Source organism: Mus caroli, unplaced genomic scaffold (genome assembly GCF_978045245.1).
Source record: "Mus caroli unplaced genomic scaffold, Mus_caroli_1 scaffold_12, whole genome shotgun sequence".
In the NCBI taxonomy this organism is placed as follows: Eukaryota; Metazoa; Chordata; class Mammalia; order Rodentia; family Muridae; genus Mus; species Mus caroli.
The window spans coordinates 108996320-109068408 of record NW_028227267.1 but is presented as its reverse complement, the minus strand read 5'-3'; the positions used below and the strand labels follow the sequence as shown (position 1 = coordinate 109068408).

The 72089-nt window shown below is 36.6% G+C and overlaps 1 long non-coding RNA gene across 2 annotated transcripts; it reads right to left on the bottom strand.

The window, feature by feature from the left end:
• Positions 1 to 31199: 31199 nt before the first annotated feature.
• Positions 31200 to 62125, bottom strand: LOC115029212 (uncharacterized). 2 transcript variants are annotated; one of them, XR_003834765.1, is made up of 5 exons: positions 62028 to 62125; positions 59075 to 59165; positions 57400 to 57422; positions 34433 to 34560; positions 31200 to 31374 (listed from the first exon to the last, which is right to left on the bottom strand). It is a non-coding gene; the product is annotated as an uncharacterized LOC115029212 (long non-coding RNA). The 2 variants fall into 2 exon arrangements; XR_003834766.1 differs by lacking the exon at positions 57400 to 57422.
• Between the last annotated feature and the right edge of the window lie 9964 nt (positions 62126 to 72089).

The window sequence follows — 72089 nt, the reverse complement described above, 5'->3', positions numbered from 1 at the left end:
TTTCTGTTTGGAGAAGTCAAGGTACTTTATTTAGATGCAAATTGTAAAGCTAAAGTTTATCTCCGGCCTTTTGTAGGGGAATTGGCTCAGAGGAAACAGTGTTTTTTGAGAGCTTCCACTCCCAGCTCAAGAGGAATTTTAGTCCTCAAGGTGATACTTACGAGGAGAGACAGAATCTGTGTTTACCTGACGAATTAATCTCTCTGGTAGCCACCGTGCTTCATCTTCATCTCGTGAAAAAACACAAACCGAGCCTCTTCCCCAAATTAGGACTGGATCTGGACCCTTCCATTTATTAGTCAGGGCGTCCTTCCATTTTACCAATGCATAAGAATTAGAAGTAACTGGGTGCCAGTGGCGTTCCGCTGCAGACTGACCTTTAATGTCAGTTTGCAAAAAGTTTAGGACAAATAAGGTAAAGGCAAGATGAGCCTTTGGTGACTTTGGGGAATATGCTCTGAATTAACTTTGCTAGGTAATTTAGAATATAGGAATCTCTAATAATTGAACTGAATATTAGACCAGTCTAAGATTGAGTTAGAATGGCTGGTCACACTGAAGAAGAGTGAAAAATCATTATGACTCTATTAAATGACTAATTTTACTAAGTTTGAATATACAGTCTCTGATGTACTATTGCCATAAAGTTAAAAGGCTAGAAGCTAGTCTAAACTGGAAAAATGACAAGCAAGGATGGATCTAAAACATGAATTTAATCTTTTAGTCCTTTTAATCAGGACACTGAGTTAACTTACCTGTCAGCTCAGCACACGAATTACCAATATGCTTCTGTAGAGTTCTGTGGAGAGAACCTGTCTTTTCCTTTCCTAATAAGGTAGCTGTTTTAGGATTAATTTATAAGCCAATAAGTAGACCCTTTTAAGATACTAAAAAGCATTTATTAAATTTGACATTTTAATCTCAAATTTTGAAAATAAAGGTATGTTTTAAATAGTGTGCATGGAAATGCACTAAATAGTATATATGGGGATACAATTTCTCTCTTGTCTTTTAAGAGGTTAAAGTTTAAAATTTTACAATATCTAACCTTTTGAATTAATAACTTTTTGGACAAAACATTTTAAATATTTGGCTGTAAAGGGGCAGTGACTAATTGCACTTTCAATCATTTTTCTTAAGGAACGGTTGTAACTAGAAAGCTAGAAAAGTTATTAAGAGTCACACGTGCATAATTTATTTATTTATTAACTAGAAATATGTATAAGCAATTGTAAATTTGAGAATTAGTAGTATCTGAGGGACGAACAATTTTAAGTAATTATGAGCTCAGAGATATAGCATTGACTATCAATATATAAATTAAGGTTTGATTGTTCAGCATTTTAAAACACCATCTACAGCACACAACCAGATTATTTGTGCTGGAATAGGGGCAACTGTGTGTTAAGACTCCGCTCCACAGCAGCTAGTTGGGCTCACGTGGCCAACGATTGGCCGGGAGGATGAGAAAAATGACTTTACAATAATGTTTTTTCTGGCCAAAGAATTGTCTTGGGCACAACTAATTTTCAATTACCAATTAACAACAATTATAAAAGCTTTCTTTATTTTTTGTAAAACCTTTTGCAGCAAATCAAAACACCAAATAACAAAAGGATACTGTCTCTGAATCTTTTGGGTGAGAGCAAGGATTTAAGGTAAACTTCCCTTGAGAAGCATTAGTTAATAAAATACTTTCCACTTAGGAAACAATATATACTGAAAGATTAAAACTTTTGGCTTCTTGTAAAGAAGCAGAAACAATAAACATTTTTCTTACATAATGTAAAGCTATATTAGCCATACATAGAGGCAAAATTTTCTAGTGATTACCAGTTTACTAGAAGCAAAAATCTTTGAATTTAAGCATTATTTTAAACATCTGAATAGATCTGTAACACTGTTAAAAAGAAATTTTCTTGAACACAGGGAAAAACTTTTTTAGGCATTGTTTGCAAAACAAAAGAAAAGGCCACAAGCCGCTCTGGGACTGCCCAGAGCCCTGTATTGACTCAAAGGTAAAATACCTTTTAATTTGAGCATTAATCTTAAATTTGCAATCAAACTGCAAGCTGCAGTCAATGGAACAATGGCAGTTTTAACCATAATTTTTAAGTTTTTGTGTAAGGTTAGGATAATACTTACAACTTTGGGAAAGCAAAACCTATGTTTAAAACAATTTATCACTGTTAAAATCAATATTAGAAGCATTACTATCATATTACGAAGTTTGGATATCAATTAATACCTATGAATACCTATTAAAGCAAGCTTTAACGCTTTAATAAAGAGGCATTGCTTTATATCTTATCTTAAATTTTACTATTTAGGATAGGAACCACATTAATCATTATCTAAACTAGAAATATCTTAAGAGACTCAGCCTCTGAAGCTTAATCTCAAACTTTAACTCGCTTCAGGGCCTCACCAACTTTTTCCCAGGTTCCACAATCTATCGTTTCTTCTTCTTTGAACCATGGACAACAGCTATCTATCTTATCTAAAAAATTTCTTACTAATTGTACTTCAAGCCTTACTCCTTTTTCCTTAAGCAACTCCTGAAAACTAAAAACAATTGCCTGATCCATGTTTTAGAACCCTTTTTTCTTCCACCTAAGCAGTTTTCTAAAAAAAACTGCGGCACACCGCCTGTCTCCGTATCTAGTTCCGATTTACGAACTGCTGACCCCAAGTAGAACCAGTGTTGGGTCAGCACTGCTTCAAACTTGCTTCGTATCCTACTGCATCCCCGCAACACTTTCAAAACTGAATTTTTTTAGGCTAGCGCTAGCATGTGTACCTGTCCGTTGCTCCGATGCTCCTCCTCCGATACGAAGATTCTTTCCTTTCTTGTGGAGCTCCACACAGCAATCGTTTCTCTTAGCATCTCTCTGCCATTCTTCAGGTCCCAGTTCTGGCGCCAACTGTTGCGGCCCGCCCGCGGTCTACAACACGAACGGTTCAACTGAGAATGGCAGTTCCCTGCAAAGAGAGGTAACTAGATAGGGCGGAAGAAACAATGGAGTCAAGACAACATTCGGATCAAGACTCGATTTAATATTTCCAGACACTCAGTTTATAAAGGAAGGGGGAGGGAACCCAATTTCCCGCCAAGTAACTCAGGGTCCAGTAGCAGGACGAACACGTGTGTGCCTCCAGGCAGCAAGGTCAGGTTCCAGCAGTGGGCGTGGCAGGACGAATGAGCCGGTAGCTCCACCCTAGAGCAGGCAGGTTCCAGGCTGGGGGAAGGGAGGCCACAGAGGTATGTTCCTCTTTCTCCACAGCCTTGCCAGCATCTGCTGTTACTGGAATTTTTGATCCTAGCCATTCTGATTGGTGTGAGGTGGAATATTAGGGTTGTTTTCATTTGTAATTCTCTGATGATTAAGAATGTGAAACATTTTTTTTAATGTGCCTTTCAGCCATTCGGTATTCCTCAGTTGAGAATACTTTGTTTAGCTCTGTACCCCATTTTTAATAGGGTTATTTGTTCTCTGGAGTTTAACTTATTGAGTTCTTTATATTAGATATTAACCCTCTATTGGATTTAGGATTGGTAAAGATCCTTTCCCATTCTGTTTATTGCAATTTTGTCTTATTGACAGTGTTCTTTGCCTTACAGAAGCTATGCAATTTTATGAGGTCCCATTTGTCGATTCTTGATCTTAGAGCACAGCCATTGGTGTTCTGTTCAGGAATATTTCCCCTGTGCCATATCTTCTAGGCTCTTCCCCACTTTCTCCTCTATAAGTTTCAGTGTCTCTGGTTTTATGTGAAGTTCCTTGATCCACTTAGACTTGACCTTGGTACAAGGAGATAAGATTGGATTAATTTGCATTCTACATGCTAACTGCCAGTTGAGCCAGCACTGTTTGTTGAAAATGCTATCTTTTTTTCCACTGGATGGTTTTAGCTCCTTTGGCAAAGAACAAGTGACCATAGGTGCCAAGGACCAGCCTCAGTTGGCCTTTCTCAATACTTATGAAATTAGGGTTCTGGACAGGTGGGCATGGAGTTGGCTGGTGTGTGGGGTGACAAACAGACATGGACACAGAGAGTATGTATCTGAATGTATTTTTTCAAAAGGAGCACCAGTCTTATAATACAAAAGAAAAACAAGAAGGCTAGGGAAATACATTTGCCAAGATACACTGGTTCTAAACACAAAACAAAGAAAATGTGTACATAAAAAGATGGCTAGAGCTAGGCCATGTTTACAACTGAGAATAGGAACAACCCTTAATTAAGATCAGCTAAACACAGGAGCCAGGTGAATGCTCTGATACAATGCTAGTCTATTGTTAAACCCACCACCAGGGGGCCTTTAATAAATACCTGATTATGCTATTCCTCTGGGACTAGTGAAAAACCTGTACAAGGGTAATTCAGTTCTACTAACCCTTTCATGAATAATACTACAACTCACCTATTCCCTAGGACATTGTGTATCCCTGTGTATGGGTGTGACTCTGCTATTGTTCTAAGTAATTACTATTTAGACTAGCTCAATTCAAGTAAATTGTAATGCCTAAACATTGGAACACTGGCAGAGACTTAGGTATATGTCAAAATCAATCCTTAAAGGCACTTATAATAAAAAATAAATACTGAAAGAGAGCACATGGATCCATACTCCAGACTAACACGGGGACAGGTTTTGAGTGCAATGGTGTCATTGTTTGGAGGCTAATTATGGGATAGATCCCTGGATATGGCGGTCTCTAGATGGTCATCCTTTGTCTCAGCTCCAAACTTTGTCTCTGTAACTCCTTCCATGGGTGATTCTTTCCAATTCTAAGAAGGGGCAAAGTGTCCACACTTTGGTCTTCATTTTTCTTCAGTTTCATTTGTTTTACAAATTGTCTCATATCTCGGGTATACTAAGTTTCTGGGCTAATATCCACTTATTAGTGAGTACATATCATTTGAGTTCTTTTGTGATTGTGTTACCTCACTCAGGATGATGCCCTCCAGATCCAACCATTTGCCTAGGAATTTCATAAATTCATTCTTTTTAATAGCTGAGTAGTACTCCATTGTGTAAATGTACCACATTTTTTTTTATCCATTCCTCTGTTGAGGGGCATCTGGGTTCTTTCCAGCTTCTGGCTATTATAAATAAGGCTGCTATGAACATAGTGGAGCATGTGTCCTTCTTACCGGTTGGTAAGAAGATTTTATGAGTGTGAATATTGAAGACATTTTCTTTTTCTTTAAAAAACAAACAGACGTGTATATGTATATTTACGTACAAGTTTTCAACTACACAAGTGCTCAAAATGTAAAATGTAAACTTGTAAAATTTATGGTATAACTGTATCTTTTTATTTTCCTTAAAATTTTATCAGATATTTTCTTTATTTACATTTCATGTGTTATCCCTTTTCCTGGTCTCCCCTCCGAAAACCCTATCTCATCCCCTCTCCCCCTCCTTCTATGAAGGTCTTCCCCCACCACCCACCCACTCCTGCTTCCCCAGCCTGGCATTCCCTTATACTGGGGCATTGAGCCTTCAAAGGACCAAGGGCCTCTCCTCCCATTGATGTCTGAAAAGGCCATCCTCTGCTGTATATGCAGCTGGAGCCATGGGTCCCCTCCATGTGTCCTCTTGGTTGGTGGTTTAGATCCTGGCTGTTGTTCTTCCTATGGGGCTGCAAACCCCATTCAGCTCTTTGAGACCTTTCTCTAACTGCCCCACTGGGAACCCCTTGCTCAGTCCAATGGATGCCTGGGAGCATCCACTACTGTATTTGGATATTTTCTTACTATACATATTTCTGAACATCATTTATCTTTAGTCACAGTGAAGAATTTTACTTCAGTGACTGAAGCAGATTATTTTATGAGTGATGTGAATGATTTTTTCCATAAAACCAAAAATACTAAGCTGAGGTATCCAGCATTTAAAGAAGAGAGTGGGCTAGTAAGGAGGGGAAGTTAGGAACGTATACTTGGACTGTCATTTTTTTTTGTCAAATAAATCAAAGGATCACTGTCTGCATTTTGTATTAGTGCCTGTGTAATGAGATTTAAAATATTTAACAATTTCATTGCTATTTTTCCTTAGTTTAAAAGATGCTTGTGATTAATTCACAGTTGATATTTATAATTTTTGGAGGCCCCCGCTATATCTCATAAGTAAAATTGTAATGTTCCTGGATGAATTTCGACAGATTGTCTTGTCTTTCACATTCTGGGTCGAGCGTGTCCTGCCTTGCCTTACTCTCAATTTAAAACACTCAATGGAATAAGCTTAAGTGGACATGAATCATAGGAACAAGCCCAGGATAATATAACCTTTCAAAACTATCTCCTCCATTTGTGACATATTAGAATTAATGAGCATACAAATAAAATGCTTGGAGCTGAAGCTCTTAAGATCCATGGACCAGTGCTGCCTGACATTGTAGAGACTTTGTTCTCTATTTCAGCGCTATAGGGAGGATGTTCTTCAATGGAACAGTTGTTTTTGTGTGTGTATGTGAAGAGGACAGACAAAGTTTTATGTGCTCTAGTACTGAAGAACTTAGGTTGGTCTGGTTTTAACATTTGCAGTTCTGTGCTACTCCATTCAATGTAGACTATTTCTTGCAGATCTTAACTATTCAAATATATAATTGAAGATAAATAGTACTCCTTTGAGTGCATATATATATAGTGACTTCCAGTTGTGGTTTCTGTGTCTTTTATTTTATAAAACAATCATATTATAAATAATTTCTTTCTTCTCTCTCCTGGATTATTAGATATCTTTTATTAACTTAAATTTTTAATTTTTGAGAATTTCATAGATGTATCTAATGTGTTTTGTGATCATCTACGTGATATATGATGCAAAATGGGAAACTAATGATTTGTAGTCACAGCTGAGCCTCCATAAGTGTCTTGGGATCAATAGTTCTGCACATTTACAAGGTTCTAAGGGGACCGATTCGGTTGTATTGTTCTTACAACATAGGCAGGGTAACACTTTGAGTTTTGTGACCTAAAGTTGCTGAATAAAATGTAGAAGAATAAAGTGTTTTTCTACATAAACAAAACATTTCTCTGAAAATGTAAAGCATTTCCTTGACCTTGGTTATTTATAGATTTTTAAAAGTGGCTAGACAATATGCTGATCTTGTCTTCTTTGTTTTAGATTGTAAAGGTTCTTGGAACAATAGAGGAAAAAAATATCACCACCATAATCTTTGAAGCCACAGATGTCTTCATTTGTTTGTTTAACTATTGTCAGATATTAAATCACTGAAATGGATTACATATTGTCATGTGACAGAAGCATTATGAATACACATAATAAGGAATTATAATTTTAAGAGAATTATTTTTTCAAAAATGGCCTCAATCTATTATGCTTTCCTACTGAAAATGATTCCTGAAGTGCTTTACATCTGTATATTTTTACAGACTTGTCATTAGCAAAATGGGATTTTGTCAACTCACACCGCCCAAGATCTTTGTAAACAACTGCCTTTTAAAGGCAATCAGAAAACTCTTAACATCATGCTGTTAATTTGTAATCAACTTTTGATATAGAATGCTGATTTGTTTCATGAAAGGGAGTTGTGAGAACAGACACACTATTGATAATAATTTTGGCAATTAGAATAATAATTAGCTGCAAATCTCTCATCGAAAGAACATGCAAATTAGTGTGGAGAATCCTCCAAAGGTAAAACTAGAGCTGTCATAGCTATAGCACACCTGGGCATAAGCTCAAAGGACTGTGTTTGACTACAGATGTGCTTGTTAATCTATGTTAAATGCTGCTCTTTTCACAATACCCAGGAAATGTAATCAGCTTAGATGCCCATCTACGAATGGATGGATATTGGAAATATGTCACATATACACAGTGACATATTTCAGTGGGGTTTTACTAAACAGTGAAACTGTAGATTTTGCAAAAATATGGATTGAATCCAAATATATTATATGGAGTGGGATAATGAAGATCAGAACAAAAAGCATTTTGTTTTTTCATAACTTAAATTTAGGTTTTCATTTTATCCTTGTTTCTTTATGTCAGTCTGAGTATGGGTGGATGGTAGGAAACTGCAGAAGGGAAAGGAGAAGAAAAATAATAGGATTCCAGTGAGGTTGGGAGACTGATTAAAAATATGTGATGTAAAAGGGAAAGGTGAAAGGAATACTGCAGGTGGAATGGTTAGCAGAAATTTGAGAAAGAGGAGACTAGTCAATCAAACGTGAGTGTGTATAAAAGGCTACCTTGTTAGGTATATAACATTTTTTGACAGTGTAATATGGTTCAGGACTTTTGCTGCAGACCTCTGGAGCAGGGACAAGCAGATCTGTGGCTTACATAGTTCATGTCCATCCAGGGCTGCAAGGGAAATCATTCATCAAATATAATTAAAAATTAATGAAATGTAATAAAAAATATAAGTCATCAAATTACTATACTACCACCAAGAAAATTATGTGTTTCATAAAACTATCCTTTTTCTTTTCCTTTTTTTGGGGGGGGGAGTCAGTAATGAGAAGTCCAACTTATTCATTGTAATAGCTTTTATATTCAAAAAGCCATAATTGTGGTGAGTTGAATGAAAGTGGCCCCCATAGGCTCATAGGGCGTGGCACTAGAAGGGGATGTACTCTTGCTGAAGTATATGTGCCCTTGTTTGTGTGCTTCACTTTGGAATTTGGACTACAAAAGCCAGTGGTCATTTTAAGCAGGGCTTTATGGGCCATCTAGTAAGAGCATGGAAGATAATGCTTAAAGTGATTTGAACTGTGAGGGCCCAACTCAAGAGGTTTCAAAGGTGAAGAATATTAATACATATCCTAGAGATTGTTTTTGGTATATTTTGGTGAAGAATATTAGTACATAGACTAGAGATGGTCTTTGATATATTTTGGTGAAGAATATGGTTGCTTTCTGCCCGTGTCCAAAAAAATGAAGAGTTGTGTATTGATAACTTCGGCAGAGATTTTCAGACAGCCTACTGGTGATTGTGTTTCTTCTTTATTAGTAGCCACACTAATAAAGATCTATAGTGAAGGTCAGCAAACCGAACAAGAAAATATACAATATGTACAGTTTAAGGGGAAGAGAGGCACCAGGAAATATAAACAGATTAAAGTCTGATGTTAAGAGGAATAAAGGTAGCAGTGACATCAGAGAAAGTTGCTACCCAGCTAAGCTTTAAACTTGTAAAAAGGAAACACAGAAAATGAAAAGGGAATAAGGAAAAGCTTAGGGTAGGGCATAGTTGGGCCTACATGTAATTCCAGCATTCAGAAGGCAGAGGCTGGTGCATCTTTGAGTTTGATGGTGGACTGGTCTACAGAGTAAGTTCCAAGACAGTCAAGCTTGGGCAGTAAAGAAAACAATTAGGGGAAGACAGGAACATGATCAGGTATCAGGTGGGGCAATCAGGACTAAAGCCCTGAGGGACAGAAGAAAGAATGGAAACAGGCAACCTCGGGAGATAGGAGGTTGAGGGTATCCCCCCCCCAAGAATGCACCAGAGACCTGGGAGGTGAGAGACTCTCAGGACTCAAAGGGAGGGATCTTAGATCAAATGTGCTACACTGGGGAGAGGGAATCTGTAGAGCCCACTTCCAGCACAGGGTATCAAGTGAGGGATGGGGTTGCCATCCCACAGTCAAAAACTTTGACTCATAATTTTATTGTCAGAAAGAACTGCAGGGAGAAAAATGAAGAAGAACCTGAGGAAAAGAAGGTCCAGTGACAGGCCCAATTGGGATCCAACTCAAGGGGAGGCCCAAGGCCTGACATTATTACTGAGGATATGTTGTGCTCACAAAAACAGGCCTATCATGACTGCCCTCTGAAAGATCCAACAAGCAGCTGAAAGAGTCAGAGACAGATATTTACAACCAACCAATGGACAGAAGCTGCTGCCCCCTGTGGTTGAATTAGAGAAAAGTTGGAAGAAGCTAAGGAGGAGGGCGACCCTGTGGAAGACCAGCAGTCTCAACTAACCTGGACCCCTAAGATTGTTCTGATGCTGAGCCAACAACCAGAAAGCATACACCAGCTGATACGAGACCCTCAACACATATAAAACAGAGGACAGACTTATCTGGCCTCAGTCAGAGAAGATGCACCTAACCGTCAAGAAACTGGAGGCCCCATGGACTGGAAAGGTCTGTTGGACTGGAGTGTGGAGTGGGGACATCCTCATGGAGACAAGGGGTAGAGATATAAGATGTGGAACAATCAGAGGATGGAACAGGAGGGGGATAAAATCTGGACTGTAAAAAATGAGTGGGTTGGTAGGGGAGTGGGGGCGTATGGGGGACTTTTGGGATAGCATTGGAAATGTAATTGAGGAAAATACCTAATTAAAAATATTAAAAAGCACAAGCCTCTTCCGGTCAGAAAAGCACCGGGGCAGCTAGGGCGCAGGGTCAGCTGACACTCGCCAGCTACCCACAACACCCGCCACAGGATCTTAAGACTTCTGGTGAGTGGAACACAGCTTCTGCTCCAATCCAATTGCGCGCGGGACCTGAGACTGCATTAGTTAGGGAAGCAGAAACCGGCCTGAGTAGGGCCACAGGCCTCATCCGGCCGGATCAGCACCGGGGAAGCTAGAGCGCAGGGTTGCCTGACACCTGCCAGCTACCCACGACCCCCGCCATAGGATTTTGGGACTGCTGGTGAGTGGAACACAGCTTCTGCTCCAGTCCAAACACGCTGGACCTGAGACTGCTCTGGTTGGAGAGAGAGAAATCCGGCCTACATAGGGCCACAAGCCTCTTCCGGTCAGAAAAGCACCGGGGCAGTTAGGGCGCAGGGTCGGCTGACACTCGCCAGCTACCCACAACACCCGCCACAGGATCTTAAGACTTTTGGTGAGTGGAACACAGCTTCTGCTCCAATTCAATTGCGCGTGGGACCTGAGACTGCATTAGTTAGGGAAGCAGAAACTGGCCTGAGTAGGCCACAGGCCTCATCCGGCCAGATCAGCACAGGGGTAGCTTGAGCGCAGGGTCGCCTGACACCCGCCAGCTACCCACGACCCCCGCCACAGGATTTTGAGACTGATGGTGAGTGGAACACAGCTTCTGCTCCAGTCCAATCATGCGGGACCTGAGACTGCTCTGGTTGGAGAGAGAGAAATCTGGCCTACGTAGGGCCACAAGCCTCTTCCGGTCAGAAAAGCACCGGATTAGCTAGGGCGCAGGGTCTGCTGACACTCGCCAGCTACCCACAACACCCGCCTGAGTAGGACCACAGGCCTCTTCCGGCTGGACCAGCACCTGGGTACCGCCAGCTTCCCACGACCCCCACCGCAGAATTTTGAGACTGCTGGTGAGTGGAACACAGCTTCTGCTCCAATCTTTAAACAGTGACAACGATAACAACTAACCCCAGAGATTACCAGATGGCGAAAGGTAAACATAATAATCTTAATAACAGAAACCAAGACCACTCACCATCATCAGAACCCAGCACCCCCACTTCGCCCAGTCCAGGGCACCCCAACACACCGGAAAAGCTAGACACGGAACTAAAAGCATATCTCCTGATGATGGTAGAGGACATCAAGAAGGACTTTAATAACTCACTTAAAAAATTACAAGAGAACATGGCTAAAGAGTTACAAGTCCTTAAAGAAAAACAGGATAACACAATCAAACAGGTAGAAGTCCTTAAAGAAAAACAGGATAACACAATCAAACAGGTAGAAGTCCTTAAAGAAAAACAGGAAAACACATCCAAACAGATGATGGAAATGAACAAAACCATACTAGACCTAAAAAGGGAAGTAGACACAATAAAGAAAACCCAAAATGAGGCAACACTGGAGATAGAAACCCTAGGAAAGAAATCTGGAACCATAGATACGAGCATCAGCAACAGAATACAAGAGATGGAAGAGAGAATCTCAGATGCAGAAGAATCCATAGAGAACATCGGAAAAACAATCAAGCAAAATGTAAAATGCAAAAAGATCCTAACTCAAAACATCCAAGAAATACAGGACACAATGAGAAGACCAAACCTACGGATAATAGGAGTGGATGAGAATGAAGATTTTCAACTCAAAGGACCAGCAAACATCTTCAACAAAATTATAGAAGAAAACTTCCCAAATCTAAAGAAAGAGATGCCCATGAACATACAAGAAGCCTACAGAACTCCAAATAGACTGGACCAGAAAAGAAATACCTCCCGACTCATAATAATCAGAACAACAGATGCTCTAAATAAAGATAGAATACTAAAAGCAGTAAGAGAAAAAGGCCAAGTAACATATAAAGGCAAGCCTATCAGAATTGAACCAGATTTTTCACCAGAGACTATGAAAGCCAGAAGATCCTGGACGGATGTTATACAGACACTAAAAGAACACAAATTCCAGCCCAGGCTACTATATCCAGCCAAACTCTCAATTAACATAGATGGAGAAACCAAAGTATTCCACGACAAAAACAAATTCACACATTATCTCTCCATGAATCCAGCCCTTCAAAGGATAATAACAGAAAAAAACCAATACAAGGACAGGAACCACGCCCTAGAAACAACAAGAAGGTAATCCCTCAACAAACCTAAAAGAAGACAGCCACAAGAACAGAATGCCAACTTTAACAACAAAAATAACAGGAAACAACAATTACTTTTCCTTAATATCTCTTAATATCAATGGACTCAACTCCCCGATAAAAAGACATAGACTAACAAACTGGCTACACAAACAAGACCCAACATTTTGCTGCTTACAGGAAACTCATCTCAGAGAAAAAGATAGACACTACCTCAGAATGAAAGGCTGGAAAACAATTTTCCAAGCAAATGGTATGAAGAAACAAGCTGGAGTAGCCATTCTAATATCTGATAAGATTGACTTCCAACCCAAAGTCATTAAAAAAGACAGGGAGGGACACTTCATACTCATCAAAGGTAAAATCCTCCAAGAGGAACTATCAATCCTGAATATCTATGCTCCAAGTACAAAGGCAGCCACATTCATTAAAGAAACTTTAGTAAATCTCAAAGCACACATTGCACCTCATACAATAATAGTGGGAGACTTCAACACACCACTTTCACCAATGGACAGATCATGGAAACAGAAACTAAACAGGGACACAGAGAAACTAAGAGAAATTATGAATCAAATGGATCTGGCAGATATCTACAGAACATTCTATCCTAAAACAAAAGGATATACCTTCTTCTCAGCACCTCATGGCACCTTCTCCAAAATTGACCACATAATTGGTCACAAAACAGGCCTCAACAGATACAAAAATATTGAAATTGTCCCATGCATCCTATCAGATCATCATGGACTAAAGCTGATCTTCAATAACAAAATAAATAATAGAAAGCCAACCTTCACGTGGAAACTGAACAACACTCTTCTTAATGATACCTTGGTCAAGGAAGGAATAAAGAAAGAAATTAAGGACTTTTTAGAGTTCAATGAAAATAAAGCCACAACATACCCAAACTTATGGGACGCAATGAAAGCATTTCTAAGAGGAAAACTCATAGCTCTGAGTGCCTCCAAAAGGAAACTAGAGAGAGCACACATTAGCAGCTTGACAACACACCTAAAAGCACTAGAACAAAAGGAAGCAAATTCACCCAAGAGGAGTAGAAGGCAGGAAATAATCAAACTCAGGGGTGAAATCAACCAAGTGGAAACAAGAAAAACTATTCAAAGAATCAACCAATCAAGGAGCTGGTTCTTTGAGAAAATCAACAAGATAGATAAACCCTTAGCCAGACTCACTAGAGGGCATAGGGAAAGCATCCTAATTAACAAAATCAGAAATGAAAAAGGAGACATAACAACAGATCCTGAAGACATCCAAAACACCATCAGATCCTTCTACCAAAGGCTATACTCAACAAAACTGGAGAACCTGGATGAAATGGAGAAGTTCCTAGACAGATACCAGGTACCAAAGATGAATCAAGATCAGGTTAATGATCTAAACAGCCCTATATCCCCCAAAGAAATAGAAGCAGTCATTAATAGTCTCCCAACTAAAAAAAGCCCAGGACCAGATGGGTTTACTGCAGAGTTCTATCAGACTTTCAAAGAAGATCTAATCCCAGTTCTTCACAAACTATTCCACAAAATAGAAACAGAAGGTACTCTACCCAACTCATTCTATGAAGCTACAATTACTCTGATACCTAAACCACAAAAAGACCCAACAAAGATAGAAAACTTCAGACCAATATCCCTTATGAATATTGATGCAAAAATCCTCAATAAAGTTCTTGCTAACCGAATCCAAGAACACATCAAAACAATCATCCATCCTGACCAAGTAGGTTTCATCCCAGGGATGCAGGGATGGTTCAATATACGGAAATCCATCAATGTAATCCAGTATATAAACAAACTCAAAGACAAAAACCACATGGTCATCTCGTTAGATGCGGAAAAAGCATTTGACAAGATCCAACACCCATTCATGATAAAAGTCTTGGAAAGATCAGGAATTTAAGGCCCATACCTAAACATGATAAAAGCAATCTACAGCAAACCAGTAGCCAACATCAAAGTAAATGGTGAGAAGCTTGAAGCAATCCCTCTAAAATCAGGGACTAGACAAGGCTGTCCACTTTCTCCATACCTATTCAACATTGTACTTGAAGTCCTAGCCAGAGCAATTCGACAACAAAAGGAGATCAAAGGGATACAAATTGGAAAAGATGAAGTCAAAATATCACTCTTTGCAGATGATATGATAGTATATATAAGTGACCCTAAAAATTCCACCAGAGAACTCCTAAGCCTGATAAACAGCTTAGGTGAAGTAGCTGGATATAAAATTAACTCAAACAAATCAATGGCCTTTCTCTACACAAAGAATAAACAGGCTGAGAAAGAAATTAGGCAAACAACACCCTTCTCAATAGTCACAAATAATATAAAATATCTTGGCGTGACTCTAACTAAGGAAGTGAAAGATCTGTATAATAAAAACTTCAAGTCTCTGAAGAAAGAAATTCTAGAAGATCTCAGAAGATGGAAAGATCTCCCATGCTCATAGATTGGCAGGATCAACATTGTAAAAATGGCTATCTTGCCAAAAGCAATCTACAGATTCAATGCAATCCCCATCAAAATTCCAAATCAATTCTTCAACGAATTAGAAAGTGCAATCTGCAAATTCATCTGGAATAACAAAAAACCTAGGATAGCAAAAACTCTTCTCAAGGATAAAAGAACCTCTGGTGGAATCACCATGCAGGACCTAAAGCTCTACTACAGAGCAATTGTGATAAAAACTGCATGGTACTGGTATAGTGACAGACAAAGAGACCAATGGAATAGAATTGAAGACCCAGAAATGAACCCACACACCTACGGTCACTTGATCTTCAACAAGGGAGCTAAAAACATCCAGTGGAAGAAAGACAGCATTTTCAACAAATGGTGCTGGCACAACTGGTTGTTAACATGTAGAAGAATGCGAATCGATCCATTCCTATCTCCTTGTACTAAGGTCAAGTCTAAGTGGATCAAGGAACTTCACATAAAACCAGAGACACTGAAACTTATAGAGGAGAAAGTGGGGAAAAGCCTTGAAGATATGGGCACAGGGGAAAATTTCCTGAATAGAACAGTAATGGCTTGTGCTGTAAGATCGAGAATTGACAAGTGGGACCTCATGAAACTACAAAGCTTCTGCAAGGCTAAAGACACCATCAATAAGACAAAAAAACCACCAACAGATTGGGAAAGGATCTTCACCTATCCTAAATCAGATAAGGGACTAATATCCAATATATATAAAGAACTCAAGAAGGTGGACTCCAGAAAGTCAAATAACCCCATTAAAAAATGGAGCTCAGAACTGAACAAAGAATTCTCACCTGAGGAATACCGAATGGCAGAGAAGCACCTGAAAAAATGTTCAACATCCTTAATCATCAGGTAAATGCAAATCAAAATAACCCTGAGATTCCACCTCACACCAGTCAGAATGGCTAAGATCAAAAATCCAGGTGACAGCAGAATCTGGCAAGGATGTGGAGAAAGAGGAACACTCCTCCATTGTTGGTGGGATTGCAAGCTTGTACAACCACTCTGGAAATCAGTCTGGCGGTTCCTTAGAAAATTGGATATAGTACTACCGGAGGATCCAGCAATACCTTTCCTGGGCATATATCCAGAAGATGTCCCAACCGGTAAGATGGACACATGCTCCATTATGTTCATAGCAGCCTTATTTATAATAGCCAGAAGCTGGAAAGAACCCAGATGTCCCTCAACAGAGGAATGGATACAGAAATTATGGTACATTTACACAATGGAGTACTACTCAGCTATTAAAAAGAATGAATTTATGAAATTCCTAGCCAAATGGATGGACCTGGAGGGCATCATCTTGAGTGAAGTAACACAATCACAAAAGAACTCACACAATATGTATTCACTGATAAGTGGATATTAGCCCAAAACTTAGGATACCCAAGATATAAGATACAATTTGATAAACGCATGAAACTCAAGAAGAATGAAGACCAAAGTGTGGACACTGTGCACCTTCTTAGAATTGGGAACAAAACACATAGGGAAGGAGTTACAGAGACAAAGTTCATAGCTGTGATGAAAGGATGGACCATTTTGAGACTGCCGTATCCCGGGATCCATCCCATAATCAGCTTCTAAACGCTGACACCATTGCATACACTAGCAAGATTTTGCTGAAAGGACCCAAAGATAGCTGTCTCTTGTGAGACGATGCCGGGGCCTAGCAAACACAGGAGTGGATGTTCACAGTCAGCTATTGGATGTATCACAGGGCTCCCAATGGAGAAGCTAGAGAAAGTACCCAAGGAGCTAAAGGGATCTGCAACCCTATTGTTGGAACAACATGATGTACTAACCAGAACCCTGGAGCTCTTGTCTCTAGCTGCATATGTATTGAAAGATGGCCTAGTCGGCCATCAATGGAAAGAGAGGCCCATTGGACTTGCAAACTTTATATGCCCCAATATAGGGGAATGCCAGGGCCAAAAGAATGGGAATGGATGGGTAGGGAAGTGGGGGGCGCTATGGGGGACTTTTGGGATAGCATTGGAAATGTAATTGAGGAAAATATGTAATAAAAATATTTAAAAAAAACAAATACACAAAGTTACTATCTATATGAAATAATGCCACTTTTATATTTTAAAAAGACTTAAAATTTATAGATCTAGATATTGATTAAAATTATATTTAAGTTTTTATATGACTTTAATGCTTAGCAAAATGAAGTCTTTCCAATGTAAGGCTATGAGTGACTGGGTTTGTACTGTTTGTCTATGCAGTTATACAATAGAGTTGTCTGGAGGCTTTAGTTTCATTATATTTGTGATCTAAAAAAAAAAAAAAGAAAAGAAAAAGAAAAAAATGTTGCAATATAAAGATGCAGCAGGTACTCTCAGAGAGAGAATACCCCATGAAAAATAAGATTCTTTTCTAACAATTAAAGGAAATTATTTGGTCTTAAAAATATTAAAAAATGATTAAATAAATATATATATATGTGTGTTTGTGTGTGTGTGTGTGTTTGTGTGTGTGTATGTGTGTGTGTGTGAGAGAGAGAGAGAGGGAGAGAGAGAGAGAGAGAGAGATAGAGAGAGAGAGAGAGAGAGAGAGAGAGAGAGTGAGAAAGTTTAAAATAAAGACACCCTAAAGAAAAGAAAAAGAAAAACAAAGAAAACAGAAAGCTAGTTTAAATGTGGAAATGTATTTGAATCAGGGGGTTGGGAGGAATTCTAGTCCCAGCAAGCAACAGAACATGGCAGGTTTGACCAGGTATTTATGGCTTTAGAGTCAAGGATACAAGAAAGGGCTTATAGAATCTCCCTCCATGACAAAGAGAAGCCAATGAAGCCAGATGTGTTTGTGGCTTCCCTGCATGGAGACCAAAAGAGGCTATTGGCTAAAACTGTGAAGGTGAAGCCTGGATTGCCTTTTGTTGTTGTTGTTGTATTTGTCACTGTGAAGAGATACCTCAGTAACTCTTATAAGGAAAACAATTAATTGGGGCTTGTTTAGAGGTTCTGAAGTTGAGTCTATTGTCATGGTAGGGAAGCATGGCAGTAGGCAGGCAGACAGACATACATGATGCTGGAGAAGGAAGCAAGAGGTCTACATCTGGACTGACAGGTAGAAGGAAAAGAGAGTCACTGAGCTTGGCTTGAGCATTTGAATCCTCAAAATCCCCCCTAAGTGCTATACTTCCTCCAACAAGGCCACACTTACTCCAAGGGCAGAACAACTAAAAGTACCACTCTTCGGTATTCAAGCATTTAAACACATGGGTCTATGGGGGCCATTCCTGTTCAAGCCACCACGACCACCACAGACTACAGGTTGTTGGAGATGCCAGAGTCAGGTGAAAGCTCATCATATGAAATGGAACCAGTCCAAGAGAATGAAGTATATGGTACTCACTAAAGCTGGAAGGAGTTGGATATCTGAAAAGCACTCTGACAAACAACATGGAAATGCAGAATTTGGAATATGCCATTCCAGGTTACAGTCTTGCTTTGCTCCAGTATTTTCTCAACTATGTTGTGTTTACTCTGTTTTTGAATGATAATCTATATTTTATGGCATTTTATGTTGGAAGTATGTGATCTTTTTTTTTTTTTTTTATTTTGATCTGACTAAGACTTCAGTTAAGATATTGCCATGAATATCAAGAGACTGGGGTCTTTGGACCATTAAAAGAGTTAGGACTAGTAAACTATGGGACATTGGAATGCATTTCTGCATCATCATATGGGTACAAGCCTGTTGGGGCAAGAGAGTAGAATGTGATATGGAATATGTGAGTGGGATATGGTAATTTGAATGAAAATGGTCCCCATAGGTTCACAGGGAATGACAATTAGGATGTGTAGCCTTTTTGGAGTTACTATCACCTCAATGGAGGACATGTGCTCTGGGAGTGGGTTTGAGCTTTCTGATGCTGAAGCCAGGCTCCTAGTCTCTCAGTCTCTCTCTCCCTCCCTCTCCATTTCTCTCCCTCCCTCTTCATTTCTCTCCCTCCCCTCTCCCTTTATCTCCCTCCCCCTCCCTCTCCCCTCCCTCTCCCCCTCCCCCTCTCCCTCCTTCTCCCTCTGCCCTCCCTCTCTCCCTCCCTCCCTTCCTCCCTCCCTCTCCCACTCTTATGATTTGCAGTCATCAGACTGCAGATCAATATGTACAACTCCCAGCTCCTTCTGCAGTACCCTGTCTATCTGTAAGCAGCCATGCTTCTTACACTGATAATAATGGACTAAACTTCTGAACCTACCTTGAAGCCAGCCCCAATTAAGCGTTTTCCTATCAGTTGTATAAAATGTAACTTTTCTCTCCTCAGTTGTAATTGTCATCTTGAAGGCTTGCTGTAGAATAATCTCAACCTTTTTGAGTTCTGTTCAAACTTTTGCTGGCTGGTTCAACTCAGCTGCTCAGGCTGAAACTCTTCTCCACACTGGCTTCTTTTGGTTTCTCACTAAGTTGCTCTGCTTGTCTTCAGACTAATTCTGGCAATTGGTTCTCATCTTCTAACTCCTTATTCTCTGACTTCAAGTCTACCTGTGTTGACCTACACTTCTGGAACTGTACAAGTTGACTGGAATTTAGGAATAAACTCAGCTGAGCTTAACTGCATTCACCCCAATTGCACAAACTATACTCTTTCTCCCTGTACTTCTCTTAAGTAGTATCTGTTTCCTGTCTATTCTCCTGAGAGTTGGGCATATCCTATCTCTGACTCAGTCTTTCAAAGCTTTCTCTGATTTACCACTTTGCCCCTTAATAAAAATATTCAACTATGACTGCTTCTTTCTAAAAACTAACCTTGCCAACATTGTTCAGGATTAAAGGTGTGTTGAGTTTGTGTCTGTATTCCACCAAGAGGGATTAAAAGTGTGCCATTTCAGCTGGGTTGCACAGACCTACGTCTTTAAATGTGATGCCTTGCCAGAGTCACTATGATGCTGGGTTAAAATTCCTCTATAGAATTGCTGTGATCATGCTGTCTCTTCACAGCGATAACTCCCTAACGAAGACAATCATAATATGTTGTTTTAATCATTTTGTACAATGCAGACATATTTGTCTATCAATAGTACTTTTTTGAACCAAGAAGATATTACAAAAGGGAAGATGGTAACATACTTCTAAGATCATCACCCTAATGCTTAATTGTACAATTATTTAAATACAAGTATTTAAAAAAAACTCAAATTAAATTTATTACATCTCTTTGGATATAGATAATCATATTTTAAAGTATTATTGTTTATTCTAGAAAGAGAATAAATTCAAATAAATTGTCAATGTGAATCAGGTGATCCTTGGATTTTTAGAACATGTATATGTAGACTGGAACATGGAGAAAGCCTGCTAGAGAATTAAGTTTTAAGAAGATATAAAATGGATCAAAGTGAACAGGAAAGAAGCAGACAACAGAGGATAGCTTTTGAACTTCAAGACTCACTATTGCCTCAAGCAATGGCTTTCCCTTTGATATCACAGATATGAAAGCTTCAAAATATCATTTTTCCCTTAAACCTGAAGTCTTGATTAACTAAGTTTTGAGGACAATGTATAATGTATGAAGGAAGATATCAATCATAATATAGGTGGAAGCCAGCATAGTTTTATGAACTATAAATATATACACTATATATATACATATACATATATATATATATGTATATATATATATATACATACATACACACATATGCCATGTGTCTATTTCTTATAAACTGTCTCACTTGTTTAAAACTCATCTATGGAATTTTGTTTTATTCAGTGAAATAAAGCCATTGCCTTTAAGAGTCTGAGAGTTGCAGGTGAAGTATCTGTGTTTACCAACACTCCACATTGGAACCTACAGTAATTAAACAGCAGGATATTAAAACTTCCTATTGTATTTTTTCCACAACGAAGAAACCTTCAACAAATACAGAGGTAGAGTTTTTCTCGACTTTTCTGGCCCTTTTTATTCATTAATGCATTCATTCACTCATTTGTTGTAATTGTCCCCTTTATCTTGTTCTACATGTAAAAACTTAGCACAACTGTATACAACATGGTTGACACTTATGTGTATCTAGCAGTGCTGAAGGAAAAAAAATGTAACTGTCTTATTCCCACATGCTCTTTAACCTAGAAGATTTGCACATACACCATAGTTTGACTGTAGATTACATCTGCTTTTGTAATTTAATCCAGGATGGCAATACTGTGGGGTAAGACTCCATACCATAGTAAACTATGTTCATATATTTTACACTGAATAGACCATTTTCATTATAATCATTCATTAGCCCATTTTCTTATAATTTGCCCATGGTGTAAATATATTCTCTCAATGCTTAAAATTCTTAGTAATTTTTCACCTTATTAATAAATGTTTTGATTTCTTTTAATTTGTAATCAGTTCTCTCTCATAATGTCTATCTGACATGTTTCCAATGGCATTCATAAAAGACACTGCAACAGTTGAGCCTATGGTGGTTAGCATATGCAAGCATTATAGTAAATACTTCACTTTTAGTTATTAAATTAATTTTAATGTAATTCCCCTCATAGACAAGAAGATTCTGCAGTAAACAAATGAGAAGTGGTTGCTCCAAGACCCTGGATTACAATTGGCACAGGTGCTACTTTAACGAATCATGGGTGGACTAAAAAGTACCTGTAATCTTTTTAGAGGGTCTTAAATGTTATTTATAATTCTTTACCATTTCCTTCTTGTCTTCAATAATTCTGATGGAAAAACTGTACAGTCACTAATTTAGCACCTGCCAGCTTCTACCATGCAACACAAGAGTATCCTCTAAGCTCTCTACTGGGTTACTTGAATTCTGAAAACGTACTTTTCTTTAATCACTCTCTTTGAATCGTGTACGTATGCATTTGATGTTAATAATTATGAGGGTGATGATGGTCATCATCATCATAGTAAAAGCAATCACTTATTTACCAGTTTGGGCCCCAGATTTCACCATTATACAGGAGTTATTTATTTCAGTATTAGGGTGCATGGTTTACATTGATGATCCCTGATAACCAGAAATTAACACATGTTTGCATCATCACCTTGCTTATTATATAGGACTCATTAACTTGTAATTTTTATATCTCTTAGTCATAACATTTTATTCAATCATGGATAGTCCATAGATTTCTAACTTTATAATGGGGCTTTTGTGCATTTTTTCTCTCTTTTCTTCGGGTGTATTTTCCCTTTATCCACGAAAACTTCATTCAACATGATCACTCACCTCTTGAATTTCACATATGTATTTCCAATATAATAATATTGACATCGATAAGATGAAAATCACAATATAAGTAATATACTCCAAACAATCTGACTGCACATTGCCTATGCTTAACTCTGCCAGAGCAGTCCCAATGGATTCCTTTCAGAGTCCATGACGTTCCTGTTAATTTTCCAGGGTCTCCTATTGGAAAAGAAATGGGTTATCTCAATTTCAGTCACTTTTTTCTACATATTTGTTTTTTAATTGTAATGAACTTTTGCAGAATTTTTTAAAAATCACATATAACATATTCCTATAGGGTCTCCATATTTTTTCAATAAAAGGAAAAGTTGGAAATATTTCAAGGTGGCTTACTTCTAGGTCTGATATTAAGTTTGTATATTTTTACAAATATATGAAAATAGTGATTAGTAAATACTTATTTAGACATGTCTAAACTCTCTAATGTTTTTAAAAGTAATTTCCTCTAACAACTTTGTAAAACCATTAAACTCCCATCTAAAATTAGTGAGTAGAAACTCTAACAATTCTTTCATCAAGCTACATTCTGTTTTCTCCTATGTTTTTAAACTTACATAAATAAAATACATATACAGTGTTACATATATTAGAAACTTGTGTGTGTTTATTTTCAGTGTAGCTTATTCATGATTTTTGCCTTTTAAATGTGGAATAATAGCAGAATTTTCCCTATGTACATAATTTAAGCACCAAACTACCAACTACCAAGAAAAATCAATAGCATCATTTGTGTGTGGAAACACATGTAGGAGGGATTCTTTATAACCAGAGACATCAAGAAAAGAACACCTCTAGATTTCTTGACCTTTACCCAAAACTACTTCAGTGTAGCCCCCACTGTCATAATTACTGAAAGTCATTGAGCTAAATATATTTTTCTTCTTCTTTTCTCTTTTCTCCACTCTCAAGACATTTGCAAAAACATGTCTCTTAATAAAGCATCTCTATCTTAGAATGCTTCCCCATACTTACAGAAGTTCCTTTCATAATATGTTCAATTAAAATATATGAGCCAGCCGAGTGGTGGCAGAATACACCTTCAATTACAGCACCCAGGAGGAAGATGTATATAGTTCTCTGAACTCAAGACCAGCTGTGTCTTAGTACCAGGACAACCAGGGCTAGAAAGAACAACCCAGTACGCCCCGGAGCTCGTGTCTCTAGCTGCATATATATCAGAAGATGGCCTAGTCGGCCATCGTTGGAAGGAGAGGCCCATTGGTCGTGCAAACTTTATATGCCTCAGTACAGGGGAACGCCAGGGCCAAGAAGTGGGAGTGGGTGGGTAGGGGAGTGGGTGGGGGAAGGGTATGGGGGACTTTTGGGATAGCACTGGAAATGTAAATGAAGAAAATACCTAATGAAAGAAAAAGAAAGAAAGAAAGAAAGAAAGAAAGAAAGAAAGAAAGAAAGAAAGAAAGAAAGAAAGAAAGAAAGAAAGAAAGAAAGAAAGAGAACAACCCAGTCTCAGAAACAATCCCCAGGAGAACACTTTCCACCCAATCCACCTGCACAGTTAATATGTATCCACAGAGACTGAAGCTACAATCCAAGAGCTTGCACACACCTTTGCATGTCCTTTCCAAATATGTTGTGAGTGATGGCTTAGTGCTTTTGCAGGAATGTGAGGAGGTGTCTTTCCTGCTTTCACTTGCCCTTGTGATGCTTTTCCTCCTGGTGGTTTGCCTCCCGCAATGATATGAGGTTTTATGTCAGGTCTGTACCTTGTTACACTGTGTCCAATTGACATCCCTGTGAGACCTTTGCAGAAGGGAAAAATAAAAAGAGTAGATCAGGTGAAGGGGGGAGCTGGACTGTAACTGAGAGGAATGGAGGAAGAGGGACTTCCAACTGGATTGTGTGGTTTGTAAAAAGAATAAATATATATATATATATATTTTTTCTACTTATACAAAATTTTGTACATATATATGAAGCCTTTTAACCTTAAATCCATCTCACGAATTCTCTCCAGTTCCCCATAGAAATCAGCAGCAATACTCATTCTTCATTTGATGAAGAAGTCCCTTCTTTATATGATTATTATTATTCATAGACCTTTTAAGTCCAGTTAATGTAGATGACGCATGAATCGAGGTGGGGCTGGACACTAGAGAATGACATCAATACAGAAAAGCGACTCTCTCTTCTTCACATCCAGCAACTGACACGAGATCATTTATATAAGTCTACACTTCAAAACTCTCTTCACCATCCTCAGACTCTTACCTTATTTCCATCAAATTTCTGTGATTCTCTCTGAGCCACTATGATGGAGAAAGTACCTACAGCTGGATATTCAGCTTGTTTCTCAGCAATATGACTAGTCAAAAATTTCTGCATCATCTACTACTCACAGCATCATGGATTCAGTCAGTTGAAAATGAATAAATAAATATTTTTAATGGAAAATGTTGAAAACCAGTCAGAAGAATGAACCCATGGTGAACTATGCATGATGACTATGAGAGAGATTCCAGGAAAAAAGTCAGAGGGAGTCTAATCTCAGCTGCATTTTGTTCCCTGGGTGGTTCCTAGCCATAATATCATGACTCTGGTGACAAACATTTACATTCAACTTGTAAGTTTATTTTTGTTGGATGTCAGGCTATATATAAATAACACAATTTGTTCAATATACCGTGAACCTGGCTTTGGCCTTCTGCCTTGTTTCATACTTTCCCAGATATTATTTATAGTACATGCCACAAAATTGTGCTTGAATTATTTGGTCCTGAGAAAGGTCTCTTCTGTTTAATATGTATTTATTGGCATTTATTTTCTTTTTTTGTTACAATTGTGTATAAAAGTGCACTAAAACTGAAATAAATATGTCTACAGTGTTACACTGTAGTCTGCCTTATTTGTTCAGATCCTAAGAACCCAGGTCTCTCAGACACAGATGTGCATAGTTCATCCTGAAAGTCAATGGGAAGGCAGGAAGTGAGGAAGGAGAAGATAAGGAAAAAGAATCTACATACTACGTAAAAGCATCATCTGTCATTGTATTGCCTATGGCAAAAAAAAAAAATATGAGGTGGGAGTTCCAGCAGACAGAGAGGATTCTGGGAAATGTCAGGCATAGGATATTCACCCTAAATGTTGGAGGAAACAGACATACGCACCTGAGAAGAAGGTAACCAGCTGTGTGAAACACAGAGGATGAATTAAATAGTTTGGTTAAGTTATGAACTAGTCGCAGAACAAGCCAAAGATATTGGCCTAAATATTTATTCATATATAACAAGTCTCATGTAAAATAATCATTATTTCTGGGGACAAAGAAGTCAGGTGGAAAGCCCAAGGCTACAAATCTAGAAGCAGGATGCTTATGGTAAATGTATATTGAGTACACATACAAAATATTCCAGGGTGAATAAAAAATAGTTTTTGTAATTGATACACAATAAACCTTCTAAATTTAATGAATAAAGACATCCAGAAAACCAAGAAGAGATTATGGGTGTGTGTGAGGGGATAGGCTGTGGAACAGAAATAACAAAATACAGGTCATATATGTTAGGAATAAGGAAATCTATAAGGGGGCTTTAATTGAGGATGAGGTACATAAGACAATATAAAAATAAAAGAGGAAGGATGGATACAAAGCATTACGAATGCATGAGAAAGGTAAGGGAATTGCTTTGTGTTTACATAAAATTATAGTATAAAGGGTATTATACCACTGTGTTGATAACACCCTCTCTAAAGATTATATAGACTATTTAATAAAAGAACTCAGGACCTTTTTATGAGGAACCTCCTTATATGTTGTTATTCAGGAGAGTCCCAGCAGAGTCTTGGTTGTGATCCAGAAGTTGAAGCTAAGTCCCTATTGCTGAAGACATCATGCACTCTGGCTAAAGGACTCAAGTGATTTAAACTATAACTGATCCAAATACCCTCCTCCCTAGAATTAGCTTTCATAGTACTAGAAGATGATAATGTTAATGTAGTAAAGCATTCAATAGGCTCACCTAGCTGTGATTTCCATGACCATAACTATGGCCCAAATGGTAAACTCTTATTAAATGTTAGTCATGGAATGCCTCCTATCTTGGTAGTAAACAATATCTGACGAATTACAGTCAACTCAACACTTATGCTACTTCATATATCTACTGGGGTCGAGGATCATAAATATAACCTACTACAACTACTTTACTAATCCAAAATAATTTTTGTCCTAGAAGGAGAACTTTAGAGAAAGCCAGAAACTTGTCAAATCCAGAGAACTGACCATAGGGTGGCAACCCCCAGTGGATATATTAAAAATGCAAATCTAGAGACACTGAAACATATAGAGAAGAAAGTGAGGAAGAGCCTCAGACATATGGGCACAGGGGAAATTTTTCTGAAAAGAACACCAATGGCTTGTGCTCTAAGATCAAGAATCAATACATGGGACCTGATAAAATTGCAAAGCTTCTGTAAGGCAAAGGACACTGCCAATAAGACAAAAAAAGCAACCAACAGATTGGGAAAAGGATCTTTACTAATCCTAAATCTTACAGAGGTCTAATATCCAAAAAATACAAAGAACTCAAGAAGTTAGACTCCAGAGAACCAAATAATCCTATTAAAAAATGGAGTACAGAGCTAAACAAAGAATTCTCAACTGAGGAATACCAAATGGCTGAGAAAGCACCCCCCCCCAAAAAAAAAGTTAAACATCCTTAGACATCAGGGAAATGCAAATCAAAACAACCCTGAGATTCCACCTCACACCAGTCAGAATGGTTAAAATAAAAAATTCAGGTGACAGCAGATGCTGATGGGGATGTAGAGAAAGAGGAACACTCATCAATTGCTAATGAGATTGCAGGCTGGCACAACCACTCTGGAAATCAGTTTGGTTGTTCCTTGGGAAACTGGACATAGTACTACAAGAGAATCCAGCAATACCCCTCTTGGGCATACACCCAGAAGATGCTCCAAAATGTAATAAGGACATATGCTCCACTATGTTCATAGCAGCCTTATTTATAATAGCTAGAACCTGGAAAGAACCCAGATGTCCCTCAACAGAGGAATGGATACAGAAAATGTGGTACATTTACACAATGAAATACTATGTATTAAAAACAATAAATTTATGAAATTTTTAGGCAAATGGATGGAGCTAGAAAATATCCTGAGTGAGGTAACCCAATCACTAAAGAACACACATGATATATACTCACTGATAAGTGGATATTAGCCCAGAAGCTCAGAATGCCCAAGATAAAATTTACAAACCACATGAAACTCAAGAAGAAGGAAGACCAAAGTGTGGATACTTCGATTGATTCTTTCTTCTTCTTCTTCTTCTTCTTCTTCTTCTTCTTCTTCTTCTTCTTCTTCTTCTTCTTCTTCTTCTTCTTCTTCTTCTTCTTCTTCTTCTTCTTCTTCTCCTTCCACTTCTTCTTGTTTTTTGTTTATTTTTTATTAGGTATTTTCTTTATTTAGATTTCAAATGCTACCCTGAAAGTTCCCTGTACCCTCCCCAAGACTTGCTCCCCTACCCACCCACTCTCACTTCTGGCCCTGGCCTTCCCCTGTAATGGGGCATATAAAGTTTGTAAGACCAAGGGCCCTCTCTTCCCAATGATGGCCAACTAGGCCATCTTCTGCTACATATGCAGCTAGATACATGAGTTCTGGGGGTACTGGTTAGTTCATACTGGTTAGTTCATATTGTAGTTCCACCTACTGGGTTGCAGACCCCTTTAGCTCCTTGAGTACTTTCTCTAGCTTCTCCATTGGGGCTCTGTGTTTCATCCAATAGATGACTGTGAGCATTTGCCAGACACTGGCATAGCCTCACACGAGACAGCTATATCAGGGTTCTTTCAGGGAAATCTTGCTGGCATATTTAATAGTTTCTGGGTTTGGTGGCTGATTATGGGATAGATCCCTGGGTGCGGTAGTCTAGATTCTTCTTAGAAGGGAACAAGATACCCATTGAAGGAGTTACAGAGACATAGTGTGGATCAGAGACTGTAGGAATGACCATCCAGAGACTTGGGGATCCATCCCATATACAATCACCAAATCCAGACACTATGGCAGATGCCAACAAGAGCTTGCTGACAGGAGCATGATATAGCTGTCTCCTGAGAGGCTTTGATAGTTCCTGACAAATATGAAAGTGGATGCTCACAGCCATCCATTGGATGGAGCACAGGGTCCCCAGTGAAAGAGCTAGAGAAAGTACCCAAGGAGCTGAATGGGTTTGCAGGCCTACAACAATATGAACTAACCAGTATCCCCGGATCTCCCAGGGACTAAATCACCAACCAAAGAGTACAAATGGTGCAGGGCTTGGAAGCAGAAGTGGGTGGGTTGTTGAGCAGGAGAATGGGGGAGAGGATAGGGGACTTTCAGAGGGGAAACCAGGAAAGGGGATGACATTTGAAATGTAAGTAAATAAAATATCTAATTAAAAATGTGGTTTTTATACATAATGCAATGAAACAACATAAAAGAAAGAATGGGAAACTTGTTAGAATCGGAGACCCAAAAAAGGCTGTTGCAAGATTGAATCTCCTAGACTGCATTAGGGGTATACCTCGAAAATGTAAACAATTTGGTCACCCTGATAAGATCTGAAATTCTCCAAGAAAAATTGACATTCCCAATTTAATGTATAAAATTTTACTTTTATAAGAAGAGAATCAGGCATTACCAACTGCTTAAAGAGGCTGGATTAGTCTTTCCCAGACCTGAACCCCTAGTTTGTACCCACTTCTAAATGGTTAGCCCTAAAAATACACACACGCGCGCATACAGACACACACACACACACACACATGCACACACACACATGTAGGCACGCACACACACACATGAACGTGCATGCACTCGAACATGCACACACACATACTGATCAAACTCAACTGAAAATAATCTAAATAAATAATAATGAAAATAATCACTTTATGTTTAATAGCAAGTTATTTCTAATGGTAAGTATATTGTAAAATTATTTCAGTTTCTTTTTAGCAAGTGTGTGCTAGGTAGAATTCACCCATTATAAAACAATAATATAAAACATGGTAATAATACCTCATTAGTGATAAGTACCACAATGACACATTTTAAATATGGGTATCAAATAAGAAATTTGAATTGAAAAAATATTGATATGAGCTTCTTGCTGATAGTGTTAGTGTACTCCAAGTTTTCTCACATCAGTATAGACTGTAGTTAGTCTATCATATCAAAACTTTCACAACCTGGAATCTGTTCTGTTCACTTCTCTTTGTAGTTCTGCCTGTAGTTCCAATATTCTTATTGTGAGACAGTTTCATCTATCACTTCCTATAAAAAAGTATTCACCACTTATATTGCTTGCTACTTTCTTAATATGTTATATATCTCCATCAAAGCTCAGTTTTAAATATCTCCTTTATATTCTCCAGAAACAGGAATGTTCTAGACTTAGCTAATAATCACAAGATACCTTCTGTGTTATTCTCAGCACTAGTGTGATGTATGGGAAAAGATAGTCATGCACTATTAAACTAATAAAAGGACCAATACATGGTAACACATGACTTACCATTTGAGTGGTTAGAAAAGAACATTATTAGTTACATGATGTAGTGTGAATTCATAAAGAAGAATATAGGTCTGGAAAATTATGTGACTAAACCTGAGATATTCAGAGGAAATAAAAATCACGATACAGGGGGCATGCACCGAGAGTTTATTTTGAAATTCAAAGTGGTTGCATTCTGCTTGAGATCACAGATTAAACAAACAGGAGTGATTCATACTTGACCCAGCCAGTCAGTGTACTCTGTTGACATGCTTTACTTCACCATGATTCAGGGTGTACTGACATAGGTACATGAATAGATACAACTAAGTACAGGACAAACACTTGACATTGACCAGTGTGATGCAATTCCATCACGCTGGTGACAGGGTGCAATCCTAAAATGAACCATCGCAATACCCATCTGTCATATTTAATGATCAATCATCCACTGAAAAAATAACAAATGACTATCCATTAAATGTTAGAATAAAAAGTGTATTTTTTATAAAATATAAGTATACACTGTAAAACAAAACATAAATGTGCAAAAGGAATTATTTTATACATTTGAAAATATCTGAAGGGGCAGATGAACTGAAATTCTTAAGATTATTTTTTATGCTTCTGCGTATTGTTTGGTGCCATATTGTATGGTTGAAATGTACAATGACCATTTGCTCTATATAGCTATGTGCTTGGTAAACGTGGAGGTATATTAGGAGCACTGTAATAAAGAAGCTGGCTCTGTGACTTTAAAATTCTTGATATGTTAAATGGACTATCACTCATCTCTCACTACTGGTAAATACATCACTTAAAGTTCTCCTCTTCTAAAGACTGACACATAAGTCCAAAGTCAAAATATGTTACTCTTTCATGCAATACCTTTGCTACCATGGAATATACAGTAAATTAGCTTTGCATTTTTCCAATTTCTTGATGTCTTCAATAGCAGTGATACTAACTAATTAATTATATCCCTTATTTACAGATAACACTTGCATTCTCATCTCAAGTCTTTGTTTTTTTAGACAAAGATCTATTACGTTTATTATGTGAGGTCTTGCCTTATGACTTTCTGCCAATTTATTTATGTAATATGGATACTATAGTTGATTTGTTTGTATGGAAAGATCTCATATATATTCAAAGCCATCCATTCTAACTACCTCGGACTATAACTCAGATTTTTTATGCATATTTTTATAAAGCAGATATAAAGTACTGATATAGCATATATCAAAATGTTTTAATGATATGCACTTCAGAGAAAACAAAAAAGTACTGCAGCTTATCCAAAGTACCTATATAAATATGTTAATAGAATAGTATGAAAGAAAGCATAAGGGATCAATAATGAAGTTGAAATTTTATACACTAACCCATATCATTGTTTTGCAAAAGTTTATAGTAGCAATTTTTTAAATCACTCCGGCATAATCTATATTTTCACTTCCAATGTAATTTTACTCTCTTCTGAATCCACTTTGGACTCTACACCAGATGACTTTGCTCTTCATTGCTGTTGTGCAGATAATTCCAAGTATGTATGGTTATCACACTGCAAATATAACTGGAAACAAAGTTAATAATTTCTTTTTTAATTTGCTCATAAGCGACCTTTTAAAAGTACTTCCGTTTCTGTAACTATTTCAAGGACATCACGTATTCTGCCTTAACTACATCAGCTACAAACAAGTTTGTATTATGCAAACTATTTCATTTTACATGAGCTGGGATGTATCTTGACAATCAACTGGCTTTTGATTTTATGCTAGTTCTGTCATTCTAGTGTTACAGATTACTTAGAGATTAATATCTACATCCATGGAAATTAAAATTTTGAGAATTTCTATTGGTGAACTCATCTGTGTTGTTCAGTATTTCTTACTCAAATATATAAAACTGTAAGAATAATATAGGAGTAAGTCAGTCAACACATTTTGCAGAATTTAAAAATAATTAGGTTAGAGGTGGCTGCATAGTCCTTTGGATAACCAGAGAGTTATGGGATTTTCAGAAATGGAGAGGAATATAGATGAGAAAGACAATTTAGTTCCAGACATACACCTCTGTATCTATAGCATCTGGGTCCACCTTTGTCAATACATCAAAAACCAAATGGTCATAAATTTTCAGGTGTTCCATCAACCTGAAAAGAAAACCTTCTGAATTTTAAACTGTCCAAAAATGCAAATAAAAGCAGCCATATATGTTCTTGGTTGGTTTAGTTCCAAACACTCTGGGACACAGACAAAACACACCTCCACCAAGTAAAGATTGCGTAGGAAAGACTCTCTTTCTCTGAAACTGTGTGCTCTTGTATGAAACACAGTAAAAACGTGGTAGTGATCAGTCTTAAATTCGGCTGGTATGGGATATATTAGTATAAAATATTTCAGTAAAAAAAAAAATCAAAGTCCTTTGTCCTTGTTATGAATAAATAAAGGATTTGTATATTTTAGTATTTACAAGCAGTCAAAGGAAGACTTTTGCTGTGGCTTTTTTTCCCCTTAAAACTTCCCAGGGCAAAATGCATAATACATATAATGAGTCAGAAATGATCGTTATTCATTTACAACCTCTCTAGTTAGAGTGAAATAATGCCATTTTTAGGTCATTGTGGAATGATGTTCCTGGCATACGTGGACTGAATAAAGTAACTCTCAGCGCCAAGGTTAATGCATCAACTTCAGGTAGTTGCTTTGTTGAATTTTGTTAAATATTCTTGAGCATCTCTAACCCTCTGAGACAGAGAGAAATGAAAGGGAATTTAATTAGAATGTGCTGGGAATGTAATAAGATAGACGAAGCTTTTATAAAGAAAAGTCGTGCTGAGCAACAGTGTCACTGTGCCTGAATTATCATAGTAGAAAAACAGAATACACATGTGTGAATATAATCAGAATGAAGTAAAGGAAGCATACCAAAAATATTAATTTAATAAAAGCCTATACCAAAAAATATCCCGATTTTTCAAAGAACAGTGCTTTCTCTTACTCTGTGAAATCTAGAAATAAAACTCGTGTTTCATTTTAAAGCGAATGTCCGTGGAGGTTTACACTGTGCTGGTTATAGGTGTTGTGATTAATTTCAAAGGCACATTTGAGCAGGGTTATTATGAGGTTAGTCTGTTAAGACAAGATCTGTCAAGGAGGCCTTGAAGTGAGAATCACGCACACGCATACAAAGCTTAGTTGAAAATTCCTTTAACCCAAGCATTTGACTATTTTCATTCTGTGTACTAAACAGTTCAAATTTAAGTCAATTAATTCTATTCAGCAATATTTGTATCAGTCTGTTATGCATATTTTAGATAAATATGAGTCTCAAGGCTCAATTGAACAAAAGCTTGTTAATTGTAAGAATTTACTGTGAGTAAACATGTTTTAGATTGTTTCAAGACAAGAGTAAACCAATACGATTGATTTGAATGGTTGCAAGTAGAAAAACAAAACTACTTGCCTCATTTTAAATTTCTGCCTTTTTATTAGGAAATAATTTCCATGGATTCTTGGATTTCAGACATTTCTTGTGTTAATTTCATATTGATCACTAATGGTATCCAACTCTTAAATAGAAGTTCAAGTTTAAACAATCCTGAGAATTAATATTTCCCTATATATTTCTATATATTTCTATGTATCTATATATGTTATAATATTTCTATATATTTCATATATGTTATGCAGTAGTATTTTGCTAAATTTCAATGGCTTTATAATGGCATGATATTTTTGTATAGACATTCATAGAGGATATTTTAAATTTTAGTTTGATTCTATGTAAGTACAGAAGATATAATTAGTCAACTATTGAGATTTATTATCACATAGACTACTTAGATTATCTACTACAGAAAATCAACCCATAACTACATTTATTAATTTTATGGCTTATATTATCATTTGCTAAATAAAGGAATTATGACATTTTTACTATATTTTGTTCATTTTTAATTTAAAATGCTCAATGTTCAATGTGTTTTTTAAAATTATAACTATATTCTATTGAAATTAAATCAAATTCTGATAGTTAAAGATGTTGAAAGTTCCCTTAAGTGCTTCAGCCATTTTGAATTCCTCCATTGAAATTTTTTTTTTTTTTTTTTTTGGTATGTACTCAGTTTTTCATTGGATTATTTGGATTCTTATCTGGTTTCTTGAGTTCTTTATTCAGTTTTTTATTTTATTCTTTTATCAGATGTGAAGTTATTAAAAATTTTCCCCCTTTCTGTAGGCTGTCACTTCATCTGATGGGTGGCATTCTTTGCCAATCATCAGAGAGGCTACATCTGGAAGCAGATGGGAACAGATGTAGAGACTCAGAGCCACGCATTATGTAAGAGACTCTTAATTCAAGGTCTTAATCAAATCTCTTTCCTCATAGCTAAAATAATGTTTGGAAAGTAGTAGAAAGAGTGTAAGAACGAAAGGGCACGGAGGACACCAGGAGAACGGGGCCCTCTGGATCATCTAAGTGAGGCAGATATGAACTCACAGAGACCAAAGAAGCAAACACAGGGCCTACATTGATCCACACCCATTTCTCTGAGTGTATATTATTAACTATTAGCTTAGTATTTTTATAAGACTTCTGACATGATAAGAGTGTGTCTCTGATACTTTTACCTGTGCTTGGGACTCTTCTCCTTCTTTTCAGTTGCTATGTCCAACTTCAATGTGGAAGGTTTTGCTTCCTCGTATTGTATTTCATTTTGTCATGTTTGGTTGTCATTTCTTAGTAGCCTGTTCTCTTTCTATGACAGACAGAATTGGAGTGGAACAGATAGGAGGAGAGGGAAGGAAGAATTGGGAGGTATAATGGGAGAGGAAACTATAGTTAGGATATATATAGTATGAGAAAATAATCTATTTTTAATAAAATAAGAAAAACAATTACATATTTAACATAAACATATACAAATGCTTAGCATACTATCCTTCTGAATTTTAATGCCTTTGGAAAAAATAGCATTATTTACCGTCTTTATAAGCTTTCATATACCTTTAAAAAACTTAAATAATGTATATTGAAAGAGTTGTCAAGTAAAAATTAAGACCTTTTATTATTGCAAATATGTGGAAACCATTAGTATAGTTTTAAATCATACTTAAGTATTATGTAATATAAGCTGGTATTGTATCTAAAATAATTTTTACTTATTAATAAATGTAATTTAAAGTTTACTTTTTGAAAATACCCCTGTTTATGCATTTGAATAGGTAAATTTATTTTAAGAAATTAGGTATGAGTACATTCATTGAAATATTAGTTCTCCATAATGTTTCTATCAAGATGCAATATTTTATCTGTTTTTCTTCTGGTAAAACATAATTTTGATCATTGTATTCTTGAAAATGTATTAGGTAATATTTGACAGATTAACATGACTAAAATTTGAGAAGTCATATTTTTGGTGGAACCAGTAATGAGTTTCATAATATTCCAACATGTTTTATCTTTTTCAAACAATACGTGTTAATCACACTTTGCCTCAGAAACTCTTCCCAGATTCTCTTCACTGAGATAACCACATCAACATTTCATCCTCTCTCTCTCTCTCTCTCTCTCTCTCTCTCTTTCTCTCTCAGAAACAAAAGAAAACAAAACAAAAAACCAAAACAACAAGAGGAAACATTAGTATTAATACACGCAAATATAAAACAAAAGCTCTCTCCATAGGAGAAAACAGATTTTTCTTTTCCAAACTTTTTCATTTGCATGTAGAATACATTCTTTAGTATATTGATGACTACAAGATATTAGAACAAGTTAAAATGATATCACATCGGAGTAGGACCACAGGCCTCATCCGGCCGGATCAGCGCCAGGGTAGCAGGAGCACAGGGTTGCCTGACACCCGCCAGCTACCCACAACACCCGCCTCAGGATTTTGGAACTGCTGGTGAGTGGAACACAGCTTCTGCTCCATCCAATTGCACGGGACCTGAGACTGCATTAGTTAGGGAAGCAGAAACCGGCCTGAGTAGGGCCACAGGCCTCATCCAGCCGGATCAGCACCTGGGTAGCTGGAGCGCAGGGTTGCCTGACACCCGCCAGCTACCCACGACCCCCGCCGCAGGATTTTGGGACTGCTGGTGAGTGGAACACAGCTTCTGCTCCAGTCCAATCACGCTGGACCTGAGACTGCTCTGGTTGGGGAGAGAGAAATCCAGCCTACATAGGGCCACAACCCTCTTCCGGTCAGAAAAACACCGGGGCAGCTGGGGCGCAGGGTCCGCTGACACTCACCAGCTACCCACAACACCCGCCACAGGATCTTAAGACTTCTGGAGAGTGGAACACAGCTTCTGCTCCAATCCAATTGCACACGGGACCAGAGACTGCATTAGTTAGGGAAGCAGAAAACCGGCCTGAGTAGGACCACAGGCCTCTTCCGGCTGGACCAGCACCGGGGTACCATCAGCTACCCACGACCCCCGCCGCAGGATTTAGAGACTGCTGGTGAGTGGAACACAGCTTCTGCTCCAATCTTTAAACAGTGACAACAATAACAACTAACCCCAGAGATTACCAGATGGCGAAAGGTAAACGTAATAATCTTACTAACAGAAACCAAGACCACTCACCATCATCAGAACCCAGCACCCCCACTTCGCCCAGTCCAGGGCACCCCAACACACCGGAAAAGCTAGACACGGATTTAAAAGCATATCTCCTGATGATGATAGAGGACTTCAAGAAGGACTTTAATAACACACTTAAAGAAATACAGGAGAACACTGCTAAACAGGCAGAAGACAATAAAGAGGAAGCACAAAAATCCCTTAAAGAATTGCAGGAGAACACTGCTAAAGAGTTACAAATCCTTAAAGAAAAACAGGATAACATAATCAAACAGGTAGAAGTCCTTACAGAAAAACAGGAAAACACATCCAAACAGATGATGGAAATGAACAAAACCATACTAGACCTAAAAAGGGAAGTAGACACAATAAAGAAAACCCAAAATGAGGCAACACTGGAGATAGAAACCCTAGGAAAGAAATCTGGAACCATAGATACGAGCCTCAGCAACAGAATACAAGAGATGGAAGAGAGAATCTCAGGTGCAGAAGATTCCATAGAGAACATCGGCACAACAATCAAGGAAAATGTAAAATGCAAAAAGATCCTAACTCAAAACATCCAAGAAATACAGGACACAATGAGAAGACCAAACCTACGGATAATAGGAGTGGATGAGAATGAAGATTTTCAACTCAAAGGACCAGCAAATATCTTCAACAAAATTATAGAAGAAAACTTCCCAAATCTAAAGAAAGAGATGCCCATGAACATACAAGAAGCCTACAGAACTCCAAATAGACTGGACCAGAAAAGAAATACCTCCCGACACATTATAATCAGAACAACAAATGCTCTAAATAAAGATAGAATACTAAAAGCAGTAAGAGAAAAAGGCCAAGTAACATATAAAGGCAAGCCTATCAGAATTACACCAGATTTTTCACCAGAGACTATGAAAGCCAGAAGATCCTGGACGGATGTTATACAGACACTAAAAGAACACAAATTCCAGCCCAGGCTACTATACCCAGCCAAACTCTCAATTAACATAGATGGAGAAACCAAAGTATTCCACGACAAAACCAAATTCACACATTATCTCTCCACGAATCCAGCCCTTCAAAGGATAATAACAGAAAAAAACCAATACAAGGACAGGAACCACGCCCTAGAAACAACAAGAAGGTAATCCCTCAACAAACCTAAAAGAAGACAGCCACAAGAACAGAATGCCAACTTTAACAACAAAAATAACAGGAAACAACAATTACTTTTCCTTAATATCTCTTAATATCAATGGACTCAACTCCCCGATAAAAAGACATAGACTAACAAACTGGCTACACAAACAAGACCCAACATTTTGCTGCTTACAGGAAACTCATCTCAGAGAAAAGGATAGACACTACCTCAGAATGAAAGGCTGGAAAACAATTTTCCAAGCAAATGGCATGAAGAAACAAGCTGGAGTAGCCATTCTAATATCTGATAAGATTGACTTCCAACCCAAAGTCATTAAAAAAGACAGGGAGGGACACTTCATACTCATCAAAGGTAAAATCCTCCAAGAGGAACTATCAATCCTGAATATCTATGCTCCAAATACAAAGGCAGCCACATTCATTAAAGAAACTTTAGTAAATCTCAAAGCACACATTGCACCTCATACAATAATAGTGGGAGACTTCAACACACCACTTTCACCAATGGACAGATCATGGAAACAGAAACTAAACAGGGACACAGAGAAACTAAGAGAAATTATGAATCAAATGGATCTGGCAGATATCTACAGAACATTCTATCCTAAAACAAAAGGATATACCTTCTTCTCAGCACCTCATGGTACCTTCTCCAAAATTGACCAAAATTGGTCACAAAGCAGGCCTCAACAGATATAAAAATATTGAAATTGTCCCATGCATCCTATCAGATCACCATGGACTAAGGCTGATCTTCAATAACAAAATAAATAATAGAAAGCCAACCTTCACGTGGAAACTGAACAACACTCTTCTCAATGATACCTTGGTCAAGGAAGGAATAAAGAAAGAAATTAAGGACTTTTTAGAGTACAATGAAAATGAAGCCACAACATACCCAAACTTATGGGACGCAATGAAAGCATTTCTAAGAGGAAAACTCATAGCTCTGAGTGCCTCCAAAAGGAAACTAGAGAGAGCACACATTAGCAGCTTGGCAACACACCTAAAAGCACTAGAACAAAAGGAAGCAAATTCACCCAAGAGGAGTAGACAGCAGGAAATAATCAAACTCAGGGGTGAAATCAACCAAGTGGAAACAAGAAAAACTATTCAAAGAATCAACCAATCAAGGAGCTGGTTCTTTGAGAAAATCAACAAGATAGATAAACCTTTAGCCAGACTCACTAGAGGGCACAGGGAAAGCATCCTAATTAACAAAATCAGAAAAGAAAAAGGAGACATAACAACAGATCCTGAAGACATCCAAAACACCATCAGATCCTTCTACCAAAGGCTATACTCAACAAAACTGGAGAACCTGGATGAAATGGAGAAGTTCCTAGACAGATACCAGGTACCAAAGTTGAATCAAGATCAGGTTAATGATCTAAACAGCCCTATATCCCTCAAAGAAATAGAAGCAGTCATTAATAGTCTCCCAACTAAAAGAAGCCCAGGACCAGATGGGTTTAGTGCAGAGTTCTATCAGACCTTCAAAGAAGATCTAATCCCAGTTCTTCACAAACTATTCCACAAAATAGAAACAGAAGGTACTCTACCCAACTCATTCTATGAAGCCACAATTACTCTGATACCTAAACCACAAAAAGACCCAACAAAGATAGAAAACTTCAGACCAATATCCCTTATGAATATTGATGCAAAAATCCTCAATAAAGTTCTTGCTAACCGAATCCAAGAACACATCAAAACAATCATCCATCCTGACCAAGTAGGTTTCATTCCAGGGATGCAGGGATGGTTCAATATACAGAAATCCATCAACGTAATCCAGTATATAAACAAACTCAAAGACAAAAACCACATGATCATCTCCTTAGATGCGGAAAAAGCATTTGACAAGATCCGACACCCATTCATGATAAAAGTCTTGGAAAGATCAGGAATTCAAGGCCCATACCTAAACATGATAAAAGCAATCTACAGCAAACCAATAGCCAACATCAAAGTAAATGGTGAGAAGCTTGAAGCAATCCCTCTAAAATCAGGGACTAGACAAGGCTGTCCACTTTCTCCATACCTATTCAACATTGTACTTGAAGTCCTAGCCAGAGCAATTCGACAACAAAAGGAGATCAAAGGGATACAAATTGGAAAAGATGAAGTCAAAATATCACTTTTTGCAGATGATATGATAGTATATATAAGTGACCCTAAAAATTCCACCAGAGAACTCCTAAGCCTGATAAACAGCTTCGGTGAAGTAGCTGGATATAAAATTAACTCAAACAAATCAATGGCCTTTCTCTACACAAAGAATAAACAGGCTGAGAAAGAAATTAGGGAAACAACACCCTTCTCAATAGTCACAAATAATATAAAATATCTTGGCGTGACTCTAACTAAGGAAGTGAAAGATCTGTATAATAAAAACTTCAAGTCTCTGAAGAAAGAAATTATAGAAGATCTCAGAAGATGGAAAGATCTCCCATGCTCATGGATTGGCAGGATCAACATTGTAAAAATGGCTATCTTGCCAAAAGCAATCTACAGATTCAATGCAATCCCCATCAAAATTCCAAATCAATTCTTCAACGAATTAGAAAGTGCAATCTGCAAATTCATCTGGAATAACAAAAAACCTAGGATAGCAAAAACTCTTCTCAAGGATAAAAGAACCTCTGGTGGAATCACCATGCCTGACCTAAAGCTCTACTACAGAGCAATTGTGATAAAAACTGCATGGTACTGGTATAGTGACAGACAAATAGACCAATGGAATAGAATTGAAGACCCAGAAATGAACCCACACACCTATGGTCACTTGATCTTCGACAAGGGAGCTAAAAACATCCAGTGGAAGAAAGACAGCATTTTCAACAAATGGTGCTGGCACAACTGGTTGTTAACATGTAGAAGAATGCGAATTGATCCATTCCTATCTCCTTGTACTAAGGTCAAGTCTAAGTGGATCAAGGAACTTCACATAAAACCAGAGACACTGAAACTTATAGAGAAGAAAGTGGGGAAAAGCCTTGAAGATATGGGCACAGGGGAAAAATTCCTGAATAGAACAGTAATGCCTTGTGCTGTAAGATCGAGAATTGACAAGTGGGACCTCATGAAACTACAAAGCTTCTGCAAGGCTAAAGACACCATCAATAAGACAAAAAAACCACCAACAGATTGGGAAAGGATCTTCACCTATCCTAAATCAGATAAGGGACTAATATCCAATATATATAAAGAACTCAAGAAGGTGGACTCCAGAAAGTCAAATAACCCCATTAAAAAATGGGGCTCAGAACTGAACAAAGAATTCTCACCTGAGGAATACTGAATGGCAGAGAAGCACCTGAAAAAATGTTCAACATCCTTAATCATCAGGGAAATGCAAATCAAAACAACCCTGAGATTCCACCTCACACCAGTCAGAATGGCTAAGATCAAAAATCCAGGTGACAGCAGATTCTGCCAAGGATGTGGAGAAAGAGGAACACTCCTCCATTGTTGGTGGGATTGCAAGCTTGTACAACCACTCTGGAAATCAGTCTGGCGGTTCCTCAGAAAATTGGACATAGTACTACCGGAGGATCCAGCAATACCTCTCCTGGGCATATATCCAGAAGATGTCCCAACCGGTAAAAAGGACACATGCTCCACTATGTTCATAGCATCCCTATTTATAATAGCCAGAAGCTGGAAAGAACCCAGATGTCCCTCAACAGAGGAATGGATACAGAAATTATGGTACATTTACACAATGGATTACTATTCAGCTATTAAAAAGAATGAATTTATGAAATTCCTAGCCAAATGGATGGACCTGGAGGGCATCATCTTGAGTGAAGTAACACAATCACAAAAGAACTCACACAATATGTATTCATTGATAAGTGGATATTAGCCCAAAACTTAGGATACCCAAGATATAAGATACAATTTGATAAACGCATGAAACTCAAGAAGAATGAAGACCAAAGTGTGGACACTGTGCACCTTCTTAGAATTGGGAACAAAACACCCAGGGAAGGAGTTACAGAGACAAAGTTCGTAGAGGTGATGAAAGGATGGACCATTTAGAGACTGCTGTATCCAGGGATCCGTCCCATAATCATCTTCTAAACGCTGACACCATTGCATACACTAGCAAGATTTTGCTGAAAGGACCCAAATATAGCTGTCTCTTGTGAGACGATGCCGGGGCCTAGCAAACACAGGAGTGGATGTTCACAGTCAGCTATTGGATGTATCACAGGGCTCCCAATGGAGAAGCTAGAGAAAGTACCCAAGGAGCTAAAGGGATCTGCAACCCTATTGTTGGAACAACATGATGTACTAACCAGAACCCCGGAGCTCTTGTCTCTAGCTGCATATGTATCGAAAGATGGCCTAGTCGGCCATCAATGGAAAGAGAGGCCCATTGGACTTGCAAACTTTATATGCTCCAATATAGGGGAATGCCAGGGCCAAAAGAATGGGAACGGGTGGGTAGGGAAGTGGGGGGCGCTATGGGGGACTTTTGGGATAGCATTGGAAATGTAATTGAGCAAAATATGTAATAAAAATATTAAAAATCAAAAAAAAATGATATCACATCTTGATGTGAATGACTTATGACAGTAAGCCTCTTTTACTTATATTTGTTTGAATTAGTATTTCTGAAAATATATCTCAGGATAGGAAAAGAAATAAAGAGCTAAACAGTGACACTTTTAGGAAGGCTTCTTTAAATTTTAAACCTAAAAGTTGTAAAAAATGGATTTTTTCTCTCATCAAAAGCAGATTTTACTTCATCTTATAACATATCCTGATTACGTTTTCTCCTCCCACAACTTCTTCCAGTTGCTCTCCACTTCTGGATCTTATCCACCCACGTTTCTTATTATGAAAATATAAATGAATAAAAACGAGTAAAAGCGGGCCTCTTAGTAGTAGTAGTAGAGTAAAATAAGGTGAGACAAAACCAAACACACCAGGACAGAAGAAAACAGCACAGAAGGAAAAATGCCCAAAAAAAGTAGAAGAGAGACACAGAACATTTCAGTCATAAACCCAGGAATCCCAATTAAAACACTGGAAGTCATGATATATGGCTCTTAAAGTAATTTTCTGTCTCCTGTTTCATTGGTTTAACTGTTCCTTGATATATATATATATTTTTTTTTTGTGTGTGGCAACATATCCCATACTATGCCAAACAGACTATGTCTCTTATTTTAAGGCATCCACTTAAAATAAAGGTGAAACTTCCCAGGTCAGAGACTTAAGGCTTAAAATAAGTCTCTGACCTGGGAACTTTCATCCTTTTGTTTGTCTTTTTGTTTTGTTTTGTTTTTTGTTTTTGTTTTTATTTCTGTTTTGTTTTGATTTAATAATTTTTTTCACAATTCAGGTTTTATTCCTTTTTCAGTCAACCCTCTGCCTGTTCCACATCCCATATCTCCTCCTGCCATCTCTATGCAGATGTCCCCATCCCTCCAACCACCACCCCACCAGATGTCCACACTCCCTGGGGACTCTAGTATCTTGAGGGTTAGGTGTATCTTCTCTGACTGAATCCAAACCCATCAGTCCTCTCCTGTACATGTGTTGGGCGCCTCATATCAGCTGGTGTATGCTTCCTGGTTGGTGGCTCAGCATTAGAACAATCTCAGGGGTCCAGGTTAGTTGAGACTGCTGGTCTTCCTATAGGGTAGCCTTCTTCTTCAGCTTCTTCCAGCTTTTCAACGACAGGGTTCAGCAGCTTCTGTCCATTGGTTGGGTGTAAAATTCTGCATCTAACTCTTTCAGCTGCTTGTCGGGTCTTTCAGAGGGCAGTCATGATAGGCCACTTTTTGTGAGTGCTCCAAAGGCTCAGTAATAACTTCATGACTTGGGAACTCCCTTTGAGCTGGATCCAAATTTAAGCCTGATGTTGGACCTCCTTTCTCTAAGGCTCTACTCCATTTTTGTCCCTGCAGGAACTTTCATCCTTAACTGAGATGTATCCATCCAATACGGTACCTCAGGGCTCAGGGAATCCCATGCTCAAAAGACCTGTAGGGTAAAAACAGTGAATAAACCCGTTGAGTGGTGGCACATGCCTTTAATCCCAGCACTTGGGAGGCAGAGGCAGGAAAATTTCTGAGTTCGAGGCCAGCATGATCTACAGAGTGAGTTCCAGAACAGCCAGGGCTACACAGAGAAACCCTTCCAAAAAAAAAAACAAAAAACAAAAAAACAAACAAACAAAAAACCCAAAACAACAACAACAAAAAACAGTGAATAAAAAAAAAGTAAATAACACATGTAAAATAAAATGAACTAATTAAAGATGCCGTTGAGTTCATTTTCTGTTGTTCAGATCCTGTTGGGCATGCAGTCTATCTTTATTTTTTGCCCAGTGAGACTTGCACTGGAGAAAACTAAATTTTCATTAGCAAGTGGTTATCAATGAGAGACAACTAATGCCCTCAGGAGGTGGGGTTATTTCTCCTTTCAACTCTAGTACTTGCATCTGATGCAGACTCATGCTGCCTCAGTCACTGAGTTCATATGTGCATTCAACTGTCAATTTAGAAGGCCTTCTTTCCTTGGTATCCTACACCCCCATGGTTCTTAAATTTTTCTGTAACCAGTTTCATGGGATTCCCTTGTCTGTAAGGTAAGGTAACTGAATGGATACATCTAATTTAAGGATGAAAGTTCCCATGTCAGAGACGTAAGTCTGTTGGGCATAGGGCTGGATATGATGTCATATAAGCAGATTTAACTGTCTTTGTTTTCAGTAGGTTTCCTGGATTTATTTTCAAAAAGACATTCAGTATGGATTTTATTCTATAACTTCACATTCAATTATCTTATCAAGTATTTAACACTTTACTCTGTTAAACAAGTAATGCTAACAAAATTCATCACTCAATTGTTTTATAAGTAAAAATGCTATTTTTGAAATCATATTTTTATTAAAGATGTTGGGATGTGCCTGCATTTATTTATCTTTATGTCTTTAGTTTTGACTTGCATAAGATTTGACAACTTTGAATTACAACTTTTTGTAAGTGAGATACAAAAATAAAACTATTGCATATACTTAAGAAGTATTATGACATATATTTACATGTGTACTGCCACATACTGATCATTTATTTATAGTAAAAAATATTACTATTAACATTTTTAAAATATACATTACATTGTTATCTGGACCAGGCCAGTGCAATATAACACTAAATTTCTCATAACATCTAATTTAACACCCTTAACTCTCTGTTCACTTCCTTTGTTTTTTCTCTTGGAAAAACTCATGAGGTCAACCTGTAATTAATGTAAAACCAATATCCCAATTCTTCATCCTTTCAGGAAAGTTTCACTTAGCATAATCATTTTCAGTTACATCCATGTTGCAAATAACAGGATTCCATTCTTTAATGACTGAAAACTGTATGAGGGTATGGACCATGTTTTCATATTCGAGCCCTTCATTAGTGGACACTTAGATTGTTTGTATTTTTTGCTATTGAGTATATTACTACAATAAATATAAAATACACAGGTTCTTTTTGCATGCAGAGTTTGTTTTGCTGTAATGTATTATGAGTAGCGGGATTATTGGAACATAACACAGTTTTAATTATTTTATAAACTGGTATACCATTTTCTATAGAGGCCATACAAATTTCAATTTACCAACAATTTTCAATAGGTTGCTTCTCCCTAATTTCTTGTCAGAATATTGTTACCCTTTGTGTTCTCAGTAACAGACATTCTTAATATAAAAATATGACAGTGCATGCAGTCCTAATTTGCATTTCCCTAATGATTAGTCATCTTGAACATTTTCTTCTATTCATGTAGGACATCTGTATGCCTCCTTAAAGAATGTAATTCTGATTAAATCAGAGACCATGAGAGATTTCAAACAAATATGAGGACTTTTCAGTACGACTAATTTTGTTACTTAAAATGAGTATTTCTGGAACTAGAAAAATGTCTGAGCAGTTAAGAAGGTTCATTGCTCTTGCTGAGAATGAAAGTTTGATTCTAAGTACCCATTCTAGGAAGGTCCAGAATGACCTCCAACTGTAAGTAATCCTATGCCTGTGATATTCATGGCTATATGCAATCAAATGCACATAGCCCAACCCAGAAAATTATATATAGGCAAAATGTTTAAACTCATAATGAAATTAATCTTAAAAACAATAAAACGTATACCTGTAAACATTTTGACTAGTTTCTGAATTAAATTGTACATCACTCTATATGGGAAGTATGAAATTAAAAGCCATAACTGGCTTAATGGACAAATACAATTAAAAATTATTAAGGCAAAAAAAAAAAATCCCAGCAAGTTCATAGGAGGTAAAGTAGTTGAAAGCCTGCATTTCATCTAAAATGTCCTCATCACATGTGAATAGATTTTGAAAATCAATTAGAAACTCTGTTAGAAGACTACTGTTTTTGTTTTAGGTTCTTTGTTTTTATTTACTTTTTTGACATCTTCATACAGAGTTTACAGGCAAAACATCAAGCAGTGTACAGAAAAATAAAAAGTTATTACCCAATTTTCTTAGTTTTCTGTAAGTTTTAAAAGAGAGAGTATTTTGATAAGCTACCCAGTACAGGGGAACGCCTGGGCCAAAAAGTGGGAGTGGGTGGGTAGGGGAGTGGGAGGGAGGGTATGGGGTACTTTGGGGATAGCATTGGAAATGTAAATGTGGAAAATACCTAATAAAAATATTTAAAAAAATAACTTGGTGTTATCTGGGTTTCCAACAGGAATGAAAAAAATAAAATAAAAATAGCCACAAAAGATTTTACCTATAAAATTTTGGGCCTATAGAATGTGCAGAGCTAATGATGGAGCAGGAATTATGAGAGTGTCCAACAAAAGACTGGTCCATCTTGAGACCCACGCCATGAGAAAGCACCCACCTCTAACACTACAGATGATATTCTGCTGTACATGCACGCAGAAGCCTAGCATAATCATCATCAGAGAGGGTTCACCAGCAACCAATGCAAACTGTCTCTGATCCTGTTGTTCACTTTTGGGATCCTTTCTCATAACTAGGCTGTGTTAAAATAGCATCCAGGTTCTGCCTCCCAAACCCATGCTCGCAGAAATAAGACTCAGAAGCAAGTTACAAATACCTTGGTCACATGGCTCGGTTCTACTCTGACTAGATCATAACTAAGATACCCACTTATTTTAGCCTACATTTTGTCAGGTGGCTGGCTACCTGTGCTCAGGTTCATGCTTCCATACATCAGTCCCCTCACCTCTTTCTGCTCTTCCTAGTGCCACCTTCTCTCTGAGAATTCTTTCTTCTCCTGATGTCTTATCTCTGTCTCCTACCTAAGCCAGAGACAACAGTCTTTTTATTTTACAGGTGAGGCATACATAAGATCCACAAGAAGTTCTCTTTACAATTGCCCTTTTTAGTCCAATAAAAGCCTTTTAATACTAATTGAATACAATTATAGCAATTACAACAACTATAAAGTGTGATATATATGTATAATGTCTGGTCCATTTTATATTTGGTAACTTAGATAAAGTATTGTATTATCTCCTCTATCTTGGTGAGCTAGAATTTTGTATCTAAGTACTTTTTATCTTAAGTTTTATTACCATCCTAGAAACAGCTTTATAAAATCCTAAACAGCTTAAGTTCAATTGTGAGACTACAGCTATCTAGTCTTCAACTCCATCAGAGATTTCAGAAGGAATAAGTATTATTTGAGTAAGCAGGAAGCACAAGAACACACCTTCCAAAAATTAAGGAAATGACAGAGACAGATGACTGCCTGGATAAGCCCCAAAATTCTTTATAACACTGAAACATCTATCTTCTCCTTACTTGCCCATAACATGGCTGTCTTACCTAGCCTCAAAAGGAGAGGATGTGCCTAGTATTATGTAACCCAAAATGATACAGCTGCCTCCTGAGAGGTTCCACCACTGCCTGACAAATACAGAGGTGGATCCTCACTGCATACCATTGAACTCAGCACAGGGTCCCCAAAGAAGGAGCTAGACAAAGGACCCAAGAAGCTGAAGGTGTTGGCAGCCCCATAGGAGGAACAACAATGAACTAATCAGTACCCTCAGAGCTCTCAGGGACTAAACCACCAACCAAAGAGTGCTCATGGTGGGACTCATGGCTCCAGTTGCATAAGCAGTAGAGGATGGCCTAGTTGGTCATCAACGGGAAGAGAGGCCCTTGGTCCTGTAAAGGCTCTATGTCCCAATGTAGGGGAATGTCAGGGCCAGGAAGTGGGTGTGGGTGTGTTGCTGAGCAGGGGTAGCAGTAGGGGGTAGAGGGTTTTCAGAGGAGAAAAGGGGATAGCATTTGAAATGTAAATAAAGAAAATATCTAATTTAAAAAAAATACAGAAAAAAGAAATGCTGGAGCTGGTTGAGAGCCATGAGAGACTCTCCGTTCCTGAAGAGAAAGGGAGAACTTGCGGCTCAAGAAGAGGGGAGGAAGTGGACAAGTATTGGGAGGAAAGAGTGAAGAATACTGCAGTTATGGTTTAAAGCAAGTAAATAATTTTTAAAAATCCAAAATATGTAAAGATCAAACAAGTTTTCTTAAATAGTTACAAAATCACTGTTAAAATGAAAAATACAAGGTAGAAATCAATATACCATGACCATGAATCAGATGACAAAATAAAACAAAACAAATGAAAAGAGAATACATTCGAATAAAACCTGATGAATATAAAGTAATTTTCAATATGTCTACAAACACCATCATCCTGGCCATGTGAAGATGCTTATCAGTAAATAAATAAATGTCTGTGATGAATGGATTGTATCTGAATATAATAAGAATAAAATTCAGCTGAGAAATATAAATGAATATTTCAAAAATTATTATTTATGTCATATTTCAAGAGCAGGAGATAGCTATAGAATCATTTTCTTCATAAATGCATAAGAATACTACACTATAAAGAAAAGATAATTAAAAATCGGATAAAGAACCTCAATGAAATTTTGAGGCTGTGAATATATGAATGAATCTACTTGTATGCTGCATGGAAAATAATGTATTACTGAATTTCAACTTTTGATTTTAAATAATAGAACAATTGCATCTAACTGCAAACTGAGACCTTAGGACGGAAGTGTCTAGTTTTGGACAGTGGGAAGAATAGATTTACCTTTTACTACTAGTGGATCTAATATATTCCAAGCTTTTGATCATTTAACTATCTCTGTTTCAGGGTTGACACAAATAATGTTACTGATGACTTAATATTTTTCTCAATAAAAGTTACTTGTCATAAAAATCATGCAGTAATTTTTCAAATGATGAGAAGGATACAGGACTCTTTCAATGTTCATCTTATATTTCTATGCAACCAATACTTGCTCTTTTATCTAAGATCAGTTTTCATTAACTACATTTATAACATGGGATTATACATTATATATGTATACTATATAAAACTTTTAATGGGGTTGATGCCTATTATATGTGTTCTTTGTATACAATTTTTATATTATCTTTTAACTACTTTTAAAAATAGGCAGTAAAGTCATATAATAAATGTTTCTTCCTTTTACTTGCTAAGATAACATGTTCACTTAAGTGAGTCTGTGTCTAAGCCTGTGAGTGATAGACTTGTGCTTAAAAAATGACAGTTTGTTGAGAATTGTTGAATTTACATCAATTAGATGCATACAATCAATATTATTGTAATATAATTTTTTATCATTAATTATTTTATTTAGCTACCAGCACTCCCGAATTTCCATCATCATATTTACCTCAAATTATTATTAAAACATGCACTATATATCTTGAATCTGACGAAGGTCTCCTGATTTCTATTAATATTTAGTATGGGAGAAATAAATAATGTTTCTAGTTCTACATGGCATTAACTTTATGTTTTTCATTAGTCATAACATTGCCAGCTGTGTTTCTCTGTCACTAAAAAGATCCTAGAAATAAATGCAGGTGTTCCTAGAGACAAATGCAAATGATATCAACGTCGTCATTTTTAATCCACTGAGTGTTTAATTATGGAATGCTGTCTTTAGATTTTATTTATGTTAATAGTAACGCTTTAGAAAATAGAGCAAGTGTTAAAACCTCGGAAGAACTCATGAATTATTCCTGCCGTTGGTCTTGTCACTGTTGACAAATGCTCCATATGTTCTTGAATCATACTCTTTACTTGACTGTTAATCTGCTTTGACATGGATACCTGAGTCAAATCACACAGAAACTTAAAAATAGTGCTGGGTACCTCTGTGCAACTTAAAACATCCCTCCCCTTCCTGACTCTTCACTTAAAACTCTACATTTACGTTCTCATTTCTTATTCCAATAAAGGACAGTCAACTGAAAGGCAGAGCTCAGGTTTTTAGCAGATTGTAGCTGCAACAGACACTCATGGCCACCATTATCCAGAGGTGTGGTGTAGTGACTAAAATGTATAAGTAAGCATTAGGCAGTTGTTTTATATTATTGCCTCTGAAGTTTCTCCAGTATTTGTTTTTCCATTCCTTCAATACTTCATGTAATGTTTCCAGAAAATTGTTTCAAAAATTCTCCTATGCATCACAGAGCTGCCACTTAAAATCTGGGATGTTAAGTTTGCTTTCTATTGTGCAAACATAGCTCCAGAATTTGACATATAAAGGACTGGTGGGGAAAAAAGAAAAATTTAATTTAATTCTAATAAAAATGTAACATTTAATTAGTTTTTAAAAGAAGTTGAAAATTTGAAAGTTGATACAAGTCTTTGCAGAGATACTTGTGAATGACCGGATGAATTTAATGCATTTACGACAGAGTTTGAAGAAGGCTCTTTCTCTCTTGGCTTTGATTATGCACTAAGTGAAGACACATTAAATGTTTAAGCCTTCATCATGAGCTTTCAGCTTCCAGAAATGTGAGACACTAAGTATCTGTCCTTTATAATTGGCCTAGACTCAGACGTTCTGTTAGAGCAGAAATAAACTTGAAAATGTCTCATTAATGTGATGACTGCACACTTTATAAAAATGAAAGTATAATGTCATATACAGAAGTGCTACATGGTCTTTAGTAGCAGTATCCTAGCTAATAATAACAATATTTTAACGATTACACTAATTTTAAAATTCGGACTTTATACTAAGAAGTTTCTGCTATGACTTCATACAGAACAGTAGCATCCATGGGCAGACCCTTAGCTATTAATATTGAGAAGTTCTGTGACTTGGTTCTCACTCCACATTCCTCTTCCTGCTAAAGCTACTTGGTGCTACATTCTACTAATACTGGCTCTGACTTCCAATTATGACTGTATTGGAGACCAGTACTAGGAACAACGTCACATTCTGTTGTTGTATTGTTAAAATCAGCTCTTTTTCTTCCCATCAGGTTGTTTGCCAGTTTCATTTGTAGCCTTCATTCACGAGCTCTAGATAGATTTCGCAGTGCCTTAGTTATCTCTAACAACAAAACAAGCCTTTAGTGGATCATTGCATCAGAACCATGGTTTCTTTAAAGTAAAACCCACAGATAAAAAAATAAGGGTTTTATGTTTATTATTTCTGCGCTTATAAGTTTTGAAGAGTACTGAAAACATACATACACACAAGTAACATTATATAGATAAACAGATTGTTTATATATACACACACATATTATGTATGTATATATATATATGAAATGTGTGTATGTGAGTGTGTGTGGTGTGTGTGTGTGTGTGAGTGTGTAAGAATAAGAGGGCATACATTTGAAACAGAGCAAGAAAAATACTTGGAAGGGCTTGAAGGAAAGAAAGAGAAGAGAGAAATATTAAAATTATAATCTCAAGACAAAAATAACCAAATATTTTAAAGTTTATGAGGAAGCAGTTTCCACAGCAAATGGCTTTCCTAGTTATAGGCAGCTGACACACGGCCGTCATTAATTTAGCCATTGAGCCTTCTAAAATCATTCAGGATGTGGAGAGTACCCAGGAGTAAAATGATACAGTCTTCATTTCATCAATTGGAAAATGTCTTATCATAGTACTTACAACATTTCTAATAGGAAATATTAAAACATTTTCACATGAATTGATGGACCACAAAGATCTGTGAATAAAATTCAGAATTTATTAACTTAAATAGGAATATAAAAGTTCACTTTCAATTACTTCTACTAGAAATTATTTCTTACATATAAGTACATTGGTGATAAACTAAAATAACATTATCTTTGTGTATAGGTCTTCTCTAAAATAATTTTATTTAATGTTATAGGCTTTGTATATATTTCATATTGTGTCTCATGGAAAAGTTATAGTCATCCCAAACTTAAAAATGAGACTGGATATAAAAATGTAAAAGCCAAAATGATTGATTGTCTTATAAATATAAGACCATAGATGTAATGAATGAGACTACAGAAGAAATGTTGATCCCCTCTTTGAAAAGTATAATATATTTAGTTATAAATGTAGACTGTCTCTTGACTCCCTTGAGTTATCATATTTTGGAATGGCATATGAGAAACCTGGAATGTGGTGACCAGTAATTTATTTCTATCAAATTTGCTGTTAAGAAGCTGTGCAAAACACCGCTTGTCATAAAGCAGGAGCTTTTTAGAATTCACTAACGGAGAAGTTCACTGAACTCTAAAGTGCATTAGTAATACAGAATAAGCATTCCCTTTAGGGAAAACATTCTTTGGTTGCACAGAGATACTCTGTAATTGACCTGCACTAAGCATAAAATGCAATATTGATTTTAAAACTAAATCTAAGTATAATTCTCAGATGAGAAACATTCTCTTAAGATAAAACCTTGGGATATCTAGAAAATGATTCCAGCTAATTTTGAATTATCTTTTCATCTAACATAGAGATTCTGATAATTTAATTAAAAATAAAAAGAATTTAAATCTTAGCACTTATATTCATGATGATATATATATTTTATTATAATTAACTTTTGCTATCTATCTATCTATCTATCTATCTATCTATCTATCTATCTATCTATGCAAAGTTAAGAAGAACACCCAAATTTACAAAATATATTATTTAAGGAGATATACCACATGATAAATAACAAATACTATCTGACTTAATAAATAAAAGCCTTTTCAAAACAAAAGCCTACTTATAAGATTATTTTTATCTTATATTTGTTCTTCTATGCTATTTTCTTTTTGTGCCTGTGAGGTTCCACATAATATTACACTTGAGTAATCAGAAGAGCAGTATTATTTTCACTGGAAAAGACCTCTGATCTAAAAGGAAAAAGAGTGATATTCATAAAAATGATAAATTATTTTTCATAAACAAAGGTACATTTTATTTGAACACAAATGTTTTATTGTACTTTATTATACCTCACAGGTATAAAAAGAAAATAGTGTAAAAGAAAATATATAAGATAAAAATAATCTTATAAGTAGGATTTTCTTATGAAAAGATTTTTATTTATTAAGTTAGATTGTATTTGATATTTAACATGTTTATTGTGATTGATCATCCACAGTAAAATGCTTACCATAATTGTTTATCATTTTATAATAGATTAGATGAAAGAAAAGGTAGTTATTTAAATATTACCGGAATCTTTGGCATATATTAATATAAAATAATGAGAAAACAGGTTGGGTATTGAACAACGGAGAGATTGTAGAACATGTGAAATTATTTGGCTTATTTGACATAGAATAGGGTGAGTAATAAAAAAAAATCACTAAAGTAACTGAAGGCATGGAGTCTATGGTGAACTCTCAAAAATTATCCTAGAAACTGGCAATGCATACGTGGCAGTAAAGCTGATAATTCAAGAAGGTATAAAATAATGTGAAACATGAATACAAAGAAATTGAAAAATAAGTTGTGAAAGATGGACCACTAGACAGGCTCTCTTGACTGACAGATAGGTAACAACAATTAATCTGCAGGCATATCTCTATCTCAATAAACGTTTTAATCTCTTTGGTAAATAGTTGTAATGATGGACTTATAGGTGAACGAACATGAGGAAGACAAAGGGTGTTTCACAGTAAAAACACTCACAACATGCCTCTACCACTTGTATGACCATCAGAGAAAGAACAAAAGGAAGAAAAGAAAGAAATGTAGGAAAGACAAGGTAATTGATGTTCCATGAGTTGGAATACAAATGCTTTGAACTGAAGCATCTGAAATGTGTCTTTGCTCTGACTTGCTGATATAAAAAGTTGGGAAATGCAAATTAAAACAACCCTGAGATTCCACCTCACACCAGTCAGGATGTGTAAGATCAAAAACTCAGGTTAGAGTAGATGCTGGCGAGGTTGTGGAAAAAGAGGAACACTCATCCATTGTTGGTGGGATTGCAAGGTGGTACAAATAATCTGTACATCAGATTGGCAGTTCCTCAGAAAATTGAACATAGTACTGTCTGACAACCCACTAATACCACTCCTTGGCATATACCCAGAAGATGCTCCAACATGTAATAAGGCCACATGCTCCACTATGTTCATCACAGTCTTATTTATAATAGCCAGGAACTGGAAAGAACCCAAATGTCCCTCAACAGAGGAAGGGATACAGAAAATGTGATACATTTACACAATGCTACTCAGCTATGAAAAAATAATGAATTTATTAAATTCTGAGGCAAATGGTTGGAAATAGAAAATATCATCCTGGGTCAGGTAACCCAATCACAAAAGAACACACATAGTATGCACACCCTGATAAGTGGGTATTAGCACAGAAGCTCAGAATACTCACGGATACAACTCACAAACCACATGAAACTCAAGAAGAAGACCAAAGTGTGGATTCTTTGATCCTTCTTAAAAGGGGAAACAAAATACCCATGGAAGGAGTTACGAGACAAAGTGTGGAGCAAAAACTGAAGGAATGACCACCAGGAGACTGCCCCACCTGGGCACCATCCCATATACAGTTACCAAACCCAGACACTATTGTGGAAGCCAACAAGTGCTTCCTGATAGGAGCCTGATATAGCTGTCTCCTGAGAGGCTCTGCTAGTGCCTGGCAAATACAGAAGTGGATGCTCACAGCCATCCATTGGACTGAGCACAGGGTCCCTAATAGAGAAAGGACCCAAGGAGCTGAAAGGTTTGGCAGCCCCATAGGAGGGACAACAATAAGAACTTAGCAGTAGCCCCAGAGCTTCCAGGGACTAAATCACCAACCATAAAGTTCACATGGTGGGACTCATGGCTCCAGCTGCATATGTAGGAGAGAATGGCCTTGTCAGTCATCAATATGAGAAAAAGCCCTTGGTCCTGTGAAGTCTGTATGCCCCATTGTAGGAGAATGCCAAGGCCAGGAAGCAGGTGTGGGTGGGATGGTGATCAGCAGAATGTGGGTGGGGATAGGGGGGGTTTGGAGGTGAAAACAGGAAAGGGGACAACATTTGAAATGTAAATAAAGTAACTAATAAAAAAAAAAGAGCACAGTAGTATTCTGAAGGTCTGAGTTCAAATCCAAGCAACCACATGGTGGCTCACAAATATCCATAACGAAATCTGATGTCCTCTTCATGAATATCTGAAGACAGCTACAGTGTACTTACTCACAATAAATAAATAAATAAATCTTTTTTCAAAAAGGTTAAGATGAATGTTGAAAAAATGAAGATTAATGAAGATATTAAAGTCTTGGTAAAGTATAAAAGCCAGCTTACTTAAAATGATAATCAGAATCACAATGACAACATTTGGAAAAAGAGACTATTTGTGGATTTTCCCCTCTCCTTAAGAGGGAAACTAATTATTTCAAAATCTTTATCCACTGAACAGGAGAGCCATATGCTTCATATTTGAATTGTAAAGCTATGTACTTTGGTATGGGAAAAAGTGGTTTCATATAAATGTAGCTGCATTAAAACAAGAGCCAAAGTTATCAGGAGTACTTTACATGCATAGTATTTATAGCTTGCTTTTCATCTCGCTGACAAGAACCCTTCTCTCTTCAATAGTATTACAGTACAGGGTTGATAGGCTCCTGGAGGATTAGCTTATCAGTGCAAGCCACACTGAGTTGTCATGCCTAACATAACAAAAATGTAAAATGATACCTTGTCTTTGATATATTTCTGGATATTATACAACACACAAGTGAGTGACTGTTATTACTATCAGATGTAACTATGCGCTCAAGTTCATTACATTTGATAATTGATGTCTCCAACCCAGCTTAGTCCTAGAAATAACTAAAACAAGTTAGCTTTAGAAGAAGAAAAAAAGCATTTTTGGAGAGAGTTGGGATAATATTTCTACAGTCACTATTTTATTATTTCTCATAGTATTTAATTGCAGTTTTATAAGTATATTATGTCCTGGCATGGGGATTTTCGTAGATAAAACACCATAAAAGTACTACATAACGAGTGGGAAAGAGTTTAGGGTGAAAGTCCACTGAAATCCTCTATTAGTGTATTTTCTTAAGTGCAAAGTCAATGCAGATAAATGTTTCATTGTTTCTAATAGGTTTGTCTCCAATATATACCTCTGAGATCATTAACAGCCAATCTCTTTAAAGACTCAAAACATATGATTTTCTTAATACCGGAACACACCAACTCTATGTGACAGCTGTTGCAATATTTAGAGAACAAAAGAGGAGATCTAGAAAATCCTCCTAGAATTAAATCGTTATAGAAAAAAAGATTATCATTCTTGATCAAGGGACATACTTAGTATACAAATTGAAATTTAAGCACATGCCATCTATTTACCTCAAAATGCATAAACCATAAATCATACTATTGGAGGAGGTTGATCGTTCTTTCTACATCTTCAAATGTGGTAAAAGAACACAAACATTGTTTAGAAGAAATAAAAACTTATACCAATGGTAAGGCAAAGACTACTTTTGTAAGTGTACTGCCAGGAAAGGTCAAGACTATTGAAGAAAGAAAGATTGAATTCTACAATCTCAAGGAGGAGAGATTAAAGCACTGAGGTGAGATAGTGAATCCAATACTGGTGACACTTAAAAGGAGGCTGGTCAGCATGATTGCTCATTCTCATTTGACAGTTAAGAAGTGTGTCTTCTATTCCCCAACAAACACAGCAAGATAGGGTCACTTGCTTTTTGCTTGACCTGGAATGGAGCAAAGGCTATGAGGGGAGGGCTATGGATAATAAAACTCAGTGAAATAGAGGATGAGTTTACAACTGTAGTTCTCTGAAGAGTTCTAAGAATAGATAGATCAGGAAACTATACTTGGAAAAGAAGAATTGTAACTCTAACAAACGAACTACAAGATACATAAAAGTATAGATTGTTTTAGAAACTGAGTTCTGTGCTTAAAGAGAGGAATGGGCTGAGGAACTGTGGGAGGGCAGACCGGGAGATAGGTAAGGACTAGACTGTAAAACAATAAAAGTAATTTTAACATGTGTACACCTTGAAAAAAAAAAACAAAAACAGAAAAATAAAAGATTGAGATGTGCCTCTGTGAATAATTAAACCATATTGGATTTTTTTTTTGAGTTTTCAATTAATGCTGGTATCTCAATGTCTTCATCACTGTCTTACTGCTGTGAAGAGAGACTATGACCTGACTGAGGCAACTTTTATGAATGAAAGCATTTTCTTGGGAGCTTGTTTAGAGTTTCAGTAACTTAATCCATTATAGTCTCTGTGAGGAGCATATAGGCACTAGAGCAATGGCAGAGAGCTACACCCTGATCCCTGATCTGCAAGCAAATCAAAAGTCTGGGTCTGACCTTAACTTTTGAAAGCTCAAAGCCACCAAGAGTGATACACTTTCTCCAATGACACTAATCCTTTAATCTTTTTAAATAGTGCCAGTTCCTAGTGACTAAGCATTAAAAATATATGCTGCTGTGATACTCATTCTTATTACAAACATTACACTCAGCATCCAGACCCACATCATTTATTCTAATCACTGTATATCTTACCAGCATGTTGTACAAACTCCATCCTGTCAACAATCCATGTGTAATTGCAAGAACAAGTGCAGGAAGAAATGATGAGAAACTGCTGAGAACTAAGTTTACTTGTTGGGTCATGACTTTAACACTTTTATACTGTTGAAACTTTGAATAACTTTTGGAAAATGCACTTAACTTTAACATCTCCATGAATATAAATAATGAAAATACATCTGAATGAATGTACTTATTTATAGGCAAACAGTGAATGATAAAACAGCACTTAAAAGTAACTTTAAGTTAGTTTGATCATTATTCTGTCTTTGAGGAAATTAATTACAGTTGAACTTATGTAAGTCCTCTCTAAAGTTTTACTGCTATGATATTGTAATTTTCCATGTTTTATGTAAATTATGAAAAACATTTTAGCACGTATATTATGGTATGAAAAATGTACCTCTTTCTTTCATTGTGGTAATAAAGAAAACAGTTGATTTCTTGGAGAATGATCGAAAGGGAAATGTCTGCATGCAAAATGCCATTTTCTTCATTTGACTCTTTGAGTCATCATCAGTGTATGTTTATGTTGTCTTGAATTAGAGCCAAACATTTCAAGATATTTCTAGTACACTCAAGTTATCTGAAATGTAGGAAATGTAGTGCCAAGGAAGGCAAGCAGAGTGCCCATTGGTTTGACATTCTCAATCACTTACAGGGCCACACAGTTTCTTTGACACAGTAGGATGTCACTGCATCCTTACACACAGAAATATGCCATTAGCAATTATACATCATTGAAATATCCAATTAAATAAAATAATGAAATAAATATTTTGTATATTTTCTCCCTATTCTTTATAGCTATACTAAAATCATCAATAAGTTAGGATGTGAGGAATGTTCTCCCTTGACTGTTAAAAATACACATCAGTTTGTAATACTAAAAGCATAAGATTTATGAAACTTCAGTTGAAGTAATAGTTTCTGTACTTCCCAGGTTACAATGAAATAAAATCTTTATACAGGAGGGGGTAATTTATTTTACTTAAATTAATTCTCAGTTTTGAGAATCCTGTGACAAATTTTAAAGCCTACAAAAAAATTCTGATATAGAACATTCTATTATTTCTACAACTCTAAATGTATATGCTATGTAAGAAATGAAATGCAGGAAAGCAATGTAATCATATTTTATGGGTACACTGGTCAAATCTTGTTCTTTGATAGGAGGAGTGGCCATAAACACACTATTGCATTTTCCATGAAGGTCTACTGTTACTTGTTCTTGTAATATCTCTTCCAAGTGCTTCTATACTACACCTCATATTTCAAAGACATTTTGAGTAATCTCAATTTCATGACCTGTGCCAAAGCCCTGACTGAAAATATTATCCCTATTGTATGACTGTGTTATGAGAAGTATCAATTCCTATTACAATACTGATCCATTTATTAAGTCTTTCTCAACCTCCTGGAAATGCCTCAAAATGAAAAGCATTTTATGGAACCCTTAATCTCAGTATCAAACTAGGATCACTAGTAAAAGTAATGACTTTTTTTTTTAAATGAGCATCATTAAGGTTTGAGTCTCTTCCTTTCCCCTGTTAATATAAATATTTAAGAGAACATATAATGAATTACTAATGCATGCTAAAAATGCACAGTTTTGAGAAGATTCAGCAAAAAGAAAAACGGTACTTACAGAAGACCACATGCCATGTCTCTGTTTCTGAGAAATTCCAGACCCAGGAAAACTTACAGACAGAAGGCCATTCCTGCATGATGGTTTAATCCTGAGAGACATGTGAAAATTTAAAGATTAGAAAGTTTAAAAATCAGAGTTTCTTTCTGAAGTGATTTAATTGTGGTGCTGTGAATAAAAAGTTACCCCAATAGACTCAGATATTTGAACGTTTGATCTTTATTTGGTGGGCTATGTTTTAGTGGTTTGGGAGGTGTGGGCTTGTGTCATCGAATTGTGGCTTTAAGGATTCACAAACCCATACAATTACTAGTGGTCATAACCACCCTCTCTCCCTAATGATGACTGTCTCATGGTGTGAGCTTTCAGCTACCTGGACCATGCCTGCTTCTCATGCCTTCATGGTTGTAAAATGAAACCCCTGTAACTGTAAGCTCCCAATGGACAAAATCTTCCACAAGTTGCCTTGCTCATGGTGTCCCTTCACAGAAAAACCAACCAAACAAACAAACAAAAAACCCAAAAATGTATCAAAGACAATATTTAAACCTTGACTATAACTATAAAAAGCATGTAAAAATTATTGCAAACATAGTCAATGTTCATATTCAAATTTGTGCTGAACTTTTTAATTTACAGATTGTAAATATTTGTATCTTTCTTTAAAAGGGAATTTCCTAGAAACACTTCACAAAAGAAGTGTTAGCCTCGTTAGGGGAACTTATTACTTGTATTTATTAATTAATATGGCAGAAAACTAACTTTTAAATGGCTATGCTTAAACCCGTTCCTTTGCAGAAACTGGATTCAGGTTTGTAGGGCCAGCACTAAAAATGCTATTTATATCATCACTCTAGGGTACAGAATATTTTGTAAGGACCTAAAAATGTCTAAGAGTTGAAGGATGGAATAGAGGTTAGTAATACCATTTTACAGACTCAGTTCAACCATTGCAATCAATGACTAAAACACATCTGCAATTCTCTTCAATGGGTCCACACAACGCTCCCATTATCAACATTTAGAATGGGGAGTGACTCAAGGGTCTTACAATTTTTCTTCCACCTTCTCTCTACTGAAAGGCTCTGAGAGTAAGGAACTCCTGTCTTCTAGTGTGTTCAGTGGGGTGAATTTATCAAGTTCTGAAGTATAAATTAAAACCTGTGGACAGCATAGAACCCTGGCTAACCTAAGTGGGTCACACAACAAAAGTAACAGACACAGACTTGAGAATAGAAATGTTTCAAGGGAAGAGCATACAGACAGATGGTAGGGAAGTGGGAGACAAGATGTTAATATAAATCTCATACATTTGTGAAATTTTCTAAAAGAAAATACAACAAATATAGAACAAGAGAATTTTCTAGTGTGTTAAAGCAGGGACAAAACCTATTAAGGAGCTAGAGAAAGTCTGTTTTGCAAAGGGAAAAGCGTAGTGCCTGTTGACTGTCAGCCATCTCCCGACTAAGCCTGTACTTAGAATAGCCCTCATGTATGTTCCACACTAAAGCGAACGTTACAGAACCATTCCCCTTTATTATCGGTGGAACGTATTTGCCATGCCAAGGGAGCAGAGCATGGTCATGAACAGATGCCAGAAGAAATTTAGAGAAGACAATGTTCTGAGAACTTCCCGATGTACAAAATAAGACATGAAAGCCCACCTAAGAGGATAGTCCACGAATGGAAAATACAGTTACCAAAGGAAAGAATTAACTGAAAAAAATATATATTTTGTGTGTGTGTGTGTGAATATAAATCCTCCATTTATTATATAACATTTTTAACTTTTTGATATTTCATTTTATTACTGAATTTATTTGTATGCCAAATGATCAGGATATAATTCTTACTTGACAGTAATAAGCAGACAATTCCTTATTATTTTAATTCAAATGATGTTGCCATTTAATTCTTTCATGTTTTTTTAAGATATGAAAAACACAAAAAACCCATCATTTCTTAGGATATTTTTAAAATTTGTACAGTAATAATTTAATTTTCACTGAAATCCTACTTCACACTGTATTTTACTTCCTTGAGTATGCATATGTGCATGCATGTGCTTGTACAGTACAGTGTATAGTGCCATGCACTATATCATGTGCGTACAATGTGTTTGCACACGCGTGTAGCACCAGAGTTTGATGACAGACTTCAGTACCCTTCTCCATCATACTTTGTGAGACAGACTCTCTCAGTGCATCTGGAATTTGCCCATGTGGCTAGCGCAACTCATCACTGCTCTGATTATTTCTATTTCTTTGGTTACAGAAACAGGAGCACTCCCAACTTTTATGGGTGTAGGGACTCAAGCTCATGTCTTCCTCCAACAGTCTTTCTTATATAATTTATTAGCTCTCATTGTACTCCACTGTCAGGCCCTTGAGGGCAAGATCATACTTGCTGAATTGTTAGAAGAACAAGATTCATGCTCACAAGTACAGGTGGCAGTTATATGCTTGAGGTTGAATGATTCCACAGTGTTTTCAGTAATGCGTTTCTCATAATTTTAAAAACAAAGACAATAGAGGGCAGGGTATAAACAGGTAACTTTATTCCCCACACTTAGAGCTGACAATTGTTCAGCAATTCACAGTATTTTAAAGAAATCACATCTTTTCCCACCATCCAATAGATCATTTCTCTTTATTTGAAAATATGAAATAGTCTCTAATAAAATGGAACACATCTTATAAGTTATTATAAATGTATTTGCCTTTGCCATTATATGATTTATAAAGTTCTTGAATTTTGGATTGTTTGTTTATTTTAATTAAAATTGTTATCACATTCATTCACATTTATTTTCATTTCTTCATTTCTTTTCATGCAATTTCACAATTTATACCTGGAGAATCATATATATATATATTAAATCTTCTGCATTCTGCATATAAAAACAGGTCTTGGGATACCAGTTCTGCCCCATAAAGATGAGAAAATATTTTACCTCTCACCACTGACGTCCTGTATCTCTTCTGGTTCATCTAGGCTGAATTGTTCTCTTGCTGAAAACAATGTTTTTACATAATATCAGCACAAGTCATGGTCTATCTGTAATCAAAATTAGATAAGACATTAACAAGAATATTTTATAATCAAGATTGATGAAAGCAGATACACAGGTAACCACATGATGAGGAGTAATGACTATAGCTTTTCTCTTTTCACGGTGAGCACAGGCCCTCCAAATTAGAGACTAATTTCTTTAAATCATTCTTCAGTGTGCTGATACAGACGTGTGGTATTGGAGTGTATCCTAATATTGTGTTCTGGAGCTGCTGTAGTCCCTTATGTGATATCAAAGACTAAACATAGTTACTTTGTTTTTCTTTTTCTTTGACTAAAAGCATGTCTGTAAGATATATCTGCTACTGACTAGAAGACACGTATCATATCGCCATGCATTCCAGGAACATTTTTATGTATGACTATGTTGCACTGCAATAGCAGTGAAACTTCTCTTATCTTTAGTCTTTCTTCTTGCTCTTCCATGTCAGCTTACCCACAGTGGAAACAGTCTGCCTTCTACCTTCATGTGCAGTTTTCCTCTTAGTTGAAAACCAATGACACTTTTTGTGGATATTGGCTTAGTTTGCTTATGAAGAAAATCTGAACTTCTCTCTTTTCTCCTGAGAACTACATAATTCCATTAGCATGAATAGCCCCAATTCATATATGATATAATTTATTCTTTAATTTATCTGTTCATGGATACTTAACATTAATTCCACAACTTGAAAATTGTGAGCAGTACCATAATTAACTTAAAAGTTTATATATATATATATATATATATATATATATATATATATGCATGGCATACTAGTTTTGGACACTTTGAGTATGTACATAGGAATGGTCAAGCTGACTCAAATAATAATCACATTTTTTAAATAAGTTAGTAACCCATCTCACTTGCAAAGGGGCTGGACTAATTTAAATTCCCACATTATGTACAGGTCCTCCACAGTCACTAACCACAACCACAACATTTGTTGCTTTCCACTTCCCAAATGTCTTCATTCTGGCTGCATTGAAGTGGAATCTCATTTGTATCTCCCAGATAAGTAAAACATTGAATATTTTTTCATGCACTTTATCCAATATACTGTTCTTGAAAAGTGTGCATTCTGTTGCTGTTCCCATTTACTTTTGGGGTTTTGATACTTGATAATTGAGTTAGATGTGTATTGTAGATCTCCATCCCTGTCAGAAACATAATAAAAATAATCTTCTATTCGTGATGCAGTGTCTTTCTCCAGTTTTTCTGCTTTAGCTGTGACTAATTCCCCTAGACCTGGTACCTGACATCAAGAGTATTTGTTTCTAAGATGATATACATACATGCAAGTGGAATTTAACTGTCCCGTGTGTGTGTGTGTGTGTGTGACCATAAAGTATCAAAGAAGAGACCATGAATTCTAGAGAATGTGGTGAAGAAAATGTTAGAGTTGGAGAGGATAAGGGTTGTAGAAATTATGTAAATACAGTTGCACTCTTAGGCTGTAACATTAATTTATTAAAGATATAATTGTCTGTGGATTGTACCTGTTGGGAATCAATTCAATTTATTGATAATAGCAAAGATCTCTTTTACGATTCAAAATATCTTATGAACTTACTTTGAATACATGGTCCTGCAAAAGCTACCAACCTCGCACAATCTCTAAATCTTTGGTTTTCTCCAAGATTTACTGCTTTATATCTCTGCACATGCATAAAGTTAAATTCTGTTTTATAGTAAAAACTGAATAATTTTGTGGTCATATTTATCCAATTACTATGTGCCTTCTAGATACTTGAAATATATAAAGGTCAGTTGAAAAACTTTAGAACAGTGGAAACTCTACAATCTTCATATTGAAAATAGAATTTAACACAGAAATCATGTGTCCTGACTAGGCACTACTTAGTTTTCTGACAATGTATCTACGTCTTCTTCATAGTACCTTTGTATCAGCTCACTTTCCAGCTATCTATAAGCCCATAACCTTGCTTTCTTCTTCTTCTTCACAAATCTGTGGTGAATTGGTCTACTATTCATATCATTCATGTATTTAATTGCTATAGAATAGGTTTTTCTGTATTTATAAAAATGGTCTTCTTATTTTATCAAGAAATAGACTAGTTAGTTTGAATTTGATTATTAGTAGTTTTTTTTTTATTGTTCTAAAATCCAATGAAAAGGATTGAGCTCTATCTCCAATACTTACACATTTTTAATTCTGATTTTAGAGACTAGTACACAATGAGGCACATTTAATTGAAGTTATGGCTCTGGGGGAATTAAGATAACATATGAGTAATAAGAGAGAGAGAGAGTTGAATAGGAAGTAATAAGTAACTCCTAAAAATTATGTGCAAGGTTTGTAATCATTATGGAAACAGGACATTAGAAGCCTTTATTTCTATTTGTTCACATTGCATATGGCTGGGATAAAGGAATACATAATGAATGCCCGTCTTGGACTGATTTTGAAAGCAATATTTTTTAAGACTGTTTGTCACTTGGTATTGTTTTTCTAGTTTGAACATTGAATGTATTTGGAAGCTGCTTCCAGGCTTAGTAAATTTTTAGGAGTGCATCATCCCTATCTCAGTCACAGAATATACATAAAAGTGGGCATGTGCTTAACCTTTCTCATCGCTGCAATGATTTCTGAAAGAATGAACTTAGTTTGTAAAGATCTCTTTAATATTTGAGTATTCTTCAATCCCTCTAGACTTAAGTGAAATGAATTTCCTCATGTAAACTCTGAGTAACTGCATGTTCACCACACTCCTTACAGCCAGGACTCTCATTCTCCAACAGTTTAAACGTAATACTAAAGTAGCAACTTAAAGCAGCAGAAAGCAAAACAAGTCACTTCAAGTGTGGCTGTCATCCTGGCCACAGTAAGATTCACAAAATTGCACTTCAATTACTTCTTTTCTCCCTTAAACACTAATAACACTAACTTTTACTCCTGTCTCCTTTTTTTTATTTTTAAGTATCTGGTTGTACGTTAGCTCCATTAAATCTATTGTGACTGAATCTAAAGAGCCATTGTTCTAAAAACTAGGTCAGGGTTCTTTTGTCAATAGATTTACATACATTTTTTACATAGAGGGTGTAATTAGTAGAATCAAGTTATTAGGAAGCACAGGGATTTGGGTTTGCTTTAGAAATAGTATTAAAAACTGCTTGTGGCATTTGCACAAAGAAAATCACTCGGTATAGGCAATTATTTCTTGAACCACCTTAAACACTTTGTTACTAACAAAGCAAGATGAGTCTAATTATAAATTATCCCACAGTTCATTGCCTTTTATTCCAGCATTAAAATAAAACTGACTCAGAAAGTGTCAGATGATCAAGTGTTATTAACATACTAATTTTTCCTCCTAAATGCACACAGCAAGAAAAGTAAAATGTCAATTTGCTGATGCTTTTAATGCAAGACCATTGATAATAATAGAAATTATTGGTGAATATAAATATTCAAACATCAATATGTGTTTATGGGTTAAAAATACACACTCACTATGTATATGGGGCTTAGAAATGAATGTTTATATTCTTCAAATCCGTACTGAAATGTCAACACCAAAGTAAAAAGTTTATAAAGTGAACCCTAAGGAAGTAGTCCAGAGCTCAGCCATCCTAACTGCCATGCAAAGGTACAACTGAAATCATCATGTATAAACCACATAGAACAGTGGGGTCCTTCTACATAGCACAAGATGAGATTGCATTTGTCTAATAATGCACAGGCTCCAGAATAGGGAGGAGCACGCCTCTCTTGATTAAAAACTACTGTGTTTATATCAATTTGCTATAGCAATGTAAAGAAGATATGAAGACATAGAAGTTTTAATTTTATGGATTATTTTTTAAAAATCAATCTCACTCTCTTGCATCAAAGAACTAATCAATTGAAAAAAAAAATCCCCGGCACTAGGTAGCCGAATTTATTTCTTTCAACTTAATTGGCATGGGTTAATTTGTTTTTTTTTTTTTCATTCAGTTCAGGAATTACTGTACTGAGCCAAGAATCTAAAAATTGTTTTGCTTGCAAAGGAAGAAAGCAATTGGCAGACATTCATAAACCAGTTATTGCTTGACTTACACCACAGAGCTGCCAACTGTGAGAAAAAGTAGAAGAAAGGAACAGAGATGAACCAAAAATGTATCTGTTGGTTTGATGGGAAAATGCAATAAAGTCTTACGTAACTAGTCGTGTTTTGTATTTTCTTCATTTTATAGCATTTCTTTATTCATATGTATTAGTAAATAATAGCTTGGGAAAAAAAAACCTACAATCCAAATCATGTCACCATTTTGATTGCCTAAGAGGGGAAAAACAACATATAATACAAAAAAAATTAAAAATATCAAATTTTATTTGAAAGTAGAAGAGAAAGCCCCTACAGCATGTCTTTACATATCAATGAAAACAAAACAAATTAAAAACAGAAACATTCCAGGCTGTTAATGAACATTAAGGGGTATGTTTCTGCTAGAAAAGGGAAACAATGAAAAGAGGAAGTAGAAATATCTTCTCAAGCAATCATATGGCTGGTCAGGTTGATAAACGAACATAATGCTGTTATTCTTGGAAATGTACATAACAATAAAATGATCTTTAATTTGTGGTTTTTTTATTAGATATTTATTTTATTTACATTTCAAATGGTGTCCCCTTCCTGGCTTCCCCTCTGAAAATACCCTATCTCCTTCTCCCTCCCCCTGTTTACCAACCCACCCACACCTGCTTCCTGGCCCTGGCATTCCCTCTACCCTGGGGCATAGAGCCTTCACTGGACCAAGGGCCTCTCTTCCCATTGAGGAACTACTAGAACATCCTCTGCTACATATGAAGCGGAGCCCTGAGTCCCACCATTGTACTCTTTGGTTGGTTGTTTAGTCCCTGGGAGTTATGGAGGTATTGGTTAGTTTATATTGCTGTTCCTCCTATGGGGCTGCCAACCCCTTCAGCTCCTTGGGTTCTTTCTCTAGCTCCTTCATTGGGGACCAATAGTAGGCTGTGAGAATCTACCTCTGTATTTGCCAGGCACTGGCATAGCCTCTCAGGAGACAGCTATAACAGGCTTCTCTCAGTAAGCACTTGTTGGCATCCACAATAGTGTCTGGGTTTGGTGATTGTATATGGGATGGATCTCTAGGTGGAACAGTCCCTGGATGGTCATTCTTTCAGTCTCTCCTCCATACTTTGTCTCTGTAACTCCTACCTTTGGTATTTTGGTCCCCCTTCTAAGAAGGATCAAGTATCCACACTTTTGTCTTCCTTCTTCTTAAGTTTCATGTGCTTTGTGAACTGTATCCTAGGTATTTCAAGTTTCTGGGCTAATATCCACTTATCAGTGAGTACACACCATTTGTGTTCTTTTGTGACTTGGTTACCTCACTCAGGATGATATTTTCTAATTCTATCCATTTGCCTAATCATTTCATAAATTCATTGTTTTTCATAGCTGAGTAGTACTCCATTTTGTAAATGTACCACATTTTCTGTATCCATTCTTCTGTTGAGGAACATCTGGGTTCTTTCCAGCTCCTGGCTGTTATAAATAAGACTGTGATGAACATAGTGGAGCATGTGTCCTTATTATATGTTGGAGCATCTTCTGGGTATATGCTCAGGAGTGGTAATAGTGGGTCCTCAGGCAGTATTATGTCCAATGTTCTGATGAACCGCCAAACTGATTTCCAGAATATTTATACCAGTTTGCAATCCCACCAGCAATGGAGGAGTGTTCCTCTCTCTCCACATCATGCCAGAATTTGTTGTCACCTGATTGTTTGATCTTAGCCATTCTGCCTGTTGTAGGGTGGAATCTCAGTATTGTTTTGATTTGAATTTTTCTGATGATTAAGGATGTTGAAACTTATTTCCCATGCTCAAGGTTTGGCAGGATTAATAAAGTAAAAATGTTCACCTTGCTGAAAGCAATCTACAGATGCAATGCAATTCTCATCAAAATCCCAACACAATTCTTCACAGAGTTAGAAAGGGCAATTTGCAAATTTATCTGGAGTAACAAAAAACTTAGGATAGCAAAAACTATTCTCAACAATATAAGAACTTCTGATGGAATCACCATGTCTGCCCTCAAGCTGTACTACAGAGCAATTTTGATTAAAAACTGCATAGTACTGGTACAGTGACAGGCATGTAGATCAATGGAATAGAACTGAAGACCCAGAAATGAACCCACACACCTATGGTCACTTGATCTTTGACAAACAAGCTAAAACCATCCAGTGGAAAAAAAAGAGAGTATTTTCAACAAATGGTACTGGCTTAACTGGCGGTTAGCATGTAGAAGAATTCAAATTGATCCATTCTTATCTCCTGTACCAAGCTCAAGTCTAAGTGGATCAAAGACGTCCACATAAAACCAGAGACACTGAAACTTATAGAGGAAAAAGTGGGGAATGGACTGGAAGATATGGGAAAAATTCCTGAACAGAACACCAATGGCTTGTGCTCTAAGATCAAGAATCAACAAATGGGACCTTATAAAATTGCAAAGCTTCTGTAAGGTAAAGGACACTGTCAATAAGACAAAAAGGCAACCAAAATATTGGGAAAAGATTTTTCCCAATCCTACATCTCATGGGGACTAATATCTAATATATACAAAGAACTCAAGAAGTTAGACTCCAAAGAAACAAATATCCCTATTTAAAAATGGGGTGCAGAGTTAAACAAAGGATTCTCAACTGAACATGAATGAATTGCTGAGAAGCACCTAAAGAAATGTTCAACATCCTTATTCACCAGAGAAATGCAAATCAAAACATTTTTCTTTTTCTTTCTCTTTTTTTCGTTTAACATAGATTATTGAATCTCCCTCATAACCCTCAATAGAGAAGCAAGTTTTACAATAGATGGGAATTGATAAGTAGTCTCACAATGGTCTACATACAGAGAATAAGAGGCAGTGGCATGCTCAGATTTTTTAATTGAATATTTTCTTTATTTACATTTCAAATGTTATCCCCTTTCCAGTTTCCCTCCCTTCTGGTAACAACCTATCCCATTCCCCCTCCCCCTGTTTCTATGAGAATGTTCCTCCACCCATGCACCCACTCCCATCTCCCTGCTCTTGATTCGCTATACTGGGGCATCTATTGAGCCTTTATAAGACCAAGGGCCTCTCCTTCCATAGATGCATGACAAGGCCATCCTCTGCTACATATGCAACTGGAGCCATGTTTACTCCCTTTTTGATGGCTTAGTTCCTGGGAGCTCTGGAGGGTCTGGTTGGTTGATATTGTTGTTCTCCCAATGGGGTTGCAAACCCCTTCAACTCCTTCAGTCCATTCTGCAACTTATCTATTGTGGACTCTGCTCTCAGACCAATGGTTGGCTGTGAGCATCTGCCTCTGTATTTGTAAGGCTCTGACATGGCCTCTCAGGAGACAGTTATGTCAGGCTCTTTTCAGCATCCACACTAGTGGATGCCAAGAAGTCATGCTCAGATTTTAACATGGCATGTACATCCTATCCTTTCCCCACAAGAATCAGGCATTATCATTTAAAAAATGTGAGAAAGATTATAATAGCCAGAGGGAGTTGACAGCTGCAAATGTCATGTGCAACAAAATCTTAGGCAGAGGGGTAGGGGAGAGGTAAGGAGGCTTCAACCTCAGGACAAATACGTCGCATGTTTGATGTCTCATTGCCTCTGACTTACACAAGATCAGAACAAAATTCCCAGCTGAGGTGGATGAGTGGATCAAGTAGTCCCACTATAAGCTGAGGAGTTACTGTAATTGGTAGTTGTCAAAATAAGGAGAGGTGGATTTCTTTAGGGATGTTGCCTTGCTGGGGCTACCGCACTTCATTAGATGGTCCTACACCAAGGCAGTAAGCAGTAAACAGAGTTAATAGACTTGAAAACAAAAAGGCACATGAAATGAAAAAGTGATAGCTGATACATGGGAAAAATTAAAAAGACAATGATGGAACACTAATTTGGTGAAGATATATAAATGAACAAAATTCTCAGGCAATATAAAATTTCAAAACATTTTTAATAAATATTTTGTGTAAGAAACTTATGAGAAAATGGTACCAGGTTTATAATTTAAGTAAGAAAAAGAACTGTATCATCTGCTGGGCGTGGTGGTGCATGCCTTTGATCCCAGCACTTGGGAGACAGAGACAGGCGAATTTCTGAGTTGGAGGCCAGCCTGGTCTACAGAGTGAGTTCCAGGACAGCCAGGGCTACACAGAGAAACACTGTCTCGAAAAAACAAAAACAAAAACAAAAACAAAAACAAAAACAAAAACAAAAACAAAAACAAAACAAAGCACTGTATCATCCATTTTAACCTCATGATTGTATAAAGTAGAGAATATAGTTAAAACTTCATATCTTTATCACTAAGTATAATAGTTAAACCATGAATGGATTCAATGAATTAACTAAAAGTGAGGTGTTTTATAAAACATGTCAGATCTTATACTTTATGGAGGTTAAAAATTCCTATGTAACATGGGCAAGGAAGGAAAAAAACTATCTTTTGCAGATCTAAATGTCCCCAGTTGGGAGATGTTGAATTGTGTTATCTGGTGGCAATTGTAAAGGAGGCAGGATTGCTAGAATGATCTAAACACATTTTATACATGTTTTAAATTCTTTTAAAAATGTGTATTTAAAAATAAACAGGGAAGAAAAATTTATCATTCAAAGTTGTCTTAATGTAGCATTATAATAAGACCACATTAACTTTGATTAAAAACAATAATATATACTTCCTATTTCAAGAACTAGTTTCCCTGTGACAACATAATTTGTGGAGTGAAAATAGTTGCTATTTCACAAAATATATCTTATAACCCAGAAGTGATATACTCTCAAATCATAAATATAACTCCACAAGGATCATCTGAAAATATTGATCTTTGTATCACAAGTGTATTTCTTAATAATGCTTCTCAAACCACTTGATTATGAATCAGGTTGCTGGTAAAACTAGCAGTGCCATCCCAGATGAATTAAGTCCACACCTTTACATGTGGGAACATGAATCTTGTTTTCAACAAACAATTTAAGTCAATGTTGTCCAAAGTAAAGTTCTTCAACTATTACTATAGTTTAAATAACATGTGTGTTCTCCTTGTCAGGCCAATCTTCACATAGCTATTACTCCTCAAATTTTACACACACACACATATAATTGTGTATTCAGTTTCTATTTTTAAATATCTTAGAAAATTTGGTTTAATCTTCCCTGTACATAATGGTAAAGATTTTCATAGTGCCTTGGCAGTAAAAGGTAAGTTGTGTATGTCCATTGTCTGTCTCTAAAAAGCACTAACTTATTTATACATAATTATGAAGTGGTATCCTCAATGACTTTTAATCAGCATCTTGAAGAAGAACATGTAATAAATGTGATAGGTACTTTTATATGATATTATAAAGTTTGTGAATGAAAGACCTATAAACTAATCTTGCATTGAAAACAATTTCTCTAAGAAATACAAGTAATTATAGTGGCAGATAAAGCAAGGGATGTAGAGGAGCAATTCTATAAGTAAATAACTCACCACTAGCCAGCTAATACTCTAAGCAACAAGAATTTAGTAGTTTGAGTATAAGGCAAGAAACTTGTCACATGTTACACATACAAATTGGCATAGCTTGAGTAGACAGAGTTCTGGAAATTCCCTCAGCACCTACCATATCATCCTCTTAGAAAACTGCCATGGATTTCAACATTTACTTGCATGGTAATATCAGTTAAAAGAATGTTAAGGTTAAACTAGTAGAGTCAGCAACAGAAGACATAGATAAAGGGTGTTTCATTTGTGCATGAAATAACAAAGAAGCCCAAAGCAGGGCTCAAGGTAAACACACATACATGTACACACACACACACACACGCACACACACACACACATAAACTGAAGTTGGTGCCAGCAGGGAAAATCTGATGTGTTTATAAAGAGATAAAGTGAAAAGGGGGGATATGTTCTATATAGGTATGGTG